At 41.3% G+C, this 72089-nt stretch overlaps 1 long non-coding RNA gene across 1 annotated transcript; it reads left to right on the top strand.

Annotated features, from left to right (window-relative positions):
• The first annotated feature begins 16871 nt into the window (after window positions 1-16871).
• Window positions 16872-41652, top strand: LOC125617786. The gene is made up of 3 exons (XR_007348902.1): window positions 16872-16957; window positions 39550-39669; window positions 41381-41652. It is a non-coding gene; the product is annotated as an uncharacterized LOC125617786 (long non-coding RNA).
• Window positions 41653-72089: the final 30437 nt, after the last annotated feature.

Here is a 72089-nt window from a genome sequence, read left to right as displayed (position 1 = left end):
ACACTGGCGTTTAGATGGACCCTAAATCCAGTTGTTGGTGTCTTTGGAGGGAAAGAGAGATTTGGAGACACAGAGAAACACCAGAAGGAAGGCCATGTGACAAGGGAAGCAGAAATTGGGGGAATATAACCAAGAAATACCAAGGATTGCTGGGAGCCTCCAGAAGCTGACAGAAGCGAGGAACGGTCTCTCTCGGCACCTTCAGAGATAGCACAGGCCCTGGGTTCAGACTTCTGGTCTCCAGCACTGCGAGAGAATACATATCTGTCACTTTAAACCAACCAGCTGTGGCACTTATTACAATGGCCCAAGGGGACTAATACATAATCCATGATGATATCAATACATATTCCTCTCACTACTAATGCTAACATAGTGTTTGTAGAAGGAAGCAGGAAGGAGTAAGTAACATTATTTTAAGCGTAAACAGTGGTGAAAAGACACTGAATTTTCTGTTATTAAATTTAGAGAACAAGTAGGAATTCATTCACCATAGGCATCTTTTACCATCAGTTTGGCCATTAAAGCAAAGCTTTGGGCTTAATGAGCTTGGGGTCAAGTCTTAGTTCTGTCACTTACCTACTGTGTGACCTTGGGGACATCATTTAATTTCTCTGGAGATCAGTTTTCACATCTTTAAACCTGGAATCATAATAGCTCCTACCCAAGAGGTTGCAGTGAGTAATAAATAAAGCCAAGGTTTTGGGAGCCTGTGGAGGCCCTGGCCCCTGGTAAGGGCTGCTAATCAGTAGCTGTTGTTATTGTTGTTAACTTACGAACCTAATGATTTGTTTTTCAATAAACTGGCTTCACTAGCACTGGGAAAAATAATCTTGACTGGGCCAATGAGTCTCCTAGCAAACACACTCTCTGCAGAATTGATGAGATGCCAAGACCTCTTTATTGCAGTTTTAAAGTCAGATCCAGAAGGTTCAAACTGCTTATCAGTGTCACCTAAAGATACAGCCATTTATTGCCTATATATGTCCCATGGAAGCAGAGGCCAAGACCGTCAATATGAGTTTGCTCCCAAGTACTCTTCATTCCCAGGAGAATCAGTGGAAACATTGACAGCGGCTGGCTCCTAATACTCCTGTGTTTTAGTCAGGTTTTTCACCACTGCAACCAAAAGATCTGACAAGGAAAATTTTAGAGGAGGAAAAGTTTATTTCGGGCTCATTTCAGAGGTCTCAGTTCCTAGACAGCTGGCTCCATTGCTCTGGGCCCAAGATGAGGCAGAACATCATGGCAGTAGAGTGTGGTAGAGGAAAGCAGCTGGGGACGTGGCCAGGAAGCAGACAGAGCTCTCTGCTCACCAGGTGCTTAATGCCCTCAGAGGACAGAATCCTCATATTATTTTCATCTTCTTGAAGTTTGATGTTGCTTATCTTCTTATTCAATGGGATATAATTTCCTATTGCCCGTTTCTTTTTTTAAAGCCAAATTCCTAAGCTCCTTTATAATGCTTTTCCTGGGAAGTGACCTCTTGGATGCATTAAGCACTTTCACCTTCTCTGTCTGGGAAGGGGGCACATATGCGCCATCAGTCTATTGGGAAGGTCTGGCTCATACTCCATAAGTTATCATAACACTTTTCTGAGGATTTGCATTTATCTTATATCTACATATAACTTAAGGTCCTCTTAAGCTCTAAAGAGTATAATGAGTATAAATAGATTCCCACCTGCCGAGCTGGCTTCTAGGAAAGATGCAGGGTAGAGACATCTCACTCTCTGATCAAAAGATAAGTATTAATATCTTTTCCCTCTTTGTTTTGTTTTTAATTAAAAGCTCAGTTCCCACCAACCAGATTTAATTGATACTAGCATTTCTCCTTATTTACTTCAAACATTGCAAATATATCTTGAGACACCTCGTCCATCCCACTTCTCAGACCCTCACAGATAAACACCTACATACAAAATGAATTTGAATTTTTGTTCTATTTGGTAGCTCAGGAGGGAAATGGAGTCATTCCACTGCCCTTTTCTTCTTTCTACTTCTTTTGGGGACCTGGTTGATGCTTTTTGAATGAAAGTAAATAGATCCCAACTGTCAATCATAGAGATGTGGCTTGTGAATATCTTTGTTCATCTTGCAAATAGTCTAAATTTGATGGGGAAAAAAAAACAACCTTAGGTTATAGTAAAACAGTTCTTTTGACATATCCACTGAGCCCCAGAACATTGTCTACTTTGTATTAGTCCATTGAATTTATAATCCTAAATTAGCCTCTGCAAGGAGAGTCCAGTCAAGCCCACCATATCTATCCAGTGTAAATTTCTTGCTCAGCACTGGTTCAAGGCCTAGGGAGACATAAGCAAACAGCAGAGGTTCAACTTTCAAGGAGCTGATGAATCAATGAAGATAAAAACATTTTAAAGAAGAAGAAGAGACAAACTGTTTCAAACTTGAAATCATGTGGAGAAGAAAATTTGAGCAGCAAATGTAGGAAGAAAACAGTGAATTGGGGTGAAGTCAGGATCTGAGAACATGTCAGCAGAATGAAAAAGCAGCAAAAAGAGAGACAAGATGTAGAAAGGATGATGCGAGTCCTGCTGAAGACTTGGTTTCGTTTTTCTAAAAACTTTCCTTTGAATAATTCACAAAGTACTCTGCAGAGTGTTGTTTTAGCTTTTAGACCACTTAATAAATATTGATTATAATGGCAGAAAATGTAATTAAAAATTAAAATAAAATTATTATTAAGCTACTGAACCTTACCTCCTAATATCATTTGGTAAATTGTTGTCACAGTCTTGAGCACCAAATTCCACGGGACAAAGCTAACTCTCCAACCCCCCTGAACAGGTACTGAATGACAAGGTAGAGCCACCAAATGACAGATTTTTCTCCAGAGAGCATGTGTTTCTTTTACATTTTTAGAGGGGTCTTTCAGAAAATGTTCTTGGGGATCCAAATATAAACTTATACTATCATTTTACCCCATTAGTAGCTTCTTTTTAATATTTTAAAATTGTCAGTGGACCTTAATTTTATTTATTTATATGCGGTGCTGAGAATCGAACCCAGTGCCTCACACATGCTAGGCAAGTGCTCTACCACTGAGCCACCACCCCAACCCCAATAGCTTCTTTTATTGTGAATAAAGCAAATTTTCATGTGTAACTATTGCTTTGTTTACATTCCCAAATTGATTGTAAAGTTAATTTCATTATGCTCAATTGTATTTTTTATTGCTTCTTTTTATGAAATTAGAGGAAAATGTTTTCAAGACATAGATTTGCAAACTCTATGTTCAGAGCCATAAGCTAAGCAGATGAAGGCTGTTTTAAGCCAATATCTTAAAAAGCAAATTATCATTTACTTTTTTAATATTAAAACTGACAAAGTCCACCTACTGTATCTGTGGGTTCCATAACTGCAGGTTCAACAAACTGCAGATTGAAAATATGTGAAAAAATGTGTTTGTACTGAACATGAACAGGCTTTTCTTGTCATTATTTCCAAAATAGTATAATAACTATTAGCATATAATTTATATCATATTAAGTATTATAAATAATCTAGAGATGTTTAAAAATATACAAAAGGATGTGTGTAGGTTAGCTGCAAACACTAAGACATTTTATATACAAAGCTTAAGCATCTGCAGATTTTGGTATCCTCACAGGATTCTGGAACCAATTCCCCACAGAACTGTAAGTAGTAATTCTAGAAAGGTTGATAACACATAAAAAATTTTTAAAAAGAAAACAGAAATCATCCACAATAAATACAGAAAACCACTGGTTGCCTTTTGTATATTTCCTTGTGTGTGTGTGTTTGTGTGTGTAACAACATTGGAATCATATTGCATGCACAGCTTTGTTTTCTGCTTTTTTCTTTTATTATAGCCATAATCATTGCCTACGACTAAATATTATTTAAAAGTTCAATTTTCAAACTATATAATATTTTCTAGTATGGACTTATATTTAATTTAAATACAACTGCATTACTGGGTATTTGGGCTGGCCCTAATTATTTGCTGCAACATATGATCATACGTTATGATCAATATATTATCCTTCAAATAAGTAGCTCTGCAGCACTCTGAATATTCCTGTGATGTACATTCCTAGAAGTGGAAATACAGAGTCCAAAACTATATGTTTTAAAGACTTTTACCAAATACAGCCAAATTGAACTCTATAAAGGATATACTAATTTACTTTCCCACTGAAGTTTAGAAGACGCCTATGTCATGCAACCTTACCACTGACAAATATAATTTTACAAGCATTTTTCAAGCCAGAGCCTTAAGATGCATCCAAGAATCAAGGCCTCAGAGATTAATGCCAAGTTCAGCATGTCCCAATGAGGTTGTGAAGGGGAGCTGACAGAAGGAACAATCTAGAGAAAACACAAGGAAGGCTTGGAATGATCCATGCGGCTACGGTAGCACCCCTGGCTCATGTGGAGTCTTTTCATGAGCAAGCAAGGAGTTGACATGTGCATGGTTGCTGGACTAGCTGTTGAGTGCCCAGTAAAGGCAGGTTCCACAGAATCCACTTCTCTCTTGTCTCTGCCTCATTTATAGCTTCTCACAACATCACCCACTAACAACCCCAAAGCAACCAAGAGCCACTTTACTTCTGATTGGAGCCAAACAAGAACAAGAAGGTATAGATTGATAGCCAAGTTAAATGTTTTAGCTTAATTTCTTTTTCTGGCATGTAGTTCAATGGTAGAGTGCTTTTGCCTAATGTGTGCAAGGTCCTGGGTTTGATCCACAGCGCTGGGGAAAAAAAAAAGTTTTCTAAAATCATTATATAAAAAACTGTACACAGAAAATTCTACAGTAATCCTCAAATGATCTTGTGAATGCCGAAATGACAGTAATCTTGTGATGAAGCTGGAAGAACCTTCAATTTAATGAATATAATTAGTCTGAGAGAGAAATAGTCTAATTGTAGATCACACATCAAGTTTCATAACAACGAATTTATTGGAAAATAGGTATACACTTGGGACACAACTCCACTAATCAAATGATCATAGACTCACAAACCACAGGTTGACTACAGATACAAAAATCTGAGAAAACGACCCCACGAGGATCAACTTTCTATATGGAATATATAATAAACAGTATAGTATATATTACTATTGCTTGAAAAATGTGTGTTATGTCTCCATTATATCAGTAAATTTTATGTCATAACCTACATATGGTTTTCTCGGAGAGCTGGTTGTTGGAGATCTAGCAGCACACCACTGCCTCCCACCCTCCTCCACTAGGATTGAGTCTCTGTCCAGTTTCCTCTCCTTAATTTTGATCCCATCTAATATTCCTTCCCTGCCTTCAAAGCACTCCAGGGGCAATGCCAGTACCTTTGGCAGAAGGCCACGTGCAAGCCTTGGCTCTGCTCAGCTTCCTTTCCCAGTTGGATCAGGCCCCAGTGTCCCTCACGTCTCTGGCTGGGTTCCTATCAGTGTAGAGAGCTCTTACAAGGCTCAGCTCATGCTGCTAAATATTGGGCTGCAAAATCCTTGACTAAATTTTAAAATAGTTACACAAATGTCAAATCACATTTTTTTATTTCTCTCCAGCAGGAGCTGCCAACTGTATATTCTATAGCCTTGGGAAGTCTTATGTTTGATGCTTTAACTTGTTGTTTTGAGTATGCAGAGTCCTAAGCAATTGACGGTGAATTTGCCTCATGTGAGTGTTTGTGGGATTAGTCAGGGTCTGCTTAGCCCACATGAGCAAGCATGTGCTGGCGAGAAGTGATAATTAATAGGAATATTTTTTACATTGGGCCAATATGACTTTGTCAACTTATCCCAACAGTGAAGTCTCACGAACCTTCATAAGAAAAAACTTCCCTGCTGATTATAGTCAAGAAACCCTAAAGAAATGAGAAAAGCAGGTGGGAATAATTGGAGTTATTACTTCAATAGCCTTTTCTTCTGCATTAAATTTAACAAAGATCATTGCCTTTAACAACTCCAAGCTCTATTTTATTCTTTGTAGACAGATTTATTGTCAGGCTCATGCATCCCCATGCTAAACCCCAGAGAACTGATTGTGTTGGTGTTTTCAAAATTAATTTATGGGCCACTGAGGGCACTCAACACAGTCTTCTTCGCTCAGGTATTACAGGAACTGGCTGAGATTTTGCACCAGACAGATGTTGTCTGGAACAAAAATAAAATACCAATGCTACATACAAAAACAAGCACAGGGTCTGAACAAACAGAACAGAACTCATCTTTACCACCATATAAATAGCATAGGGGAGGGAGCAGTATTTGCCCAGCTTCTGGGTCATGAGCATTTTATTTTTGTGTGAAATTATTACATGAGCTTGCAATCATTTAATTTTTAAAAATTGTGTGTATGAACCAGCTCAGAGATCAACTTGGGGACATAATAGAATATCCTGAACACATTTGCACACTTCAGAGATATGTTCTATTAGTTCATTTTCTGTTGCTATAATGAAATACCTGAGACAGGTTAACTTTATAAGGTAAAGTTTATTTAGGTCACAATTTTAGAGGTTTAAGGGTATGGTACTAGCATTGGCTTGCAGTGGGTGGCACCAAATTGGCAGGAGCCCCTGCAAGTGGGAGATATAACATTGCCAGATAGAAGGAAGTTCTGGGTTTGCCCTTTTTATAATCACCGTCTCATAAGAACTAACTTAGAACCCATGAGAACTACCTGAATCCCTTCTGCAGGCAGCATCCCCAGTGACCTTCCATTAGGCTCCACCTCTTTTTAAGAGTCCCACTTAAGAGTATCCATGCCATACTGAGGACCAAGCTTCCAATACAGGAACCCTTGGGGAACACACTCAAACCGAATACACATCAGAGCATTCCTGGCCAATACTAACTCAACCCCCTTCCTCCTTAACCTAAAATTTCAGAGAACGTGAAAGAAAGGAAGGAGCTAAGTGTTGCTTACTTTTATCTGGTCTCAGCAATAGAATTAAGGTGAACAGATCTCAAAATGCATGAGAAGCTGTAAAGATACATAGTCAGGAGAGCAGAGTTTCCTAAAAGGGAATTCTTACAACATTTTCATTAAGAAAATTAGCCTGGTTGTAAATATTACCTATTGAATCTTTCCTTATGTAACTTCTTGTTATTCATACAAAGAACCACACATTCATATTCAGAAGCTAAAAAAGAAAACAACATATGGCGGACACAAGGCAGTACCCAGTACAAGATTTTTCCGAGAGCATGTTCCCAGCAAACACAATGTCCTGCTGGTGGTTCCAAAAGCTCCAAAATAATAGGCATTCTCAGGCCAGCAAGCAGCAGGGTGGGTCCTGCACCTGCCCAAGCTCTGCAGGTGGGAGGCCACAGCCTCTTCCTCATTTGCCCTGAAGTCTCCCCTTTTCCCTCAAATTCGACTCTAGTTGGCACCAATTTGGATGATCTCAGGACCCATTGACATTTGTCAAATAACCACAACCTATTGACAAGGGCCTGTGAGAGAGAAATTTCCAACACTTATTATTGGTGGGGGAAGTTAATAAACCAGCAGGTGAATGAACTTCTGTTTTTTTTTTCTGCTGTGTCTAATCATATACTGATGTTATATAAAGGTATGCGAGGGCGTGCACATGAGTGTACATATGCAAACACACACACCCCACACACAAATGTGGGTCTGGATGAAGTAGACTGGGATTTTTGCCACTTCTCTGCCAGTTACAGACTATCTCATTTAGAACACCCCAATACACATGAAAACTCAGTTTCCACTTTGGTAAAAGGAGAGGGGAAGGATTAGATGACCCCTGGGGGACCATCCCAGCTCTGACAGCTCAGTGACCAAGACAACACTCCACATATCTGAGAGGATTCCTCTAGGAGTATCAGAACCAGCCCAAACATATAGAGGGTGTCTATAGGGGCCTGCTGAAGCTCTGAACCACCCCACTGATAAATCATTGCCCTCCTGCTGGGGCCAGCATGTGGTCAGCACAGGGGGTCTCCCTTGGCATTTTCTTATGGTCCCTTTCTTTCCAAAGTGGCTTCACTCCATCCAATGCCTGTGTTGGATAAGTTCAGTTAGCAGACACTCATTGAGGAAGACAGGCATGGAAAGTTCCCCGGGGTGGGGGGGGGTGTAAAAATTTTTAAAGGGTTTTAAGAGACTGAGGCCTGTGAAATGCAGAATATTCTTACTGGAATTCCTCAATCAGGGGCCCTTGCTCTTCCCACAGTGTGCCCCAGGATTCTTAAGAGTACCAAGAGGAAATTCAACAAGCAAGGAAATCCAGCCACTTCCCAACCCAAATAAAGAGCAGCTCATGCAAAAACAGACAACTTCCCTAGCTCCAGTTATCTCTTGCTGCTAGAAGAGCTACTAGAACCTACTGGCTTCACACAGCAACCGTTTTGTGATATTCCCCAATATGTGGTGAGGAATTCAGGCAGGGCGTGGCTGGATGATTCTTCCACGCCACAAATCATAGAGCAACTGCTGGTTGGGTGGGTCTGGAGATGCACAGAGACATCTGACTGGCCCTGCTGCCTTGTCAGAGATGGCTGAAGGTGCGCTCAGTTGGGGCATGGCTGCAGCAGTTACACAGGACCACTCCCACAGGTGTCTCTGGGGAGTTGAACATGCCCTCGGCTGCTCAGGGCTCCCACAGAGAATGTTTTAAGAAGCCAGGTGGAGAGCAAGGCTTCTTGATATAGCCCCAGAGGTCTCAGGATGTCACTTCTGCTGCATTCTATTCATGAAGGAAGTCAATAAGTCCAGGCTATAGTCAAGGGACGATGAATTAGATTTCTCCTTTCGGTGGGATTAGTAGTAAATTACAGCCACTTTTGATCCCATCTTAAAAGGAAAACTGCCCATAGCAAATCAAGTGAGTTTTTAGCTCCATTATAAATTTTGCTGCTTGGCTGTCATCAGAGTTTATACATCTAATCAAGGACATAGGGCTTTTGTTCTCAAGCCCATAACACTTAACCCAAATGCTAATGGCTTACCTCCAATTCTGTAGTCTGTGTTTTTTTCTTTTCTACTTGACCCAACCTCTTCTTCCTTCTTCCTTTTGTATCAGTAATAAATATTATAGTGTATGACTTAGTATAAGTGGGCCGCTATAACAAAAATAGTTTACCATGCTGCTATGATTTGAATGTTTCCCCCAAAGTTCATATGCTGGACATTTTTTAAAAAATATTTTATTAGTTATTGACGGACCTTTTTATTTATTTATTTGTTTGTTTGTTTATATGCGGTGCCTCACACATGTGAGGCAAGCGCTCTACCACTAAACCACAACCCCAGTCCCTCATATATTGGAAATTTAATCCCCAGTGCAAGAGTGTTGGGAAGCAGGAAGTAATAAGAGGTGATTAGATCATGAGGGCTCATGAATGGATTAATGTCATTTTCAAGGGAAGAGTTGAGTTATATCAAGAGTAGTTTTTCTGTAAAAGCAAGTTTGACCCCTCTTGCTCTCCCTGTGCTATCTTGCTCCTCTGCCTTCTGCCATGGGATGATGCAGCACAAAGGCCTTGCCAGATACAGGCCCCTCAACCTTGGCCTTCTCATTCTCAAGAAATGTAATAAGCCTGGGAATGTAGCTCAGTGGCAGAGCCCTTGTCCAGAATGCATGGAGACTTAGGTTTGATGGTAAGCACAGAGAAAGAGAGAAAGAGAGTGGGGGGGGGGGAGGAAGAAAAGGAAGAGGTATAGGAGGAGGAGGAGGAAGAGGAGGAGGAGGAAGAAGAAGAAGTAGAAATCTATAAGAAGTAGATTTTTTTTCTTTATAAATTACCCATTATCTATATTATTCTATTGTGATAACATAAAACAGACTAAGACAAATGCATAGCTTAAACAACAAGCAAGTATTTCTCACAATTCTGGAGCTATGGAAGTTCAAGATCAAAGTGCGGACAGATCTAGATTCTAGTGAGGATCTACATCCTGATTTGTGTCCTCACATGGTTCAGACAATGATCATCTCTCTAGTCTCTTATAAGGGCTAATCTTTCATGTGGGCTCTACCCTCATGATCTAATTACCTCCCAAATGGCCCTAACTCCTAGGACCTTCACAATGGAGATAGGATTCAATGTATGAACTTGGGGGACACAGACATTTAGTCCATAGCAGTGTTCTTTTTAATTACAGACTAATACTTGCTCAGTACAGAGAAATAAAAAATAAAGAAGCTATGTGAGGGAATGGTCATACTACCACATATATTTGGAGATAATTCTCGCCTACGATCCAGCAGACAAGACAAACTGGGTTTAAAAGAGCTGGCTGCAATATTAAACTAAGAAAGTGGTGAAAAATCACGCAACACACACACTTAAGTTTTTCAGATGGAGGGCTGGATGGCTCTGTGACCTTAAGGGTCAGGTTCAATGCCGGAAAGGCCCTGGGAAAGAGAGCGGGAGCCCAGAATCCCTTTATTTTATAGCAGGGGCATTGGAGGAGAATAAGGTTTCAAGGGTGGAGTCTTGCTTCGTGATGTCTCCTGGTGAGCAGATTGATTGACATCTTGACGAGGCATATCCATCTCAAGTGCTGTGTGGGATCTTCGGTAGAGGAGGAGGCACACCTGCATCACCCGATCAATCCCTTGACAGGGAGTTGGCAGAGCCAGTCCTGTCCCCTCAAGAGGCTACTATGCGCAACACAATCCACACACAGCCCACGGATGGCTGGTGACAGGTAACTATATCTGTATCTCCATCTATCCATAGGTATCTACCCAATAAAGAGATACCATATATCTCTAGCAATAACTATAAGTAATGTGTCCCGTCATTCTTTCTTCTACACATATGTACTTAGATTTGTAGTTTATGTGTATATTTAATTCATGTCTTGCTTTTTAAATAAACAATTCATGCTCATTCTCTTAAGTGATCAAATACGCTTTGCAAACATTATTCTTTAATGCCTATATACTATTCCACTTTATGGAATGCCATATCTTATTTATCAGTTCACCAATTGGAGTGCATTTAGGTTGTTTTCTTTTCTTTTTTTATAATCAAATCAAGCCTTCATTTAGGTTGTTTTCAAGTGTTGGCTATACTCAGGACATTTGCACACATCAGACTTTGTCCACATTTTTTATTATTATTATTTTGTTTCAAAGAGAGACTCTACTACATCTTTTTTTTTCTGCATATGGCTGGTTATTAAAGTCATAGGACCTAGGTAGATGGGCTGGGGGAATTTAAATTCTGGAAAAAAAATTATGTTTAAGTGGCAAAAATGAACTACTAATAAACACAAAGAAGTAGACATGAAAATTAGTAATGACCATTTAAAAAGTTCAATAAAATGTATGAGAGTCATCTCCAAATTTCAGTGCTCTATTTCAAATGAAAATATTACAATGTTCATAAAAGCAGGCAAAAATAGAAAATGTTGGGGAACTTATCTAATGCAATTGGAGCAAAATGTTCCTTGAGAGAGAGAAGAAATATAGTCAAGCTGATAATTCTCCCCAATTATCAATTGGAATTTTAACACTATTTCAATTAAAATTCTAATAGCTTTCTTTATAAAACTTAATAAAATAAACCTAAAATTCATTTATAAAAATAAAGATAATACTGATAAAAAGAAAAGCAGATGACAGCAAGCTTTACCTGAAATTTTATTTTATTATAATACCAAAATAGGCAAAATGGCATTTTAGGAATTTGCTATAAAATATAAGCAGAAGGGTCTGGGATTGTGGCTCAGCAGCAGAGCGCTCTCCTACCATGTGGGAGCTGCTGGGTTCGATTCTCAGCACACATAAAAAAATTAAAAAATAAAAATAAAAGCATTGTGTCCAACTACAACTAAAAAAATAAAATATAGGTTTAGAACAACATAACAGGACATTAATATAAGAGGCTCTGATCTATTTATAAAACTTTGATATGTAAGAAATCAAGCAAAACAATGAACAGTGGAATCATTAGTCATAAATTGGTATCCCTGGGGCTAGATTCAGTAAGTAGAAAATTAATTTGAACCCACACTTTTCATGAAGGATATTAATTAATTACATTTTTTTTTTAAAAAAACATAATACAGAAAGAGATTACTGAAGAAAGAAATTGGTAAACATTTTTCAAACAGTAGAAGTACTTGCAAAGAAAAGGACATTTTTAACAAACTGTTAAGATCAGAGAAATCTTCTCTGCATGTCACTGAGTTAAAGGAGAGAATTTCCTGATCTGGAAAGTTCTGGATGTTGTCATGACTCTGGATCTGGGGCAGGTATAGCTGCTTATTTTCATGTAGCTATGGTAGATACAGAAGGATAAAGCATGCCTGTTCCCACTGGTGGGTCAACCTCTCCCACCCAAGTATCTGAATCTGAAACACATCAGCGACCAGATAAAGGTTCAAGACTTTGAGTTCCAAAGTTAGTGGCCACTCTCCCAGGGAAGGGGAAAAAAATCAAAGAGGTCTGTGTCCTGCATTTTTTAGGAGGCAGAGAGCAAGCGAGGGGTCTGCCTCTGGAAGGACCTTGGAGGAAATCTGTGCCATTGGATTTTAGGGTCAGGGTCAGAATGTTTCTACATTGTGCTGCTTATGAGATTCCAAGGGTGACCCTGAACCTTGGGAGCAGCTCTGATGGATGGTAGAGCTATGGTTGGAATAAAAGCTGGTCATCAGCAACCAGGACTGTCAAAGAAGCTGTGTATTTACTGGTTGTCTTACTGGAGAATTTGAGGGCAAGGAGGTGCCAACTATGCTGGAAAACCAACTGGATCATACCAAGTTGATCCCAGCAATAAACCCATGCCTACCTGAGGACAGAACATCAACTCTTAAAAAGAAACATTAAAGGGAATAAATATACCCTGCACCATTGCCCAACTCAACACACATCTTTAAAAATGCAACAGATTCACCTTTAACAACAATATGCATTTTTGGAGACCTACCTTCAAGTGTTAGATGTATTCTTAACACTGTGTCTGTGGCACATAAGTTTATAAGAGGATATTTTATTTTAAATACACATGGGGAGCTGACCATATAAGGGAATCCTATGATGAAACCATTTGTAAAGCAAATAATCACTTCCTGAATAAATTTATCTCTAAATCTGGACTTTGGTATCCTAGATCAGATTCATCTGAAGGAAGTGCTCTACAAATTTATCCACTGTTCTAATTAGAATTCATCTGTATCCATGCAACCTCTAGAATATCACTTCTATAACAAGCCACCAAATGCATATGTTGTTAACAGTCCAATTCTATCAATAATTGTGGCCCATTTTTGCCTTTTATCCACACCTCAGAAAATATGGCTATCTTCTTACCTTGGGTTACTATAACAAAATATCATGCACTGAGTGGCTTATAAAGAGCAGACATTTATTTCTCGCAGTTCTGAAGAGTGGAAGTCCAAGATCCCGGTGCCAGCATGGTAGGGTTCCGGTGAGGGTGCCCCTCTGGGCCACAGACTCTGGTCTTGTCCAGAGTGAGGTGAGTGGGTGAGGGACACTCTGGGGTGACTTTCAGAAGAGCACTAATTCCATCATGAGGGCTCCACCCTCATGACCTAGTCAGTTCCCAAAGGCCCACCTCCTAACACTATCACTTTAGGGGTTAAGGTTTCAATGAATTTGGGGTGACACATTCAGTCTATAGTAATATCTTATGGAACCGAGGTATGTTTGGTTTCTTTGCAAAATCTTAGGACTTAATCCTCAAAAGAAGGATGCAAATGGCAATTAATATGTACAAAGAGAGGCTGGGGTTGTGGCTCAGCAGTAGAGTGCTCGCCTAGCATGTGTGAGGCCCTGGGTTTGATTCTCAGCACCGAATAAAAATAAATAAATAAAATAAAGGTATTGTATCCAACTACAACAACAACAACAAAAATAAAATAAAAAATATTTTTAAAAATCAGGTTGTTTTTTTAAAAAAAAACTGTGTGCAAAGAAACTCAACTTCTCCAACAATTAAAGAAATTAATGATTAAAGAAATGTAAAATAGCTGAAACAGGGTACCATTTTAACTCATTCTACTAGCAAGACATCCAATGTTAACCAGCTATGCAGAAAATGCCTAAATCTAAACAGACTTTTTTGGAGAACAATTTGGAAGTCTTCACACACCTTCTGACCTAGCAAATTCACTTCTAGAAATATTTTCTACATGTTTGTACATGTGCACAGCGATACATGTGTAGGGATATGCATTCTGGCACAGTTTGCAGAAACAGAAAAACTGGAACAACATGTATGTACAACAAAAGAAAACTAGTCAAGCAATTATACCCATACTACAGATTATCATCCAAGGTTTATAGAGAACATAGGCCCTAGATTCAATCCCTAGCCCTACAAAAAGGACGGAAGGAACGAAGAGAGGAAGGAAAGAAAGAATCAAAATGCTAAAATTATATATGAAATACAATGATGGATGGATAGAAGTAGTTAAATGTAAACACATATTAAGAGGTTGATACAGTAATGCATATATGTTAACATGCTAAGTGGTTAAACTAAGAACTGAGTGGGATGGGCAAAGTGGGCTCTGCTTTTTAATTCTCTTATATTGTTTGATTTCTCATAAATGGTCTATGTTTATATAATAATTGCATAAATTTCAATGTATATGAAACTTCAGATGTGTCATATTATATTCAGAAGGGAAAAATTTTTTACTATTGCAATATACAGAAGGTAACCTAGGTGACATACACACCAGGTTGGAAACATGAGAAGTCCTCTCCTTGCCCCAGGTTCTCCATCACCGCAGTGGAAAAGCTAATCCTCAGCTCTGTGCAGTAAGGGTCTCCTGCAGAAAGGGGATCATGTTCAGTAAAGTTCCCACAGGGAAAGGATGCTCTTTTTCACCTTTATTGTCTGTTACCTTAAGAAATATAATCTGCAGGGGATCCCACTCCTGGCTACCTGGGGAGGCTGCTGTGTGCTGACCAGGGCTTCCAGATGAGGAGGAGTCTTGGCTGGTGTAGGACAGAAGGGTTTATCTCACTAAAATCCCAAACTCTCCTGCACTGGGGGTGGATATGTGTGAAATGAGTGAGTTGTTGGCTTTCTTTACCTCTGTGTTCTCCTTTCTAGCTTCCTCTCCACTTCGCAGTTCACTGATTTTAAACTTCTCCAAGTTTCTCCACATCTTCAGATTTTCTAACCTTGTAGTCAAAGCCTTGCTCAAGCAATCCTTTTTTGGGGACCCACCTTTCCCAAACTCTGCTCCATCTTTTCTTGCCTTATTTGTCATTAGTATACAGGGAAGGGACTGTAGCTGGTGTGACAGACTACTTCATAGTTGGGTGTAATAATTTGAGCAGAGACAGCTTCCTACACTCCCACCTCCATATTCATTTAAGCCACATGTTCAGCATCAAGATATTGGAAACACTAAGACTGGGGATCTGAAGCATTAACCTGTCCTGTGCACTGAAATTAAGATGTTCTCTTGGGTGACCTGGATGTCCCTGGTTGTGTCTGGGAGGGAGTCTACTCTACCTTTTGGGTCATGCCATACAGAAAGACCACGTTCCAAGGATCAGACCCACGGCCAAGTTCTTACATTTCAAGGTCGAATTATTTATTTGTTTATTTATTTATTTATTTTGCACCTCATTCTCTTTGTTTCTTTGATGAAGAGGGTTGGACTAGATGACCACTTCTACCTCTGATATCTTATAGTTTTAGAAAAAAAATTCCATAAAGGGTATGGCAAAGACTATTTAATCACATTAAAGTAGGGTGCAATTAACAATTTAATAACTAAATACCTAGATCCAAATCCCATTTCTTCCCTGCCTAGTTATGTCTTGGGCAGATTCTTGAACCTCTTTGAGTCTCACGTCTATAAAATACAGGTAGGAATGGCAACCACCTCCTGAAATTGCCAAGAGTTGAAAGACAGAACTTTTCAGTGTCTTGAACAAATAAAACCTTTGTCACTTGGATAGGGCAGTGAGGATATACACACATCGTGTACGGGTGGAATCTTAAGAGATGAACTCATTTAAAATATTTATAGTTAAATAATATTTTTACCACTTGTAAAAGCTTGCTCACAAGCCCAAATGCATTAGATATGGAACAACACCTTGATAATGTGGGTAGGCATTAGCATCTCCATTACATGGGTAGACAACAACCAAGGCTCAGGGTGACAGCTATAGGGTCAGAAGAAAAGAAATTCTGAGGCCAGAATTTAGACATGTCATTCGCTATTCATTTATTTATGAGTGTCCATTCTGTTTGGATATTGTGCTAAGTATAGGGGTGGAAAGATGAGTAAGGCCAGTTTGGAGGAAGAGATAATAGCTTCCCATGGCAGAACCACAAAGAGAAGCCACTAATAGAGGTACCTGCTTTGAGCAGAGACAGCTTCCTACACTCCTACCTTCATATTTATTTAAGCAACATGTTCAGCATCAAGATATTAGAAACACAGAGACTGGGGATCTGAAGCATTAAACCTGTCCTGTGCTTCAACTTAGTTTCCCCATTTCTAAGATGGCAGACATAGTGTTTTCCTGGGGTTCAGCAGAGCAGGGATAGATATTGTAAGACAACTTTGCTTGCCAATATGCAAAAGAACTTCCCAGGGACATCATCTTGGTAAGTTCACCGTAGTCCAAGCCAGAATTCTCAGCAGAAGGCCTTGATCCCCAATTTTATCAGTAATATGAGATCCAATTTTGGGGGTATGACCTCAAAAACAGCTAAGCACAAGAGTATAATGGTGATCCCTGAAATTACCTCATAATTCATGATGAGAAAAAAAAATACATAAGCCTGAAAATCCAGTGCATGGTCCCCCATGGGCCAATAAACATAGAAGACTAAAACAAATGAGTTTTGGAAACCGACTGTTTAATTGCATCAGAGTGATTTGCCTAATCCATTCATTTTTCCACAGAGAAGGTGCTCCACAGTGACTCACACCCTGACATTTGACTGAAGAACACATTCAGGGTGATGCTGAAGGCTGACTATCATGGTAACTGCCTTTCTCTCAATATTTGTTATCCATCATGTTCCTTTTTGTCTCCTGCCCTCCTGATTGGCCCATTTTTTTCAACACCACATCTGTGTCAACACCACCACTATGACCTCATTCACAGACTATTTTACCTATGCAAGAATGAATACTCTGCTTTCCAGAGAATTCACATTAGAACCAGTTCCTCCCCTGCAAGACAGTTCCTTGGGTGTTTCCGAAAATAGTAAGAGCACCTGCAGATGACAGCCTTTCCCATCACCATCCAAGGTGACGGAAACTCAAAAATCCACCAATGTAGACACACATGCTCTGAAACTTACTCAGGGGGAAAAGGGGTTCTAGTTTCTAGGTCTTGTCTTGAGGGGAGAGAAGGGCAGGAGAAAGAAGGGCAGAAGAAGAACAGAAACTTTACTTCCAAGGCTCTTCCCATGTCTATCATTTCAAAGTACTTAGTATGCCCAAACACCATATTTTAGGGTATTGGTTTCTGAGTCCCAGTACTATATCCTTGCACTGATTCCTCCATGTATAAAACCATGTCTACTCAAGATAATCTCTAATTTTTAACATATCAATTAAAAATATCAGCTTTATTTTATTTTCCATGTTGGATGAAAGGGTCATCCAACTGGACTTGGGCCTCTGCAGGCAGCACCCTGTTGTAAAAAGACTGTGGAAATGACTTCCTCATCCTCTCCTTTAAAGTGTGCTTACTGAATCCCTGTCTTTTCCAGGTTTAAGTTCTGGGCTAGATCACTGACCAATTCAAGTCTCAAGACCAGGGTACCTCTAGCCCTCACTTTAAGCAGAGCATTCCATAAATACTTTAGCAAACTGGATTAAAGTTCTGCTGAAACAAATGCTGAGTAGTTTTAATTTGTGGAAAGGAAATGTTATTTGGAAAAAAAAATATTGCTCTGCAATATTTTTACACTGTGGTACAGCTCAGAGTGCTGGAGAAAGTACTTCAAGATCAAAAAGCCAGCCCCATTATTAGTAATTCATTTGCTTTGGTACATGTGGGAGATAATGTGTTCCCTGCTCTGTGGTCTAGGTGGCCACTTCTTCTGCCAGCAGTGATTTGGAAGCACTTCTGAGCTAAGTGCCATGTGGGTCGCTGCAGGGTGGTGGAGAGGCCACCCTTCTGCTGGAACCACTAGGGCAGCAGAGTGGCAGCTTCTGCTCTTTTTGGGTTAAGGCAGATCCAGGCTCTGCTGACAACAGTGTGTTCTGCAGGCAAGCCCCACTGAAAGCCCTTGGAAAGGCTCCAAGGAGCTCAGTGAGCACTTCTTAATGCAGTAACACTAATTCATTTTCAATGTAAGATTCATTTAGCCCAGTTCTTTCATTATCCACATGTCACATGAGGTCAGCGCTGTGGAGTTGCATAACACATAAGGGCCACAGGTTAAAATCAAGAGTGGATTCCTGTGCATTCTCAGTATATTCTGTGCCAGACTCTGGAAACGCACCCTCTAAAATGGGAGACACGAATGCTTAATAAATGCACACATAAACTAATCCAGTAATCTGTCAGTCAACAACATTTATTCAAAGTCTCTCAATTGTCAGTGGTGATGGAGAAGAACAATACCATACCCTGCCTATTTTGGACACATAGTTACCCAATAAACACTTTTCATTGGTTGATTACTATATGAATCAAAGGTTGATTTTAAAAATTCACTATTTATCTTCAGATTGGGATGGCGACAACTGATCTCCTCCCACAATTGGTGTGCCCTTCTTTTTGAGTACTTTGCTCAAGCTGGTGCTGAAATGAGCTTGCGTTTTTCAGTACCAATTAATGCGACAGAGAAGTGGCAAGGAGAGTGCTGCACAGCAAGAGAAACTGCATTTGAGAGATGAGCTTTTGTGTATGCTGTAAGGCGCAGCAGGCTAGGAGATAATAGAAACTTGGATTTGGGAAATGACAGTGGAGCTGTTCCAGAAGCAGTCAGCTTTAGGATCAGCTCCACTGAGTAGGGCTAATATGCCTTGTGGTTGGGGTGGAGATGAGGTATGAGAAAGAGAACTAAAGATGACTCCCAAACTAAAGAGCACTCTAGATTTGTAGCCTGCCCAACTAAAGAGAGGGTTGGAGCATTAGCTAAGACAGGGAAGACAGAAGGAAATACCTTAGGTGTGAGTATGTTTGGAGTGGAAATAAAGGGGCAAAGGAGACTTAAGAGCTATTTTGATCATGGTAAACTTGAGATTCCTGTCTTCGTTTTGGTTTCCAGAAACAAATTTCAAAGGAAGAGTTTGAAGACAATGGTTTATTTGGGAAGTGATGCAAGGAAGCACAGGGTAGGAAGCAAGAATAAGACAGGAAAGAGAAAAAACCCAGTAGGGTATACATTATCAAACAACTGGATCCTCATGCTGAAACACAGTCTACAGTATGCATTTCAGAGTGGTCCCCTCTGAATGGCAAGGACACTGGAGAATGTACCAATGGCTCCCATAAGTGATCCCAGGGTTTTGACCACTTACCCTCTCACAGGCTGCACGCTGGAGTGCAGCAGGCTCTGACAGCCAGAGAAAATCCTCAAGGCAAAGAGGCAGGTACTGGCAACTGGAGTCAGGCTGGTGGGTGCTGAAATGGCAAGGGCAGAAGGGATGCTGGTGGGCAAGAAGAGTCTCAAAGTCAAGCCCTACTGAGGACACTAGTTCATACAAGGAGAGGTGCCAGTATCCAAGGAGCCAAGTGCAAAGGCCAATATCATAGTTGAGTCTAGAGTCATAAAGAAAGACAAGAACCAGGAGAGCCCCTGGACAGATCAGGGTGATCCCTCTGAAAGAGTAATGGCCCTGGGACACCTTCTGAAGACCTCAAGTCAGTATCAATAGTGGGTATCTCCAGTTCCAGAACTGGGATGGATTGAGTGGGATTGAGTGACTGTCAAGGGCTGTCAGAGCTGTTCTGGGAGAACCTCGCTAAAGACTGATTAGGCAACTTTATAAAGTTGTCCACAGACCGGAGACCCTATAGTGTTTTTCTCTAAATGAAAATGGTGGTGCAAGAAAGAAAAGGGTTTTTCTTAAACTCTGAAAGTTCGTGGATGTCACTGTCTACAGAACACTGCACTCACGAAAGCTCATCTCCGGGATTTTATTCATGAAGGGGGTTTGAATGTTTTATCAATATTCATGAAAAATGATTTTTAAAGAAATAACATGTCAAAACATCTCAACCCTGAAGGTCACATTGTTCAACTCTTTTCTTCCCATATCACACATTAACTGTGTCATTTTTTTTCCCCTCTGCCAGTTCAGCACAAGTCCTCCAGGCAGTGTTAATTACTCTATTACTTTATTGAGGTCCTAATTAATTAGAATCTATTGTCAAATGTGATCATCTATTTGTTCTAAATACCTCTCTTCTCTTTCATTAAAGCCACAAGTCAGGTAGTGCTGGAATTTTCCTATAAGGATAGTTGAGTATGATTTCTCAGTGTTTCTTTCTGCAGCTCCAGGTTATCCTACCTTTTCTGAGCTGCTAGCTATTTCCAAGCTGGGGTCTTTTTTAAGTTAAAGAAGGGGGAGGGGCCAAATCTTTGCGATTTAAATATAAACAATTTCTAGTTTGGGAGCTGGCCCCCCAGTGTTTTCATGACTTAGGGGACTGCTGCTATTCCCCTGTCCGCTCCTGTTCCTGCCTTTAGCAATTTACATTCATAACTGTTTCCTTAACTTTATTCTTAAAAAGTGCTTATGATCCTTCCCAAATAAATTCTATCCTTTCAGTTCTCACTTTACTTCCCATCAGGAGTTCTTAACTTGAATCTCATGAGCCCTAAGAATTTATAGATTATTTTCAAAGACTCTAAGAAAATTTGACATGGCTGGCACTTGGGCCTCTTCAGGGTAAAAGTTCTTTCTTCATCTTCTGGAGGGAACAAGTAACCTAAAACCAGGCTTAAAAAACAAACAAACAAACACTGTTTTTCTTATTTTGATTTTTAAAAGTTTGCAAACAAATGATTTTCCTTGGTTGGGTCCTTCCCCTTTAAGCCAGCTCTTCAGGGCCTTGGGGGGCTGCTCCCCTTAACTGAATCATCCCTAGCTAGCTTCTGCAAATCCTCCCTTTGCATTTTTACCAGGTAGTTCACAATCCAAATCCAGGCAATGAAATAGAGAACAATGCTTCACCCTTAAATAGTTAAAGTGGTTAATTTTTTCCCCCCAGGAATGGACATTATTAAGATTTTTAACTTGCTCTCATTTATAAACTGGAACTGTGGATCCTACTCAAAGATGTCCTGGTGAGTTAATCATGCTATGAAACAGAAAAACTCCAGGACAGTCAGCATCCAAACCAAAGGAGGACATTTTTTTCTCATCATGAGTGAGATGCTGACTCTCCCTTTTAGACTTTATGTTCATGTCCAGTGCACCCTGTGGCACATGGTCAGCAGCACAGCACCCTGTTCCTGCTCACCAGGGTCCTGTTCCATTTGGAGCAGCACACGTATGCTAATTCGCTGCCTGCTAATCTGCCTAAGGGGTGGAGCTGTAAGCTTCTAGGATTTGTCCTCCTTCTCCTGATCTAGGAAAGAAATGTTGGATATCATTGTTGTGGATATTTGGTTATTAGTGTGCAATCTGGAGATGGGTTCATAGTTGGTTAGGAGGAGCCATGCCAAGAAATTTGGTCATATGTCAAAGGCAATGGAAAGGCACCCAAAGTTTTAAGTAGAAAAGAATAGTCATGATCAGATTTACAGTTTGAGCATTACCATTTAAACACTATGTCAGGGAGGTATAAGACTTGAGGTCAGCTGAGTGTTGTGGTACGTGCCTGTAATCCTAGAGACTTGGAAGACTGAGGAAGAGGATTGCAAGTTTAAGGGCAACTTCGAAAAATTAGTGAGACCTTGTTTCACAATAAGATGAAAAGGACTGGCGGGAGGATATAGCATAGGGATAGAGTTCTCCTGGGTTCAATCCCAGTGTGTGTGTGTGTGTGTGTGTGTGTATAAAAGGATTGGGGAAAATGAAGGCTATATTTCAAGCTAGAAAATGTGGTCTGTTCCAGATTAGATACAGGTGTGCAGAAAATGGGTTAGACAGGATGTGTGGGGAGTAGGAATTGACTGACCCACGTCGTCGGAGGTGGGGTAAGAGGGGAATGGACTGAGCCGGCAATAGATGGTGTGTCAATCACTAAGATGGCAAACAGAATAAGCAGTTTAGTTATGGGGAAGAAAGAGATGAGAAGTCAACTTTGAAAATATTGACTCTGAAGAAATCTCCCAAGAAAGAGCATGCCATAGATAATTAGAAATATGAAGCCTGGAGCTAGGAAAGCAGTCTGTGCTAGAAAGAGGTCCATGTCCCCAGTGACCATTGATGTCATGTGAGTGAAGACCACCAGAGATGGAGGATAATGAATGGAGGACAGGATCCAGGGCAGAACCTGAAGGAAAACAAATATTTAAGCCATGGATGAACAAAAAGGAGACTGAACAGAAGTTACTAGGAGTTTTAGGAGAAAAACAGAGTGTGTTGTCACAGAGATGAATTTTGAGGACATTAAGTGAATAAGCCAATCACAAAAGGACAAATGCTATGTGATTCCACTTCTGTGAGGTACACAGAGGAGAAGATTCATACACAAGAAAGGGTGGTTGCAGAAGCTGGGGAGGAGAAAACAAGGAGTTGCTTATTGGGTACAGAGTTTCAGTTTTGCAAGATAGAAAGAATTCTGGAGATGGATGGTGACGATGGCTGCCCAACAATGTGAATGTACCTAATGCCACCAAACTACGCACTTAAAAAGGATTAACATGGTACACTGTAGACTCTGTATATTTCACTACATTTTTTAAAAGCATGTGTTGTCATGGAAGCTAGGAGAACAGAGCATATAGAGACGGAAGATGGAGTGAGCAGGCAAGCATGCTCAAAGTTAGGATGAAGATGTTGATTTAGTTTAGCAACATGGCGAACACAAATGTTCTTTTCAAAAAGTAGTTTTTGGATGTGATAGGGTTAGAAGTCAGCTTTCTATGGGTTAAAGAGGGTACTGCTTCCAGTCAAAGATTGTTTGGTAGGTACAAGATATAGGGATTCCCTTAAATCTTTAAGGATTCCCTTTGACTGCAATATAAACATGATAGATAAAATATAAAAGGAAAAGAAAATACAGAAACAGGACACTAAAAATAACACAGGTACTTTTGCTGAAATAAAGACAAGCTGCAAAGGGCTTGATGACTGATTTTAAATATTCTCTATATCATTATGGGGTAGAATTTCCATGTTGCCAATAAAGAACTGAATCTGATTGGGTGGGCCCGTGGTAAAGGCAATTGTGGGATTAGACAAAGAGGGAGGAGTAATGAGAGGAAGAAGGAGAGAGAGGCCAAAATTCCAGAACACATGAGAAAGAAAGAAAGAAAGAAAGAAAGAAAGAAAGAAAGAAAGAAAGAAAGGAACGAACGAACGAACGAACGAACGAACCACAAATTTGCAAAATAAATTTGTGCCAGGTGCGGTGGCGCACACTTGTCATCCCAGCAACTTGGGAGGCTGAGACAGGAAGATTACAAGTTTGAGACCAGCCTCAGTAACTTGGCAAGGCCCTCAGCAACTTAGAGAAACTCTGTCTCAATATAAAAAAAAATAAGTAAATAAATAAAAAGGGCTGGGATGTAGCCCAGAGGTAAAGCATTCCAGGGTTCCAAAAAAAAGAGAGAGAGATAACTTCATTTGTTCTGAATTACTGCAGTGATAAAACACTTAAAATAAGCATATTTAGGATCTGCAAAGTAATAGAGGAGGGAACTGAATATCTAATGGAAATTTGGGCAGACAATAACAGGGAATAATGAAGGAAATAGTAAAGAAGAAATAGCAAAGAAGCAATATTTGAGGACATAACAACTAAGAATATTCTGTAATTGAAAATAAGGCTTTAAATCAAGAGTATCCTCTCTATAAAAAAGTTAAAAAGAAATGAAACCACACCTAGAAGTAATATAATGAAGATATAAAGTGCAGAAGGACAATTTTAGCTATCAGCTGTCAGATTACCTAATAAGTAATAAGAATGAAAAAGTCCCAGGCTTCTCAGCAGCAATAGCAGAAGCTGGAAGATCATGGAGCTATAGCTTCCCAGTGGCAAGGGAAATACAAATTATTGTTCAAACTAATATTGAAGAATGAAGGCAGTGAAGACATCAAGAACTCATTATTACCCAACCATGTTCACTTTTAAGGTTTCATCTAACCAAGGAATCACTTGAACCCGGGAAACAGCACAAGATACAATAAATAACTGAGCACAGAAATCGATCCAACTATTCAGAAATGCCATTTTAAGAATTGTTTTTTATTCTTTGAAAAGATAAAATTAAAACACTAGAAATAAGTATTAGTATAGAGGTATGAGAAGGACCCGAGAGGTTTTATTCAGACTGGTTAAAAACTGGAAACAGGACAATGTACAACAGGTGAATGGCTGATAATGTGATATGTTCATACTAAAAAATATACAGGTAAAAGAACAAAAGGGCAGCTGATCCCTGTGTTAACATGGATGAATCTTGCAGACATGTTGAATGCAAAAAGCCAAACCCAAAAGAGTGCACAATTCCTCTTATGATTCCATTTATATGAAATTGAAGAATGGGCAAAACTTAGTCATGATGCCAATATAGGGTTATATTTAAGAGGGGACTATTAATTGAGAAGGATCAGAGGGCATCTGTGGACTAATACAAATCTTTTTCATCTTTTACAGTTCCTAGAGCTGTATACTTAAGATTTGTGCAATTTATCTTATTATAAATTATCATAGCAGCACAATTCACAATAGCAAGACTGTGGAACCAACCTAGATGCTCTTCAATAGACGAATGGATAAAAAAAAATGTGGCATTTATACACAACGGAGTATTACTCTGCACTAAAAAATGACAAAATCATAGAATTTGCAGGGAAATGGATGGCATTACAGCAGATTATGCTAAGTGAAGCTAGCCAATCCCTAAAAAACAAATGCCAAATGTCTTCTTTGATATAAGGAGAGTAACTAAGAACAGAGTAGGGAGGAAGAGCATGAGAAGATGATTAACATTAAACAGGGATGAGAGGTGGGAGGGAAAGGGAGAGAGAAGGGAAATTGCATGGAAATGGAAGAAGACCCTCAGGGTTATACAAAATTACATACAAGAGGAAGTGAGGGGAAAGGGAAAAAAACAAGGGGGAGAAATGAATTACAGTAGATGGGGTAGAGAGAGAAGAGGGGAGGGGAGGGGAGGGGAGAGGGGATAGTAGAGGATAGGAAGGGCAGCAGAATACAACAGACACTAGTATGGCAATATGTAAATCAGTGGATGTGTAACTGATGTGATTCTGCAATCTGTATACGGGGTAAAAATGGGAGTTCATAATCCACTTGAATCAAAATGTGAAATATGATATGTCAAGAACTGTGTAATGTTTTGAACAACCAACAATAAAAAATTAAAAAAATAAAAATAAATTATAAATTATAAAATAATTTTTTAGAATACCTACCATTTTAGGGAAGGTACTGAAGGGATAATGGATCAAATCAATATAAGTCCTGTGGTTGATTATTTTGAAGTCACAATCACCAACAACTAAATGTTGAAAAGTAATATGGTGAAAGAGATGATGATGTAAAGCATAGAAGAAAACTATAAACTCAAACAAACAAAGCGGCATTTATTTTTGTCTTCAAAACACAGAAAAGAATATTACGGATACAAAGTGAGGGCACAGATATTAAAATTAAGGAGCATTTTGAGAACAAAAAGAAGCTATTAGAAATTTTAAAATTTAACCAAAGAATAGGATAATAAAATAAAGGTCATTTCCTATACATCAGAGCAAAAGAACAAAGAGATGGAAAACTGGGAGGAAAGATAAAATCACAGAAACCATTTAAGAGATCCAATATCTAAATCAGGCTTTATTTTATTTTACTTTATTTTATGTTCAGTGCTGGGATTCAAACCCAGGGCCTCAGGAATATCAGGCAAGCCCTCCACCACTGACCAGCTCTTAGTCAGACATTTTTATTCTGGGACCTACTGACCCCCAAGGTCTGTGGAACACATTTGTCTATGAACTGGATGGGAAAAAATTCAGCTTTATTTTTCCTAACAGATATATAGCATTTCTCTCTGTTAAAAATGTAAGTAACAAAGCATAATAATACCTGCAACTTTGCCACCAATAGAAATCACATATATTTTTAATTGTATCAGTTAATAAATGATAGTTATTAAACTTGTTGCTAGGTGTTATTAGTTACGCACATACATGTTTATGTGATTGATTTGTTTCTAAATGTTTTGTCGATTATGTTTCAGTAGATGCATATTTCTTTATAATCTTAAGCACTTTATTTTGTGCATTAAAAATATTATTGTGAGAAGAGATTCATGGTTCAAAACAAGTTGAGAACACTTGATCTGAAAATAGGAAGTAAGATATCAAATAAAATATCAAATAAAGAAATTAAAAAAGAAAAAGAAAAAAAAATTTCCAAAACTAAAGGACTTGAATCTCCATATTGAATGTGACCTCTGTATGCTCGGCACAGTAAGAAATATCTACATCAAGATCTAGGATTGTGAAGTTGCAGAACCTGTGTGGTAGAGAAAAGATCCCCAAAAAAATTCTTCCAAAGAGGAAACAAAGTAATATACAAAGAATTGAGAATAACAGCTTCAGATTTCTCAGCAGCAGGCACTGGAAGCCAGAAGACAGTGGAGCACAGCCCACAACTCTGAAGGAAAATTATTTCCAGGCCAGGATTTCATATGCAGCCAAATTCTTGATCTCAATTAATAGTGAACGTAGAATAAGGAAAATCTCAGGCAATGCAGGAGTGAAGCGATTTCTCTATTGTGAGAACCCAGAAGCTTCTGCTCAATCACAAGAGTACAAGACCTGGGATCTAGCAAAGCAAGAATGCAGCATGGGAGGAAGTGAAGCCTGTGCCAGGGTCACAGTGAAGGGTGCCCCCAGAGTAGCACAGTAGCAAGATGGTCAATGTCCCCAAAATAAATGCAAGTGACAGTTTCAACAAATGAGAGATTTTTTATCTCTGGCAAAGACTTGAAGCTAAATCAATGACAGCTACTTTTAAAACAAAAAAACAAAACAAACCAAAACATGAAAGAAAAAAAGTCAAAAGTTGGGCCCAGTGTGGTGGTGCACGCCTGTGATCACAGAGACTCAGGAGGCTGAGGCAGGAAGATGCCAAGCTCCAGGTCAGCCCTGGCAACTCAATAGGATGCTTCCTCAAGATTTTTAAAAAAGCATAAATCAAAAGGGCTATGGGCCTAGCTCAGTGGGAAAGTGTTTGCCTAGCACATGTGTGTTCCTGGTTTAAATTCCCAGTACTGCAAAAAATAAAATTTAAAAAAGGATGGAATCTTAGCTCATAAGAACCTTAACTTGAGATAGTTTAAGTTGTTTGCATTAGAGCAACAGAATTGACCAAATAAACTCTCACAGATTTTTTTCAAATCTGTGACTCTTAAGAGAACTAAACCAACAGTGTCCATTGTCCCCTGTGGTTCTCTACAAAATACATTTAGTACATGTGAGTCTATACACGTGTTTTAATATGTACGGGGTCTGGTTGTGTTCTTCTTCTTCATCATCATCATCATCATCATCATCACCATCATCATTATTAAAGCAGTACTGGGGATTGAACCCAAGGCAATCTATCACTGAGCTACATCCCTAGCCCTTTTATTTTTAGAGAGGGTCTCACTTATTTGCCCACACTAGCCTTGAACTTGAGATCCTCCTGCCTCAGACTCCCATGGAGCTGGGATTATAGGGCATGCATCACCATGCCTGGCCTGAATATGCTTTTGATTTTGCTCCATTTACAGCTATCCACAATTAATTTAGAATGTTTTTCCTGGATCATGCCTTTATATCACTGGAAAGCAAACCTAGGTTTCAAAGAAGATCAACAAAACCTTGTGTAAGCTGCATACAACAGATAAATTTATGATGGCTGTATTTATGTATATGAAAGGCAATAAGCTGCATGTGGTGGCACATGCTTGTAATCCCAGTGACTTGGGAGACTGAGGTAGAGGGATCATAAGTTAGAGTCCAGCCTGGGCAATGTAGAGAGACCCTGCCTCAAAATAAAAAAATTAAAAGGGCTGGAGATGTAGCTCAGTGACAGAGCACTGCTGGGTTGAATCCCCAGTACAGGAAAAGAAAAAAAAGAAAGGCAATTTATGACCCATATACACAAGACACTTGATCTTTTTATTTGCAAATAATGTCAAACTTACTAAAAGTTGCAAGAATAAAAGTAGCACAGAGAGAATGCCCGTATATCCTTTACTTGGATTTGATAAACATTTTGCCCCACTTATTTGAGCATTGCACACTCTCTTTCTCTGTATGTTTGTATATCTTTCACCCCTTTTCTACACACACACATGTGTGAGCACACACACACACACACAATTTTTTTCTGAAGGCTTTGTGAACAGGTTTCATACACTATGACCTTTCATCCTCAAATACTTTGTGTATTTTCTAAGAATAGACATGTTCAATTATGTAACCATAGTACAGTTATCAGCTTGGTACATTCATATTGATTCAATACTCAACCATCCTTTTCCCAATTTTTCTGTAAACTTAATAATGTGCTTGATGACATTCCCCCCTCCACTAGAAGATCAAGACCATTATTTCATTTAGTTTTTATGTCTCTCCAGGCTCCTTCAATCTGGAGCATTTCCATAGCTAACCTTTGTCTTTTCTCTCATTAATATCTTTCAAGAATATGCTCCCCTCTCCACCTCTTCTATTAAAATAAGACATTCTTCATTTTCTGTTTATCTGATATTTCTTTGTAATTACATTGAGGTTCTGCACCCTTAGCCAGAATACTGCATAGGCACTGGATCCTCAGAGCATCATATTTGGAGGTACATGAGTCCCATCTGGCCCTTGTTAGTGGTTCATTTTTATCACCAATTCTAGACATCATCTGATTTTTCCAGTATAGAGCAGCTACTTTCTTCCTTGTAACTAAGATACCACTGATGGGTAGACACTTTATACGAATACCTGCTCCACATCAAAATATCCTCTCAGCTAGAGCATGCATTCATGATTCTTGTCTGCCACCATCTTTACTAGATGTTTGCAAAAAGGTAATTTTCAGTTCCTGTGCGCTCTTTACATTTATTGGTTGATTCCTCGCCATGGTAATCTCCTATCTGTCTACCTATCTCTCTATCATCTATCTGTATGGATTCATGAATTCCTATTTTTCAGTAGTTTATAAATTATAAATAGTTAATAAAGAGTTTGTAATTGTGCTTAAGCTTCTTTGTGGTGCTCGGGTTGTGCCATATTTGGCTAGGGCAGCCCCCTCACACTGGCTCCTGTGTGACGCTGATAAGCCCCATCATTTTTAGAGTATTCCTTACTTTCTGGTCTAGGGAAGTGTTCCAGGCCAGCACTGCTCTTAGGTCCAGACAAGCTCCTGGGTCAGCATCTCAGGAGGCTCTGTGCTTTAGGAGCATCATCCTCATCATTTTTAAAGTCCTCCTCTGGCTCCACCAGGGACAGCTGTGTTGCCTGGCTGTGGGGTCCTATCTCATTCTCCCACTGAAGAACTTTCCCAGCTCTACAGTGATGAATCCTCTCAAAGAGAAATTAGGGAAACTACCCCATTCACAGTAGCCTCAAAAAAATAAAATAAAATACTTGGGAATTGACTTAACAAAAGAGGTGAAAGACCTCTACAGTGAAAACTACAGAACACTAAAGAAAGAAATTGAATAAGAATTTAGAAGATGGAAATATCTCCCATGTTCTTGATAGGCAAAATTAATATTGTCAAAATGACCATACTACCAGATGCTATACAGATTCAACATGATTCCAATTAAAATTCTAATGTCATTCCTTATAGAAATAGAAAAAGCAATCATTAAATTCATTTGGGAAAATGATGAATGGATGATGGATAAAGAATATGACGAATGGATGAAGAATAGCCAAAGCAATCCTTAGCAAGAAGAGTAAAGCAGGAGGCATCACAATACCAGACCTTAAACTGTACTACAAAGCTACAGTGACCAAAATGGCATGGTATTGGCACCAAAATAGACATGTAGATCAATGGTATAGAATAGAAGATGCAGAGACAAAGCCATATAAATACAGTTATCTCATATGAGACAAAGGTGCCAAAAACATACAGTGGAGAAAAGATAGCCTCTTCAATAAATGGTGCTAGAAGAACTGGAAATCCATATGCAGCAAAATGAAAATAAATCCCTATCTCTCACATGCACAAAACTCAACGCAAAGAGTATCAAAGACCTAGGAATTAGACCAGAGACCCTACACCTAATAGAAGAAAAAGTAGACCCAAATCTTCATCATGTCAGATTAGGCCCTGACTTCCTTAACAAGACTCCTATAGCGCAAGAAATAAAATCAAGAATCAATAAATGTGATGGACTCAAACTAAAAATCTTCTTCTCAGCAAAAGAAACAATCAATGAGGTGAACAGAGAGCCTATGTTTTGGGAGCAATTTTTTGCCACATGCACATCAGATAGAACACTAATTTCCAGGATATATAAAGAACTCAAAAAACTTAACACCAGGGCTGGGGCTGTAGCTCAGTGGTAGAGTATTTGCCCCCCAAGTGTGAGGCACTGGGTTCAATCCTCAGCACCACATAAAAATAAATAAATAAAGGTATTGTGTCCAACTACAACTAAATATTTTTTTAAAAAACACCTTAACACCAAAAATACAAACAACCCAATCAATAAATGGGCTAAGGAGCTGAACAGACACTTCTCAGAAGAAGATATATAATCGATGAACAAATAAATGAAAAAATGTTCAACATTTGAAATGCAAATCAAAACTACTCTAAGATTTCATCTTACGCCAGTCAGAATGGCAGCTATCAAGAATACAGACAACAAAAAATGAGCATGTGGGGAAAAAGACACACTCATACATTGCTAGTAGGAGTATAAATTGGGGCAGCCAATCTGGAAAAAGCAGTGTGGAGATTCCCGGGCAAACTTGGAATGGAACCACCATTTGACCCAGCTATCCCCCTGCTCGGTCTATACCCAAAGTTCTTAAAATCAGTGTACTATAGTGACGCAGCCACATCAATGTTCATAGCAGCTCAATTCACAGTAGCTAAACTATGGAAGCAACCTAGATGCCTTCAATAGATGAATGGGTAAAGAAACTGTGGTATATATACACAATGGAATATTACTCAGCAATAAAAGAGAATATAATTATGGCATTTGCAGGTAAATGGATGGAAATGGAGAATATTATGCTAAGTGAAGTAAGACAATCCCAAAAAACCAAAGGCCGAGTGTTCTCTCTGATAAGTGGATGCTGATCCATAACAGGGAGTGAGGAAGCATGGGAAAAATGGAGGAACTTTGATTGGACAAAGGGAAGGGAGAGTAGGGAGGGTGCATGGGAACAGGAAAGATGGAGGAATGAGATGGACATCATTACCGTAAGGTACATAGAAATATAAAGTTGTGCTGCAATTATGTACAATGAATCAAAATGCATTCTGCTGTCATATATACCTAATTAAAAGTAATTAATTAATTAATTAATTAATTATTTTAAAAAAGAACTTTCCCACCTCTAATCTCCTCTCCTCTTGAATCTTTCATTGAATCATTTTGGATGGCCTGACATGCTGATTTGGTGTGACTTTCATGTATTTGGACACAGGATGAGTTCAGAACTCTGGGCTGCCAACCGTCTACTAAAAGCCCTTGGACCTGAAGCCCAGGTGGGCCTGGACATTGGCTCCTGCCCATGCATGTCTGATCTGTAGCTAATGGGCCTTGACTATCCCTGTTGAGGGTGTTTGAGATTTGCTCTGTACCCTGACTATAAAGTCTGCTGGCCAAATTGCAAAGTGTGAGGAACCAGTCTCAGAAGACTGTCCTGCGCCTGACACTAATTGCAAGGTCAGGGGATCCCCAAATCACACTCAGCTTTTCTAATTCAATAAGAGTGCTCATAGAACCTGCTGGAAGCTGTTATACTAACAGTTACCGTTAGTTACAGGGCAGTGATGAAGGCTTTAATCCAGCCAAAGTAGGGATGTGTAGGGCAGTGTCCAGGAGGGGTCCAAATGCAGACTTCTAGTCAACCTCTCTCCACGGAGTCATGGCAGTACCTCCTGGATTGCCAACAAGGGGTGCTCGCCCTGACCCTTTGGTGATCCTCTACAGTTTTTATTGGGCCTGCCTACATGACTGATCTTGAGTTGCCAGCCCCTCCCACAGATCAGGCCAATGCCTATAATGTCTAGTTCCTCCAAAGGTCAGAACTGTACAGCATGTCCCAAAACACCCATCATAAGTCACATTGCTAGAGTGTCCAATGGCCAAAGGCCCCAGGCAAACAAAGATACTTCCACCTGGCAGGACTTTTTCAGGGGCCTGGAGATCACCTCTAAGTATCCAAGGACAAAGGCCACCTCTCAGTTTGGGTAAGGTCAATTCACCATTATACACTGCAGTGTCATTGAGCCGTTCCTCTCGTTATCTCTTGCCCTCCCAGTGAGTCTTGAGCTGTGACAGCAGAGAGGTAAACATTTCTCCCACAAATGGGACTGCCTTTCTCACTCTACTCGTGAGTCCAACATGTCTCCTCCCTGTTCTCAGTGGTGTGTGCAAGGCAAGGGGGGAGGGGCAGCCCAAAGAGGAAGAGCAGGTTTCAGGAATGCAGTGATTCAAGACAAGATGGGGGGCGGGGAAGACACGTTATTCTACATTTAGCCTGTAAATGTCTGCTGGTAAATTTAATATGACCAGAAAATAAATTACAGTTTACTTTTACCTGCGCACTTGAGGCATTTATGAACATCATCCACAAAGCACAAGAACAACAATTGATTGAGTCATTGGAAGCCTCGTTCCCAGGAAGCTAAGAGATGAGGCAGCGTCATGAGTAAAGGTGCCGGGAACAGCAAAGGCAGGAAAAACTGTGTCATCTTGTATAAACCAGTTCTGAAGAGCCAGGGCATGGTGAGCAATCACAAGGTTGCTAGCTTTTCTCTTATGACCAGAGAGATGAATCTAGCCAGAACAACACTTTTGACAAAAAAGAACAGGAGGAGGTGGTGTCTGGATACTAGGAAGCACTTTCATGGGTGCTGTTTGAACAATCAATGGACATAAGAAGTTCTTCTCTATCACTTAATCTACATATTTACTGATAAATCTTTGTAATTCATATGGTATCATAAGTTTTATAATGCAAATTTTAATCAAAAAATATTATATAGATAGAGAACTTACAAAATGTATTTGCCTAGTGTCCTATGAACATAGAGGTAACCCCGTGCCTGGCTAGTTTAGTTAGCTTTTTTGCTGCTGTGACTAAAGGATTTGACCAGAACCACTATAGAGGAGGAAAAGTTTATTTGAGGGCTTACAGTTTCAGAGGTCTTAGTTCACAGAAGGCCAGCTGCATTCCTCAGGGCTCAAGATGAGGCTGAACATCATGGGGAGTATGTGGCAGAGGGAAGCAGCTCACATCATGGTGATCAAGAAGCAGAGACTCCACTCACTATATATATATATCCCAAAGCCATGCCCCAATTCCCCCCTCTTCTGGTCACATTCTAGCACTTCAGTTACCACTTAGTTAATCCCTATGAGGGGATTAATCGCTGATTAACACTCTTACAACTCAATCATTTCTCCTATGAATCTTCCTGCATTGACTCACACGTGAGCTTTTGGGGGACACCTCATATTCAGACCATAACACTTGTCTCCACCCCAGCTCTGGAATCAGTCTTTTCACCATGGAGCCTGATTTGTGGTATCAGAGACTGAGTTCTGAATATTAGCTGAGTCTAAAAAACACAAACTTTGAACCTGGGAGTTGTGGTTAATAGTTGTGGTCTTTTAACAGGTCACCATCTGTAGCGGATACTTGTCATTTGGGGTAACCCAGCATCCAGTCTTCTCTTCTTCCTAGTAATGCCCCATCTTCCATGGGGTGTGTAGTTGGTGAGGGGTGGTGACTCCATCACCATGGAAACAAAAGTGTCCAGAATGCTCTTTGCCTTATTCCAACAGAGTCATGTGACTTAACCTCAGCCAATTGAATGTTTTTCTTTGGGTATTTAAACCCAAATGGGCCACAATCTCGGGAACATAGATTACCAGAGGTGACCCCAGTGGCAATCATATGCAGTGGAATTTTTGCTTGTGGTCTGACCTCTAAACCACCTTGGTTTCTGACCATTTGCCAAGATTTACTTCGTCATCTCTGCAGTGATATTTTGGTATTTTCTGAAATTCTTGCAATAAATCTACCTTTTTAATTTTTACATAAGATGGTCCCTACTGGTTTCGTCTCTTGAAACAGCGAATTCTGTCTAAATTACATATTATTTATTTCTGGTATGAGGGTTTGGTTTTAGTTGTTTGGTGGTAGCAAGAAAATTTCTATTCACTCAGTTAAGTTTTGCAAATGGTAATAATTGTAGCTTGTTTTGGGATCTCAGGACACATTTAAGTCCTCCAGAAGCTTGAGAGTAGAGTTACAGGAAATTTCCATTTCCCAGTCAAAGCATGTGGAGAAAGTAGCTAACAAGGGCTCATAATCTTTAATTGGTGATTGTTTAATTTTGAGGGTGTTAATGAACAGCTTTCTAAGCCACTTGAAATTTTTCTGTCTGTAGAAACAACTCTCCCAATATATTTTATAACATTATGAACTGTTCAGTAGTGTAAATAAAAAGAAACTTGAAAATCTCAGGACCCATTCCTCACACTTACTTACTGAAAATTTCAAAGTAACCAAATTTATTTGTCAAAACAAGATAAGATTGTTTTGCCAAATAAATTTTACTTGTTTATTTAAAACAAAAACAAATTTCAAAAAAATAAAGGAATAAGCTATTTTATTTTCACCCCTGGTACATTGTCTGTATTTGCAAGCCTGGTAATGAAGAGACGGAGGTCTTCCAAAACAGGCTAGCCTGTGGAAGACACAGTCAACCTGCCGCAGCCTCTGTATGTTCAAACTAATTTCTGTCCCTTTGAAGTGGATGTGAGTGTATATTTTTACATTTCTAAAAACTAGTAAGAATTGTAAGAAGTATGAAAAAAAAAAGTTATAAGCTTCTATGTAGAATCATAAGGAAAGTCTGCTGGAAATCCCAGCTCTGTTGGGAAATGTCTTGTTCTGTCTAATTTTTAATTTGGACTGTTCTAGGCTTGAAGTCCCACCTACTTACTGTCCGCTTGCTTAGGCTCAGCCTAGAGGGAGCTATCTTTACTCCATATACCTAAAGCAAGGATTTCCCTCCTATGGCAGAAAAAGAGGCACGATGTGCCATTCTCGGACTGTTCGCCATTTAGATTTATGATATATTTATTTTCATACGCACATGCCTTGTTTTCTCAAATTAAGCCCCTCAAAGGCATGAGCCAGGCCGTACACAAATTCCTGTCATTTGATCTGTGTTAAATTCCATTTCTGCCCTTCGGGCCACTTTTACCTTCTCGCTGCAGTGTTTCTCAGGCAGGTCACCTACTACTACCTTGCTAATTCTGTCATATCTTCACGCTGCATAAACTATTTTCACTAGACTTTTAAACCAGTGTAGATAAGAACTCACTTTCTTATCTACACTGGTTTATTTTTCCATAAATGGAAAACCACTACTGTGTGTCACACATAATGTAAATACATAAACAATAACGACAACAACACTACTCTAGTCAGCTACTGCGACCTTTGAGCTTCCAGCCTAAGGGAATGGGGGAGATTAGCAAGAGCTAGAGAAATTTCACTTTAAATAATCAAAGGGATTTGGAAAGAACCCTGTAAAAGGAATACCTCTCATTCTCACCACGGGATTCAAGGTCAAGTTATCCACGCCATCCAGACCAACCTTGATAGCATGCACACCAGACATCCTCTACGTTGAGAAGCGCCAGCAAGAGGTGAGCAGCTGGAACCTAGGAACTGCATCTACAGCCCGTGTTCTTGTTTGTCTGTCTCCACAACTCACTCTCCAAGCTCTTCTCCACTCTCCCTTACGTGGTGAGACCATTCGAGGCCAACACCCTCCACTATCTGGGCCTCACCTTTTTTTTTTTTTTTTTTTAATCTATAAAATAAGAGAACCAGGTGCTTTTTCCAATTTCTTCCAGCCCTGACTTTGCCAGAGCCATGATCACACTAAAATAAAGTCTTCAATGAATCCCAGACAGGCACTCCTGTTGTCACGAGCTCTGCGGGCCCTTCAGCTCCTGCAGGATAGAAATCAAACATTATCCTTGTTTTTCTTGATCTTGACAGCTACCAAGCAAAGCAGAATTTGTCATTAAATCATGTCACAGAAAAAAGATGCCTCACCGTTTGTGCAAGAGGCACTAGGGACTGCAACTGGCCAGTCAGCACCACTGCAAGGGCCAAGTATGTACCCACCCCCTGACTAACAGAGAGAGGACTAGAAAAAAAATCATCTATTGAATTGATTAGTCTAGCAAGGAGGCTATACCCCACAGGCAGAGTAGCAGCAGAGGTAGCCAGACAGCACAGTGACCACTCCAAGACAGTGGGGCATGGAGAGAGGTCTACCCCACAAGCAGAGTGGCAGGGAGAGGTGGCCACCCCATAGGCAGAGTGGCAAGGAAGTCCAGGGGTAAACAGTTTACATGCATTTGGGGGCAGACATTAACATATTCATAAGCAATGTTATAATCTCCTGTTGCACCTACACCAATTTGCACATTGTCTAGATGTTTACAGGAATTTCTAAAAGTGCTTCAAATTGTGTTAATTCTAGCCGGGTGTGGTAGCGCACGCCTGTAATCCCAGTGGTTAGGGAGGCTGAGACAGGAGGATCCTGAGTTCAAAGCCAGCCTCAGCAAGGTGAGGTGCTAAGCAACTCAGTGAGATCCTGTCTCTAAATAAAAATACAAAATAAGGGGATGTGGCTCAGTGGTTGAGTGCCCCTGAGTTTAATCCACAGTACCCCCATTTCCTCCCAAAAAAACAAAAACAAAATTGTTTTAGTTCTTTTCCTGGGCATATCTTTTAACATGCAAATGAATTTAAATGAGGGTCTCAGTTTGGGGTTGTGACCAGGCCTGGGGGCATTGTTGATGTTTTCTTATTTCATCTTCGGTCTTGCACAGTGGATGTAATCAGGGAGATCTTTCTACCATTCAGCTTATGCATAACTGTGCAATGCTTCCCTCAAACTGTCTTCATCTTGAACTATAACCGGTCCCTGCTAATCTATCCTGGCATGGAACACGCCGTGCCCTTCTGCTAACCATTATCAACTTCTAGCCCTACCCTCCTGCCTCTCTGCTCCTCACTCATCACCCAGCAACTGGGCACTATTTGTGCATTGCTCACTAAGTCTCTCATCTTCTCCGTGAAGTGGATGACGCTATCCTCCCTTTACAAAGGACCGAAGATCTTTCTCTCTAGGAAGAGCCAAGAGCCCAGGAGCACAGCGAGGTTTACACTTGGCTCTGTCCCCAGCATTTCCATTGTTCTCTTGAGTTCCAATCACTCTGACATTCCACGTTTTATTTCCATAAAGGGAATGGAATCGTAGACAAGCTAAATATATTTTAGTATATAATCCCAGTTTAAGGTAGCTAAAGAATGACTGAGCCATAAAATCATGCTGAAATCACCCAGAAATTATTTTAAATAAAACAGAATGTTAAGGCATACTAGAGTAAGTATTGAGATTGTCACTCTTGTCATTCTTTGGTTCTGAGAACTAATCCCAGGGGAGCTTTATCACTGAGCTGCATGCTTAGTCCTTTTAATTTTTATTTTGGGATAAGATTTTGCTGAGTTGCTGAGGCTGGCCTTAAACTTGTGATTCTCCTGCCTCAGCCTCCAGAGTCACTGGGATTATAGACAGGCATCACCACACCCAGGAAACACTCTTAGTTTTGAGGAAAAAATTCAAGAATCAAATTTGTAGTTGCTCCCCTCCTGAAATCACTAAATAATACAAACCACAAATAGGGATTAAGATTTGGAAACTGGCCTTTATAGGAATTTTAAGGAAAAAAAAAAACTTAAAACTTAGGTGCTTTAAATCAAAGTAAATGGGAAGCTGGGCTTGGCGCTGAATACCTGTAATTCCAGTCACTTGGGAGGCTGAGGCAGGAGGATTACAAGTTAAAGGACAGCCTCAGCAACTTAGTGAGGTCCTCAGCAATTTAGCAAGGCCCTGCCTCAAAATAAAAAATGAAAAGGCCTGGAGAAATGGCTCCAGGATAAAGTGCCCCTGTGTTCAATCCCTAGTACCCCTGCCAAAAACATGTAAATGGGAATTACTCATGGGAGAAAGAAAATATACCTTCCCCAACATGATACACATTCATAAAGCTATTTCATATAATGGTATTTCTGAAGGAGCAGCTCACATTTCATACAGAACAATAATAGTGATAAGAATATTTGCCTGCAAATATATACTGGAAAATTGTTTATTCTCTGACAAAATATTAACAACACATAGGCCTACAGGCTTAGGTGAGTCATATTTCAACACTAAACATTTAGGCCAGGTCACCTGCTTAGTCACTGATTCTCCCCCCAAAGTGGCTATTGTACTAGCAAGGGAACTGTACAGAATTCAGAGACAAACTACATCCTAGGAACGTTGTGTTTCCACTAAACACAAAGCTCTGGAGTTCTGCTGAGGAGCTAAGCAGGTCTCTCTGAGGCTATTTCTACCATTATAGGAACCTAGAATCCAGGTTTGTACTGATGACACGTGTTACACAAGAGCAGAGGGTATAATTGTGTCTTAGGAAAATGTGTCTATTGCAGGAACAGGTTCAGATCCACCCAAGAAATGAAGCTGTCAGTCTCTGGCGCCTAGAGGCCCAGTCTTCCCAAAGGACTAGAACCGGAGAGCCGAGGAATTACATATGCACTTCCTCTGCACTGGAGGAAAGCTGTGCAAACTATTCACAGCCTCACTCAATCACTTTTGCCAGCTCTGGGGAGAAATTTCCCTGACCAGTCGGCACAGACAGGGTTTGCTAGGCAAAACGATTAGAGGAATATCACAGAGGAAGGAGAAAGAGAGCAGAAATATCAAGTACTAGAGAGAAGCAACTTTTAACCACTTTACCGTTTTCAAGGGGCTGGGGATGTGGCTCAGTGGTAGAATGCTTGTCCTGGGTTTAACCCAGCGCTGCAAAATGACAACAAAAATTGCCTTTGAGGTAGCCAGGGGTGGTGGCGCACACCTGTAATCCCAGCAACTTGGGAGGCTGGGGCAGGAGGCTGTCAAGTTTAAGACCAGCCTGAGCAACTTATCTAGACCTTATCTCAAAAGAAATCAAGAGGGGCTCAGTGATAGACACTCTCTGGGTTCAATCCCCAGTACAGAAAAAAAAAATTGCCTTTGAAACACTTCTTAAAAACAACAAAACCCTTTTATATTAGTGTTTTTTTCATTAAAGCAGATAAATTTGGGGATTTTTATTTCAATTACTAAAATACTCTTCCCTTTACCAAAGATTTTTGCAGAGTACCTGGAGAGATGTGACATTGGAATGGAATTAGAGTACTAAAGTTTGAGCTTCATATAACTGATTGGATCTAGTCAAGGTATTGAGTGAAGGACCTGTGCATTTCAGGTAAGGTAGCAAATTGCCAGAGGGGATATTTGAAAGTTTCCAGAAATGATGCAATGGCCTAGATTTCCATCAGAGTAATCCGCTGGGAGGGAAATGGATATGTAAAGATGAGTTGCCATGAGTTGATCTTTGTTGAAACTGGTAATTGATACCTGCAGGCTCATTATATTATACTCAATACCTGTTTTAAATTGCCCACAATAAATCATTTAAGAGATTTTTGTTTTTAACTAGAGAACGGGGGTGCACCCCTCTAACTCCCAACAATTTGGAAGGCTCAGGCAGGAGGATCCCACATTTGAGGCCAGCCTTAGCAATTTAGGAAAACCCTGTCTCAAAATCAAATTTGCCAGGCACAGTGGCACACAACTGTAATCCCAGTGGCTCAGGAGGCTGGAGCAGGAGAATTGCAAGTTCAAAGCCAGCCTCAGCAAAAGCAAGGCACTAAGCAATTCAGTGAGATCCTGTCTCTAAATAAAAACAAAATAGGGCTGGGGATGTGGCTCAGTGATCAAGTGGCCCCTGGGTTCAATCCCCGGTAAACCGCGCCCCCCCAAAAAAAATCAAAATTGAAAAGGGAGTTGGGATGTGGCTTAGTGGTAAAGTATCCCTGGGCTAAAACGCCAGACAAAAAAAAAAAGAGAGAGGTTTTTGGTTTTTGTTTACTTGGTTTTTTAAAGAGTAGCTCAACAAAGCAAAAATGGGCAAATGGTCAGAGAAAGGAGAGAGACACAAAAATTACATGCAAAACCACAGAATTGCTGGGAAAGCTAGGAGATAGGGAGCCAGCAGTGAGCTGGACAGCTGTGGGCAGGTCTTGGGTCCTAGGCAGAGACTACATGCATCCTGGCTCCTCTGCAGCTGGCAGGAGGGAGCAGAAAAAGTTTGGCAGTGTCTGCCCCGGGTAAACTGTGATGAACCCCAAAGATGCTGTCAATGACCCTGACATGCTCAGCCTTGAATTCTGGGTCCTCCTCGGCAATGTCATGATCCCCACCACAACCCCCCAAGCACCCCGCTTATCTCGTCCCATCTCAGGGCTGACCTGAGCTCATAACACTGAAGATTTTGGAAAATCTGATGGTGTTCTCCTCATTTGTATTCTCACATTCATGGTCTTCTCCCATTGGCCTGTGGGTGTCCTTATGGGGGGAGGTGAGGAAGGGGGCTGGGAACAACCTCGGGCCTTACAACACAGCAGCACACAGAGGGTGGGGCAGGAGAATGCGGGAAGCCATGCTGTGCTTCTGGTAGTTAAAACAGGATTTTGCCCAAAGACAGTGTCACCAGCGGGTGGTTGAGAAATAGAATTTATGTTTCCTTTTATCTCCTCCCAGGAGACTATCAGGAGCCTGGTCACCTGCACTGGTTTAGGTTAGAGGTGGTGCCTTGGGGACACAAAGGGAAAGGCAAAAGCCTGTCCTTTGCACCCCAGAGGAATGTGAAGATAAAGAGGAGTACAAAGGCAGAAGGAAAGGCAGATGGAGGATTCCCATTTTCTCTCCCTGTCCCCTGGAGGATAGTTGATGGCAGCTTTGTATCTATCTCTCCTCTCCCTGCTCATGGCTCTAAGCTGCCTCCCTCCACACTCTGGGCAGCTCCCTCGAAGTGAACACCCCAGCAAAATTTTTTTTTTTGTTTTTGTTTTTCAAGGAAAATTAATTATGGGATTATTATCCCAGTAACTAAAGAATTATTCTCTTTACCAAAGATATATGCAGATGGAAGATGGAGAACCTTGTGCTGGCTGGAGAGGCCTCTGGGATAGGGCAATGGGCTCTCTCCAGGCCTTCCAGTGGCACAGGGCGAGGTGATCCCGTCCATGGCAGATGGAGAACGCAGCACAAGCTCAGCCCGATTCACAGCAGAAGGAAAAGCAGAAGTTGTGCTGGGCTGGAGCCTAGGAGTCAAGCAACCAGACTCCATCAAGTCTAGAAGGCAGACGCCCGTCACCGGAGCTGCGATGGCAGCAGGACCAGCAGCAACCAGGTGGTATCCCTGCAGAGACCAGAGGAGCCAGAAAGTGTCGTAACAAACCTACCCCTATTTCCCAGAACCTCAAGGCTTTATTATCCCAAGAGTACCAACATGGAAGAGAGGACAGGGGTGCTGGTGAATTTTAGGTGTTGAAGGGATTAAAGAATATCTAAAAACTTGGAAATGCATAATTTGGGGTGTGTCTGTGAGGGCATTTCCAGTGGGCCAAGTGAGGAAGACCTGCCTTCCATGTGGGTGGCACCATCCAATCAGGCCTTTGGTTTCACTCCCAGAGCTGGGGCTCACTCAGACAGAAGTTCAGGGTCTCCAGGACTTAAGCCAGCAGTCCCCTGGGTTCTCATTACTCAAACTCAAAGTTACTTCATCAGTTTCCTGGAGGATAGTTTGATGGCAGCTTTGTATCTATCTGTCCTCTCCCTGCTCATGGCTTTAAGCTGCCTCCCTCCTTCTGATTTGGACTGAGCCATGTCACCAGCATCCCAGGGTCTCCAGCCTGTAGGTGGCCCACGATGGGCTTAGCCACCATGGGATTGTGAGCCAATTCCCCGAAAATCCCCCCTTCTGTGCCTATCTATATATATCTTCTAGGGACTTGCTGGGAGCCATTAGCCAAGTAGGTATGACAATTTCCTTGCCAGCGTACCCCATGTTGCTGACATTTTGCAGTGACATTGAATGTAGTTGACCTTGCTCAAGGACCAGGGCGGATTAGGGTGTTCCCGGTTTAACATAATCGGGTTTAGGGCGTTCCCAGTTTAGGTTCCAGGTTTAAGGTTTAAGATTATTCCTGCTGGGAATAGGGCGTATCCTGCTGCCTAAGTTCCCCTTGAGTTCTCACGGGATTCAGAGTATATTTTGGGAGACAGAAGCCCAGTGGAGGAATTTGGGAGAGAACGTGGATTTGGGCAGAGAACGTGGATTTCCCCAGAACGTGTCTGTATACGGCTGGTGTGAGTTCGGGAATAAAGAGTTGCTGTTTGAATCTACAAGCTGTGTGGTGGCTCGTGATTTTGTGCCCAGCCAGACTGCGGCAGGGACTGTCTCCCTGGAGAGCCCTGACTGATTGGGGGTGGGGTGAAGAGAAGGGAATTACCAGATTAGGCAGAAAGTTTATTAATTTTTTGTTGCCCAATGAGTAGGGCTCTTGAGGAAGACTTGCATTATTTCTGAAAATCTAAGTGTACCATCCATGGTTTTGTTATTTTGAAACAGAGAGTTCCTGAACTTCCTCATGCTGAGAACAAAAACTTCCTCGTGCTGAGAACAGAGGCCAAGAAGGCTGAAATTGACATATTCTCTGTAAGCACAGAGCTGCTAAATCTGTAAGTGCACATCACCTGGCATTTGCTCCTGTAAATTATAACTGCTTCTGTAGGACAGCAGAGAAGCAATCTCAATGTTTTCTCCAGTTTGATCAAACTATATTAAATTCACATTCTGCTTCTTCTGTCATTTACCTATTTCTTAATGAAGGTGGGTGGCTGAATCTGGCCATTCAGGGGTCCAGGCAGGGTCCCTGGCTTGACTGGTGGTAACGAACTCTCTTGTATTGTTTGTGAACTTCACCTCCACTATTGCCCCTGGTAGAAGCATCAGTTTTATCTGTAACTGAGGACGGAAGGCCTATGTTTCCTGGGCTCCAGACACCCGGCTTCTACCTGTGTCCCCTCTGGAATGCTGGGCTTTGTGTCTCATACTTAAATGGACTGACTCCTACCACACCTGCCACTGAGTGACTCCAGCATCACCTGCTGCTGTCCACTCTTCCTTGATGGCCGACCCTTGTAATGACCATATTATTGCTAATAGGGCCCACTCTGGACCGAGTCTTCCCATTATGATCAGTGTTGAGCCTCGTGTTGACCTTAGCGGGTAGGCACAATAATCTCCACATTTCTCACTGGGAAAGTTAAGGCTTAGTTTAACTTGACCCACAAATAGTAAGTGTCAGAGCAGGGCTTTGAACCTGTGTCATCTACAGAGCTTGTAGCTCTTCACCACCACGCAGCTTCCACTGAGCTGCACTGCTGCTCAGTAACACACTCACAGACTTGGGCCTGGGGTAGGGGCGCCGTCTTCCCATGCTCCAGGGAGGCAGCTTCCCCAGCAGCAATCTCCTCCAGCAGCCTTTATGATACTCCGTGTCCCTGACATTCACAACTCAGATCCCAGATGTCCCCCCTTGCTGGTAGAGCCCGCTCCCTGTGGCAGCTGGTGTGCCCCAAGCATTTGACCTGTGGAGAGCGCATTTGACGTGGGAAGATGATAACACCTTCTAGAGCAACCACCTGAGTGGGACTGAGGCCACCTCACTGGCAGCTTAACGCCATATTCATCTGTGAGTTTCTGCCCAGAGAGGACGTGGCAGAGCTGTGGGTCACCATGATAAGACTCATCCATCCCCTCATCGGCTTGTCCTTTGGTACAGTGGAGGCCAGAAAGCAGAAAACCACAGGTGAAGCCAGGTTTCCTTATGGCATTTAGGTCCTGCCAATCAAAGCCACTCATGTGAGGTGCTGATTCAAGACTAAGCTAGGCTGGACACAGGCAAGGGGCAGGCATTCGCCTTCCTGGAATAGATTTGGCTTTTAAAACTGTTACAGCAATATCCTGAGTCAGGCAGATCTATATGGTATGTAGTCCATACATATTTGTAATTTAAAAAAAAAGAATAAGTAGTAAAAATAAACAGGTCTTTTAAAGGCTGCCAACAACTTCCCAAGTTCTATTTCAGTCCTGTTAGCTGTTGGCTTTCTTGCTTGCCTTTCAAAGAAGCCAGGTTTGGCATTGCCTTTGACTTAGAACCATCAGAAACTCTGTTAAATTTGCTAAGGATTCCAATTGTTGGGAAAAGAGTGGGAAATAGTAATACAGAAAGACAAGGTAATCAAATGGATTAATGCTGGGCAGGAAAGACTAATAATTGTCCACGGAGTCCCCACATCACACCAAAGAGGCAAGAACACAAGCTTCCATGTAGCACTTATCCTTAATTTTGCTTGTGTATTTTTATAATGTTCTCTGCACCCCTTGGATCTTAGACTTCTATGACATCTGTGATACACCATTGCAAGTCACAAAGTGCCCTAGAAAAGCTCCTAGGGTCGGCAAGTGAAGGAGACTAGGAAATCTTGGTAGAATTTTATCAGTGAGGCAAAGGAAAGCTGATTTATTGAAGATCCAATGAGTTGGCAACGAAACCTCAAGCAAGCCTCCCATGGCCTGCTCCAGTCTCTTCGAACCCTCTTTACAATAGATTTCTTCATAAGAGTTGAAAAAGGTAATAGCAGGGCCCGGTACAGTGGTTGGTGCACGCCTGTAATCCCAGCAGCTCGGGAGGCTGAGGCAGAAGGATCACCAGTTCAAAGCCAACCTCAGCAACTTATCGAGGCACTAAGCAACGCAGACAGGCCCTGTCTCTAAATAAAATATAAGAAAGGCTGAGGGTGTGGCTCAGCGGTTAAGCGCTCCTAGGGTCAATCCCTAGTACCAAACAAACAAACAAAAAAACGCAATAGCAGGCATGTCCAGAGCCAACAGGCTAAGTCTCATGAAATCCTGGAGGGCACCACAAAGCCATGGAGTTAAAGCAGGCAGTGAATTGTGTGTGTGTAAGGGCTTTGGTGTGTCCTGACAGGCAGAGGCTTAGAGGGTGAATGAACAGTGGTATGAATCCCTTCCCCTCTCAGTGCTGGGAATAGAACCCGGGGCTATGTGCTTAGAAACACTCCATCACTGAGCTACACCCCAAGGAAGAAGCTAGTTTAAAAATCCTAAAGGCCAGAAGTGACTGATCTTTGACAGCTCTATACCCACTGCTAAAAATAAAGTCTTAGTTTTGAGTTGGTGCCAACCATTTGGAGGGCAGGGACCTTCCTTCTCTCTGTCTATTTACTTGGTGCTTTCAACAATGCTCCTGGTGAACTGTGGCAGTCAGCCACTTAGTGGGTGTTCCAAGACAACAATGGCCCCCACCTGGTTCTTTCTTTGAGCTAATGGACAAGAGCAAGCTGTATGGCTTCTTAAATAAAACAGCAGCCTCTGTGACCTCCGGCTTCTCAGCCAGCAGCACCAGCTCAATTATGCACTCGGAGCTTAGCTGTGAGGAGCACATCAGCCTTTACTCCAGATTCATCATCCCTCCCACCCCCGCAAGTGATAGAAGAGGAAAAGAATCAGACATTTAAATAATCAGAATTTTTAAAAGCATAAAGCAGAACAGATAGTTTTATTTTAGACCTTCAGTGAAAGTGAATTAACGTTTTCCTTAGAAAACATGAACGGAGAATTTCAGATGAATTTGTTTTGCTGCCTGGAGTTAAATTTGGGGTTTTTTGGCTTTTGTTTTTGTTTTTTAACCTTGACTCTGCAGATTCACCACCACTCCCCGCTTTACTCTAATCCATTGTGGGTCTGATCCTCCACATGTGTTGCTGGATTAGGTAGCCAATGTCCTCAGGAAAGGTATGGAGCAAGAATGTTGGGACATCCGAATGTCCCTCCTGATCACCTCCTTGACTATGGCCTGTTCTACCATTCCCCATCACCACGTCTCTCCCTGGCCCCCTCAGCACCTGGGGGCTGCTCATTCTGTCCATGGTTTCTCCATCACCTGGGTCTTTGCTTTAAGGTCAGTACCAAGCACTTGGCCTCCCAAGATCCAGCTACATTTTAAAAGCAGGATGCTTATCCAGAGAAATAAAAGGCAACTATCCAGAAATGGATTTAGTTACAAATGTAATGAGTTGATGTGAAAACAAAAGTACAAACATTGTAGAAGGTTCTGAAGTGAAAGGAAAATATGCCCAGTCCCTTTCCACATCCCAGCTCACTGCCAGGGCAAGATGGGACAGGAAGGGCTACTTTTGACCATTTTCTTCCTCCAGAACATAAGGAAGCACTCCCCTAGCTGTAAATAGCATGATCCATCCTCTTTCTTGATTTGTCTCTTTAAATAGTATCTATTGACTTTTCACCATGGAAATTGGGAAGCTGGATCATCTTTCTTTTCTTAAATTTTTATTTATTATATTTTTATCTTTTGGTCCTTTTATGAGTCAACTGTAGAAATAAGTGAAGACCCACCAAATGTGAAAAGCAAAGGCTATATATTCTGAGCTTGGTATAGCAAGGGAGTCAGCCGCCCACCGTCATCAGGATCTTGGCAGAAACGCAAAGGCAAGCAAGGGAGTGAGAGAACTCTCTAGTGGAAAGAAGGGAAGGCTTTGGCTGTGGTCTGTGGAGGCTGCTGGCCTGGGGAAGCTCTGACTGAGCTGGCTAGAAAGGGGCATCCTATGTGAGTAATTAGTGGTACCTGTTTTGTTTCCTCTGGTTGATGTTAGGTTGGAAGCAGGGACAAAACTTAGGGAAGCTGGTTCATTATCAATCAAGTCCTGGCCATTTGGGGTTGATCTTTGCTGAGGGCATTGTTTAGCTCCTGGATTGTCACTACTGATAGAAATCCGGCTTCCTGCAGGCCTGACTTACACTAGAAGGCCTCTGCACTGTCCATTGGGTTTCCTGGGCACGTCGTTGCAGATTGTGGGTCACAGTTCTAGCTGTATGAACAGTATGGACATTGTTTGTGTATTCAGTCCCTCACAACTTGAGCCCTATAAATAACAGAATTAAACTTCTGCGTCTTGATCTTTCAATGGTAAACTGTATTTCTCCCCATTCTGTACCATTCCCACTATCCCCATCCAATCTCCCTCTCCTACCTCCTGGTTTTTGCTACTTTCACCATTACTTGTATAATATAAAGATTCCTAATGTCTCTATGCCTTTTCAGTAAGTACAAATATCCTGTGATATTTGAAATTCAAGAGCCAATAAGCCACATTAACAATATCAGAATGAGATAAAATAAAATAAAGGATGATAATAAAATTAAGAAATATAAATATTACTACTTGAAAAAGTAAGTGGGATTTTATCCACAGAGAAGGAGCAGTGATTCCTATAAGCCTATACCACTAGAAACATAAAATTTAAAGCCTCAATATAAAATTGAATCTTTTATTATACTTCCATTTTTTTTTTTTTCCCAAAGGGATGCCTGTCAGGTAAACTTTCTTGGTCTTGAAATGTCTGAAAATGTCATTTCTTCAACCCACATTTGATTGACAATCTGACTGGATACTTATTTCTAGCTTCAAGGTTTAAGGCTAGGGGGCTACTGCACTCTTGACCTCTACTATCCAGTATTATAGATAAAATCATCTGGAACCAAACTGATTTTTTGAATATATAAATAATTTGCTTGTTTCTTTCTAGAAGACTTCAGGATCATCTCTTTGTCCTCATTGTTCTGGAGTTTCAGGAGGATCTGTGCTATAGACTGAGATCCACCCCCTCCCCCCAAAATTCATGTGTTGATGTCCTACTTGCAATGAGAGTGTTTGGACATGGGCCTTTGGGAGGATGGTGAGATATATTCTCTTATGAGAAGGCTTACTTCCCCTCTCTGCTCTCTGCCCTGTGAAGATCCAAGAAGGCATTCATCTGTGAACAGGAGTCCAAGAATCTGTCCACTCTGACATCCTGATCTCAGACTTCGACCTCCAGAACTATGGTAAATAAAGATTCTCTATTTAAGTCATCCAGTCTGTGGCACTGCTACAGCAGCTGGTGCTGATTAAGACAGTGTCTAAGGAATCACTTTGGATGGAGACCTGAAATCCTCCTGCCAGATATTCTGCTTGTGACTGGGGTTGGCTCTCTCGGGGCTGTTAAAATCACCTCCCTTCAGACCAGCAGATACTGTAGGACTGTCTTCTGACTCCACGCTTTGACTCTGCAGTTGCTATTTTAAGTAACTCCTTGAGGGAAGCATGTTATAGCAGAAAGAGAACCAGATTTAGAGTTATGGAAGCCCCAGCTGTCCTTCCTCCCCGACCCATTTTGGGCTACCTGCTCCCACAGGAGCCCTCCCTAGGCATGTCTTCAGTCCTCCCAGCTACTCCGGGGCATAGCAGAGAGTGAAGATGACTACACCAGGGTTTCTGCCTCCTCTCCATTCCCAACCCCCAATGTCAGGACTGAGAAGAGAGAAGAGTCTGAGGTTATCTGCATGGATGGAGATATCCAACCAGTTATGCTTCCCTCCTGCCTTCTCCTTGTGTGACCTTGGGGGAAAGGTCAACACCACTTTTTTTTTTCCTGTACTGGGGATACTGGGAATTGAACCCAGGGTATTCTACCACTGACCCACATCCCCAGCTCTTTTTATTTTATATTTTGATACAGGGTCTTCCTAAGTTGCCCAGGCTGGACTTGAACTTGTGATCCTCCTGCCTCAGGTGTGCATTACCACACCCAGATACATAGTATCTTTTAAAACACAACAAATTTTAATATAAAAAATGTTAATTTATCATTTTGTTTCTTTTATGGATCATGCTTTTAGTGTTATATTAATAAACCTTTAATGTTATGGTAACTCTTTTCCTAAAGCAAAGTCACAAAGATTTCCCCTTATGTTTGCTTTTAGAAATTTGTTTTGTTATTTTTGCAGTGCTGGGGCTTCCAGGACCTCGTGTGATGGCAGGTAAGTGCTGTGCCACTGAGCTACATCCCTAGCCATCTTCTGGAAGTTTTGTGCTTTTTCTATTTTTTGGTACTAGGGATTGAACTCAGGGGGCATTTGACCACTGAACCACATCCCCAGCCCTATTTCGTATTTTATTTAGAGACAGGGCCTCACTAAACTGCTGAGGCTGGTTTTGAACTCGCCATTCTCCTGCCTCAGGCTCCAAAACCACTGGGATTACAGGCATGTGCCACCATGCCCAGCCAGTTTTGTATTTTTAATGTAGGCCCATGAGTCTACGTGTGTGTGTGATAGAGGTAAGGGTCTAAAATTCACTATTTTGTTGCTGGCATTTATATAAACAATTGTGGCATTTGCTGAAAAGAAATTCCATGGAAGTATTTTGAGGCTTTTGTCAAAAATCAACTGACCATAAACACCATAATAGTAAAGGTTTATTTTCACTGATTGATTTATTCACCTTTACAGAAATGCTACACAGTCTTAATCAATGTGACTTTAGGGTAACTTTTGATATAGTGTAGAATAAGTCCTTTAACATTGTTTTTCTTTGTCAAAATGTTTGTTTTGTGATGGAGTATATGAGAATACTCTCATTTCAACTTGCTTTTAAAATATTGATCGAACTCCAGTATAATCAGATTCCAGCATGGGTTAATTTTTCTGACATAGAGTTATTTATGTCTTCGTCCACTAGATCTGTGCTGGGTACTTTCAAGGTGAGCACTGTTTTCAACATGACAAAATCTCAGCCTGTGACCCCAAGGGGGTTCATGGTCTCCTACAAAGATGTGCCTGCCCACAAATAGTGCAGCACTCAGTCTGAGTCCACACAGGTGATGCACACAAGGTGCCAGAGAAGCTCATTCTGCAGGATGAGGCTCAGGAGGCTTTGCCCCAAAGGTGACAGTTGAATGAGGCCTTGAAAAATGGGGAGTTTTTCCAAGATGAGCCGTAGAAGCTCCAGCAGAGTAGGAAAGAATGGGGAGAGGCAGCAGGGCCTGATAGCAGACCCGAGAGGAGAAGCTTTAGACAAGAGGTAAGTGAGCAAGGTGCGTGGCACACACCTGTACATCCAGCAACTCACAAGGCCGAGGTGGGAGGGTTGCAAGTTCAAGGCCAACCTGGGCAACTTAGCAAGGGTTTGTCTCAAAAAATTAGAAATTAAAAGGGCTGGGGTTGTAGCTCAGTGGTAGAGCATCCCTGGGTTCAACTCCAACTACTGGAGAGAGAAAGAGGCGATTGAGTGGCAGAATGGGAGGCTGGGAAGCCAGGGCACGTGCATAACCTCAGGCAGTGTTTGGGGCAGCTGAGGAAAGCAGGGGTCTCAGGAGGTGATAAGGGAGGGCGCCATTTCCATGCTCCATCATTGGACCCATAATCTTTGCTTCTGATCCATTCAATCTAGTTCTGCTATCTAAGAACATCCTCTTCTGGTGGGTTCGGGGTGCAGGGGGAGAGAGAGACAGAGAGAGAGTGCAAGCATGCAAGAGAGCATGCAAGTATCCCACGCGAGTCTGCTCCTCCAACCGGAAAAGTGATCTACCCATGTGATTCGCCAATACCATCCTCAGACACTTTTATTACCACTCTGCACCCATCACTCTCAAATCCTGAGGGGTCTGAGGATGAATGGGGCCATCTTTGGACCAGCAGCTCTGAATGTCCTTCCTTCCTTCTCTCAAAGCTTACTGAGGTTGTTTAATACTTGCCTTTGACCCTAGAGCCTTCCTACCAAACACTGCTGTCGGCCCACATCACCACACGTGCCTTCGCTCTCTCCTTTTTGGTATAGTTGCTCTAATCTGCCTAATGCAGAATGGATCCTAAGTAATATGGGACCCTGGAGGCCACTTCTATCTGGAATGAGACTGGCTCTGTTTATGTTTCAGGATGGGAGACTTCTGGAACACCCCCAGCATCTCCTCACAGATTCCTACAGAGCTCTGCTGGTAAATAGCCCAAGCCCTGGAGACACTGATCTCCAGTCCAGCCCTGCAGGCATCTCTGAGCACAGGCACAGCCTTGAGTTCCTAGAAAAGTACCGACCACCAGATACCTCTAAGCATATAAAGGTGATGTGGGACCTGAACAAAGTAAATGAGGAGAGGAGTCAGGGCAATGCCACTCCCAACCTTCTGTCACCTTTAATTCCCTTAAAGATTTTGAGTCAAGTAAAGAATTTTTGTGACTTAAGGGCCTTTTGAGAGTCAAGAGTTATGATACACATAGTCAACTGGCCACTTCTGACCTCTTTGTACTTGAGTGACATCCTGTAGAGAAGCTGAAAAAACAAGATCCTCATTTACCTAGCCTCCCTTGCAGCTAGAGGTAGTGATGTGATCAAGTTCTGGCCAATAAGATATGATGGGACAGAGTCCTGCAAAATTCTTTCCTTTACAGATGAAAGAAGAAAGGCATCCGAAGAAGTGTTCTTTAGCTGTTAATTCTTGCCCCTTGTCCACGATTCTGTTGGGAATGCTGTTGCAACATTTGCAACAATAGCAGCCATCCTATAACCATGGTATCTTGAAAAACAAAAATGGAAAACCAATACTTGAAAGATAGGAGAGAAAAAACATATGAAAAGTACCCATTCCTTAATGTCATCACTGAGCTGCTAGTCCAACTCTGCCCTAGATTCCTCCAGACTTCTCATTAGATGAGATAATAGAGTATCTTCATTTCTTAAGCCATGTAACCATGAAAGTTCCAATAATGCAACCACCCAATGAAGCCAATAACTCCAGAGACAGAGTGACAAGACAAGAAAGAGCTTTATTGGCAACAAGTTGGAGGATGGAAAACATTTACGCCAATCTTGTCTTATCAGTGGTCACAGGCACAAAAACTTACATGGGGTTTCTGGGAGTCTAATTTTAGCCAGATCCAGGTGGACCCAGGAAGGCTCATGGAGTCTGGCTGTAGTCAGTTCTCTTGATGCGGTTTTAATGCTGTCCCTAAGTCATCAAGTGTCCCAGGCACTCCTGGTTCCTGTGAACCTGACTGGGAGGTATGGAGATCTTTAATGTTTTCCCTCATTCTTCTTTTCAGGCAAGGTCGGCATTGTGGGTTAATTATTTGGGGAGTGAGCAAGACAGAAACAGTGCAAAACAGACCTGAAAGTGTCAGGAACAACCTAACCCATTGATTCACTTTGGTTCCATCCTGGTTACTGGGGGAGTTTAACGGAGACTGACCAGAATGACCCACTTTCCCCAGAGCTGAAGATCAGCATTTCAAGAAGGAAGGAAAGATGGAGAGTGAGTGACAGATTCAATACAAAATTAAAGATTTGGGTAAAAGCAAGGGGACAGAAGAGGTGTGAAGCTACAAACGATATCAGGAGAAGAATCCACAGCCAGGAGCAAATTTTGGTCAAGGAGAAGCCGGAAGGCCTGGAAGCAGCACCGTGGAAGCACCAGACAGGGGTCTGCAGTGGAAATGTTGGGTTTTGTTTTTGTTTTTTCTCTGCAGTGCTGGGGATAGAACCCCTGGCCTCTCACCAACGCTGTACCACTGACTACACACCCAGCCTGGAGTTGGGATTTGTCCTGAGGGAGGCTGAAGATAGAACAGAGAAAGCTCATTCATAGAATTGGGATGCTTCATGGTTCAAGGGCTTTGGAGGGAAAAGACCCAGCTTCTTTGGGGGTGATGCAGACAAAATGGTGGAGAAGCCCAAGCCCAAGCTGAGCAAGCAAAAGCAGAGCCCAGGAAGAACCTGTTCTTTAACAAGGAAGAGCACCTGGGAGGTGCCATTCGCAGAGTGGGTAACCTGACCGTGTGACCTCCTGAGCTGCAGACCACAGGGTTGAGTCAGAGCCAAGCAGGGGAAACTGAAGAACATAAAAAACATGGCAGGAATGGTGTCATCGAGGGTGGCCTGAGCCTGAGGAGCCTGGCACTGCTGGATCCTTGTGGTTTTGTTTGGATAAGGACAACTGATTGATGCAGAAGAACATGTAAAATGCTAGTGTATTCAGCCTACAGCCCGAGGGCAGGGCCAGTCTGCTGAGAGCGACCTGTAGACCTGTATCGTTGGTTCTGGGGCCATAACAGCATGCACACACTGGGGACTTAAGCAACAGAAATTCATTTTCTCCAGAGGCTAGAAGTCCAAGATCAAGGTGTCAGTGGGCGCCAGTTCCTTCTCAGCCTCTCTCCAAGTCATGCTCAAAGCCGCCTTCTCAGTGTGTCCTCTGCAGTCTTTCCTACATGAATGCACAGTCTGTGTCCTTAATCTCCTCCTCTTTTTATAAGGACACCAGTCACGTGGGTTGGGTCCCAGCTACCGGACCTCATTTGACCTTAATTACCTCTGGAAGGGCCCTATCTCCAAATATAGTCATGAGGTAGGACAAAAGATACACAAAGAGGTGGGAAGATAACCTACAGGAAGCACAAGGAAATAAGATTCAGAAGCTCCACATACTTTTCCAGGTCTGTCACTCCCCAAGCCATTCCCTTCCAGGCCTGTTATTCCCAAATTTCCAGAAAATCTGTAACTCTACCTCTGCATTGTTAATTGACCCCCACCCCCCACATATACTCCCACACACACAATAAATAAAGGAAAGAGAGAGATGATATCTTGAGGAACCTATAGTTCAGGGGACTTTCCAGCATTATCTATTGATCAAATAAGGACACCCATGTCAGCCTAAGGATCCTGAGATTGACCAGGGTAAGGCACCCTGGCTTCAACCCCCATTATCAAAAAAGAAAAGAAGAGCTAGGAATGCCCCCCCCCCAAAAAAGTATCTCTCTGCAGATGGCCCTCATTCTCCCTTAAATGTGTACCCACCTTCCTAAATGAACCTCTGTCTATGCCCCTGATTGGCTCATGCTGAAATTCTTTTCTGCCTTGTAAGCCAAGGACCCTTTTGATTCTGAGTAGAGTTCCCCCTGCCCTCTGGGAACTCCTCAGGCCCTTCTTGGGGACAACTCTTCTTCCATGACAGTCACATTCAGGGGTACCGGGAGTTAGGTCTTCAACAGGAACCTGAGTAGAACACAATTCACATAAGTCACACACAATCCACAGCCCTTATTGGCATAGTAACAAATTACCATGACTTAGTGTTTTAAAGCAACACAATTTATTCTCTTACAGTTCTGGAGGTCAGAAATCCAATCAGTTTCACTGGGTCAAAGTCAAGGTGTCAGTAGAGCTGAATTCCTTCTGCTTTCTTTCTGTTTCATCAGACTATTTGCCTGTCCCTGCAAAGAGAAATAATTTTCTCATATTATTTTATTAATGACGTCTTTCTTTGTGTGGGGTTGAGGGGAGGGGAGGCGGTGCCTGGATCCAACTCAAAGCTTTGTAAATGCTAGGCAAGTGCTCTACCACTGAGTTACATCTCCAGGCCAGTGATTTATTCTCTCTTTTTTCCTAGGATTTCTACTATTTAGATTATGGATATCCTGTACCTATCTTCTAATTATCTTATTTTTTCTCCTTTTCCATCTTTTTTTTTTTTTTTTTTTTTTTTTTACTCTGCTTCCTGGGAAAATTTTCAGCTACTTTTCTAACTCTTCTATTGAAATTTAAAATTTATGTCCTCATATTGTAAATTTCTAACAGGTATTTTTGGCCCAAAGGACTCTCTTTTTATAACATTCTGTTCTTGGTTAATGATTGCAATATCTTACCTCTCTAAGAACATTTGTTAATTTTTTTTAAAGTTTTCTTCTATCCACATTGTTTCTATTTCCTACAAGTTGCATTTTTTCTGTTTATCTTCTTTGGTCTCTGTCTTGTTTGAAGCTTTCCTTGGCAGCCAATAATTCTTAGTTGTCAACCTTTATAAAAGATCTGAGGAATAAAATGTTCTTAGATGGCTTTGGGCAGGTGCCTGAGATCTGTCAACAATTAACTTTAATGTGAAAAGAACTGCTTGGACCACTTAGTGGATAAACCTGATCTTACCTGTGTTTTGGGGTATTTCCTCCTTACCTGGAAAATTCTTCCAGTCTCCTGCCAGGAAGGTGTTGGCCTTGCTGCTATCTTTCTACTATCCCAGAGAAGAAAGAGAAAGAGGATTTGACATTCCGTATGCACTTGTTTCACACTTGTCTACTTAACATAGAAACTATTTTCAAGGAAAAACCTTGACCCTTCTGCTAAGGTGAGGGATTTGTAAGGGATGATCTAGGATCCTACTGATTTTTAAACAGACTTTCAGGCAAGCCTTTTTTCATTAACAATGTCTTTTTTATTTTCTTTTTTTGTACTGGGGATTGAACCCAGGAGTGATTAACTGCTGAGCCACATCCCCAGCCCCTTTTTGTATTTTATTTAGAGACAGGGTCTTGCAGAGTTGCTTAGGGCCTCACTAAGTTACTGAGGCTGGCCTTGAACTTGCAATTCTACTACCTCAGCCTCCTGAGCCACTGGGGTTACAGGCGTGTGCCACCAGGCCCAGTTTCATTAGCAGTGTCTTTTTAACTTTCCATTTTTAAGGTTCCTGCAGCTGCCAATTTTGGAGTCTTTAGGTCATTTATTATAAGTTTGGGTTCATATTTTACCCAGTGCCAGCTTAGAATTCAACATTTTTGACCCTGCTAACTTTACCCTTTACTAGCCCATTCTCCAATTTCCAAAATGGTGTTTGCTCTTCCATCTTCTCCTGTGTTCTGTGTTCCTGTGGGTTTGTGTCAATTTTTTTTTTTTTTTTTTTAGTTCTTTTACTGTAATTTTTGTGAGGTCTTAAGAGGCAGAAAAAATAGATACATTTGTTCCTCATGGTGAACCAGATGGTAAACCAATTTTCTTTCCTCCGCCTCCCTTCAAAAGTGGTTCGATTGTAAAGCACAGTCCCTTTAATTGCACAAACATTTATTGAACAGCTACTATCGGTCAGCCCTGTGTTTGTCACTAAGCAGGGCCACCCAAACACATGGACTTTGAACAAAAATTTGCAGAACTTCATTGAGGCAGCATGAAAGTTATAAAGCAAGATCTTTGAGCTGATTGCCAGGGGTCCCCAGCCTCCTTGGTAGCCCCTGACTTGCCCCATGGTGGCCATGATTGGCATGTCTGGGGCAGCAGGCTATTTCAGGTTCTGGGTTAATAAGGGTCAGACACATTTGATCTAATCCTCATTAGCACTCTGCTCTGACCAAACATTCAAATGAAAAAGAAAAAAAAAGAAAAAGAAATAGACTTTGAATTCTTGCTCACTAAAAATATTTTCCATAAATACCACATGAAAGAAAAGGGCAGAAGCAAAGTATATTAAATATAAGTCTATTGAGTCACTCTCATTAGTCACCCCGATTCCTCTTTGTTTCAACCCTATAGATTAAACTGGGTTATTCTTAGCCAACATAATCCATATAATACTAAAGTTCCATCATGTGTAATTAATATAAAACACTGATGATTCGCTTGTTTAAATAGTATATTAAGGTGTCATAAAACAAAAATCTGAAACTAGAGCTAGGGCTGCAGCCCCCAGGCCACTTTCAGAGAGAAGGTATGTTTTATCTGAAGTTTATTTTTGTATGTTTTATTGTATGCCAGGTCCTGTCCTAAGCACTTTACAAATGTCCTGTTGCCTCCGTCAATCTCTGAAACAATGTCATGAGAGACATACCACCAGTACTGTCATAATGTAGAAAGTGGCAGGCCCAGAAAGGTTAGGCCACTGTCAAGTTCACACAATGACCTAAGGTCGCAGCAGTCTAACTCCAAAACCTAGAAAGGTCTGGGCCCTGGTGTGCATAACTCTAAGCCAGGAGCTCTCAACTGGGGTCATTTTTGCCCTTTGTCTCCAGGGGACATTTTCAATGTCTGGAGACAGTTTAGGTTGCCATAGTTTGGGAAGGGGACTCTACTGGCATCTAGTGAATAGATGTCAGGGACAAACATCCTGCAATACCCACAACAAAGAAGCATCTGGCCCCAATGTCGAGAGTGCCAACATGTCCAGAATGCTGGAGCAGGTAATGCTGGCGCACCGGCCCCTGGGGCTCTTCATCCAGTTTTGCAAATCCTTCCTCCAGACATGGTAGAATTTGCATTTCTTGACATCGGTGTGGCCTTGTTTCTTGCTTTCGCGGATGTAATGTCACTACAAGTGATGTGTGGCACTTCTAGGCAAAAGCTAAAAGCCAGTGCGAGATGGTAAACACAAGGATGAAACGTCCCCAGCCTGTGTCCTTATGTAAGGATAAAGCAGAATGGAGCCCTTCAAATGGCCTGTGACAGATAAGCAACCTGAGCCGCAAATAATCTGTGTGGCTTTAAGCCACTGAGCTTTGGGGTCATATCACTTAGACTCCCTTGACTGAGAAGAGGCCATCCTAATTTAAGCATCTATGTCTCTGACTCAGGAATGTGACACAGGTCCTTCTGCTCCATGCCAGGTTCCTCCCTCAGGTGAAAAATTTCCTGTCCCCATATGACGAGGCCTGTCAGGCATCATGGTGCCTGTTAGAGGTTTTGCTTTGCTACTGAGCTGAACACGTCTACATTCCTTGATGGTGGACTTGCTTCCCTTGTACTTCTTGGAAAGCCTCCAATGTGAGTTACCGTGTACTCGTTGCCATGACAACCAGGCAACTCAGACTTTCCAAGTTCATACACACATTTGCTAGTCTTGCTCTACCTCAACGAGTTCTGGTGAGGTTATGATTTTTAACATCCTAATATCTAGGATTACATAAGCTTTAAACTCAGCATTAAAAGAGAATAAAATCATGGCATTTGTTCAACATCTCTAGCAATTAGAGAAATGCAAATCAAAACTACACTAAGATTTCATCTCACTCCAGTCAGAATGTGGCAGCTATCAAGAGTACAAACAACAATAAATGTTGGCGAGGATGTGGGGAAAAGGCACACTCATACATTGCTGGTGGGACTACAAATTGGTGCAGCCAAAGTGGAAAGCAGTGTGGAGATTTCTTGGCAACTTGGAATGGAACCACCATTTGACCCAGCTATCCCTCTCCTCTATTTATACTCAAAGAACTTAAAAACAGCATACTACAGGGACACAGCCATATCAATGTTTATAGCAGCACAGTTCACAATAGCTAAATTGTGGAACCAACCCAGATGGCCTTCAGTAGATGGATGGATAGGGAAACTCTGGTATATATACACAATGGAACATTACTCCGCATTAAAAGAGAATAAAATTATGGCATTTGCAGGTAAATGGACGGAGTTGGAGAATATCATGCTAAGTGAAGTAAGCCAATCCCCCAAAACCAAAGGCCAAATGTTTTCTTTGATATGAGGATGCTGACTCATAATGGTGATGGGGGAGCGGGGCGGAGAGCATGAAAGAAACGGAGGAACTTCAGATAGGGCAAAGGGAAGGGAGGGGAAGGGAGGGGACAAAGGGGTAGGAAAGATGGTGGAATGAGTTAGACATCATTACCCTAAGTACATGTATGAAGACACGAATGGTGTGGAAATACATTGTGTACAATCAGTGACTTGAAAAAGTGTGCTCTATATGTGTAATATGAAATGAATTGTATTCTGCCATCATGTATAACAAATTAGAATAAATAAATAATTTAATAAAAATAAATAAATCAGTAAATCCCAGGAGGTGTGGGCAGCCTTCCGCCATTGTATTTAATTTTATTCACAGATCTTTGCAATGCTGAAGAAATCTAAATGTTCTGACTTTACAATTTGTAAATCTTACTTCATATGTAAAATTAATTACCTGGAAGTGAATAGAAATTTCATTGGAATTTCGCCTAGTATGGATAGATATGGAATAAGTATGCAAACTGAATAATACAGATTAATAAAGAATCCACATAATAATTTATTGTTTCAACTAATTAAAAAATTGAGTACTCAGTGTAAAACATATCTAGATTACAGAATTGGGGCAAAGTAGATAAACAAGTATTTGTGGAAGCCAGAGGCCACATAAAGTCAGAAAAATAACAAACTATCACTGCTACTTCTGCTTAGAGCGGCCCTCTGAGGTCCTTAAAATGCCAGTCTTCTCCCCCTCACACCCTTGTATAATTTTTTCCCACTGTTCTTCCATTTCAAAATGCCATCCTATCTCTTCTCCTTTCACCCAAATTGAACAAATCCCACTTTAATAAGAAGGTCAAGTTTCTCTTCTTCTATGAAGGCTTCCAAGCTTTCCCACCCTCTTTCTTTGACAGCATTTGTAATTTGGGCCATGTGGTTTAGTCCTGGGTTGTACTTTCTTTCAACAGATTGATCATTTATATCCTGAGTTAGACCCAAAACTATAAAGGCCCTGACCTGAAGGAACTCATGGTCTGACTGGGCTGACAGGTGTAGACACATGTAAACACATTATGATAAATACATAAAAAGGGAAGGCTGAGAGTCATGTGACTTGTCTACATTTTACTATTCTGAGAGTGGTTCTGCTGGTTCAAAGTGGGAAGAACATACAAGGTATGGGGCACACAGGCTAGTTTAGCAGGTAACTATGTCCAGAAGCCAGAAAGCAAGACCTGCCAAGTGATTAGTGCCAAGGGACTATTAGGGATCATCAAAGGTTATTGAAAACATACCAGGGAAGGGAGGTCACAGTAAGGAGGAGCATATTGGGCAAATGACATATAACCCCGTTCCAGTTACTATGGCTGCATAACAAATTACCCCAGAATTTAGTGGCTTCAAGTACTAATTTTGATCATGATTCTACAATGTAGACCTGGCTCAGTAGAGATAGTTGTCTTTGTCTGATCTGCTCAGCATTGTCTGAGAATCTCAAAGGCTCACTTACCTGCATAGCAGTGGATGTTTGGAAGACTCAAACAACTGGGGGTGGAGCAATGGGGGATCCCTGGACTGATCCTCCCAGCATGGAAGTTCCAAGGCAGCCAGGTGTCTGGGCCTTTTTTCTACTGCTACACAGCAAATTTCTACAAATTTAGTGATTTAAACAGATTCTGTGGGTCAAGTTTCAGTCATGTGGCTTAATTGGATGTTCCGTAGGGTCTCACGGGGCTGCAATTTAGGTGTTGGCTAAGCTGCACTCTCATCTAGAGACTCAACTGTGGGAAATCTGCTTCTAAGCTGATTCGGCTATTTGTCAGAGTTCATCTCTTTGTATTGTGAGGCTAAAAGGCTGAGCTTGGGCTGGTTGTCAGCTGGATGTCATCCTCAGCTCCTGCCCACATTCAGAGGGCAGAATATAGACCCCACCTCTCCACATAAAGAGTAATCTATCACATAAGAAGGAAAGCATATGGGAACAGGAGGCTATTGGTGTTATTTTGGAGAAGAAAATCTTCCATTTGTCTTCTGGCCACAGCAATTCATATAATTTCCACATGCCAAATACATTTACTTCCTCTCCCCCAGTCTCAGATTTGCTTATCAAGATATGGCACAAGGCAGATAAATGGGGTGGGGGGGGGAATTTCTAATACAATCCAGAAGAAACCATTTTAAAAACCAGGATTGGTCATCTGAGCTGATGTTGAGATGAGGATTGGTCGATGCTATGCAGAAGTTTGTTAAATCAATGATACTCACGTAAGCATAGTTTATAAGACATAGGGTTGCATTCTGCTTTGTGTCGTTTTAGTCCCCGATGAGATGATAAACTTTTAGAAAATAGAGACGTTGCATTTGTGTTTTTATTTCCTTGCTTAGTGCTAGTCCCAAGGGAGGGACTCAACTCATTCCTATGAAACTTATGAATTCCTCAATTCCCTCGAGGCCCCAGTGTGCAAATTACTGTCAATCCTTGGAAAGTCTCACTGGAAAAGGTGTCTGTTTACCAACTCTGCTGTCACAACAGCCCTTTGCATCAGGAAGCACAGTGTGACTTTGAGGAGGCAGCTGGGTGTTCAGAGAAATTTCTTTCACTTAAGAATCTATCTCCACAGTGGGTGGAACCGAAAGAGAAGACTCACGTGCAGAGGAGCGTGGCTGTGGTCACAGGACACTGGTAGGGCTCATGGGAAGGTCTGGTCTTGGAAAAGTTTCCTAGGACCTCGCTCCTTCACCTCATCCCCACTGGAAGTAGTCTCTAGTTTGAGGAGTTGAACTGATAAGATGACTTGAAGAACAAGTTCATTTCCTTGTTGTACAGAAATATGTTAAAAGGGATGCATTGATTCTGAGCTGTCTTCTAAATTTTTTTAAATTTTTAGAATGAGATTTGTATCAAGAGCTTTGATAGAAAGATTTCCTCATTGTGTCCTTTCTTCCCATTTGCACTATTTTTTTTTTCCAAATCCATTTCTCCTCAGAATCATTGCAAAATACCCTCCTGTGTTTAATCATTGGTTTTCCTTATTTGGGGGTGGGGGTGAATTTCCTCATGGGTGGGGAATTCCCCTCAAAAACATACTATCTGGGGTAAGAAGAGAAACTGAAATTTATTCAGATGGAAGTCAGAATGACTTAAAGTTCAAATCTTGATTCTTAAACTTGAAAGTGTCTACAGATCACCTAGGCAGGTTGGTTAAAAAATGCCAATCCCTAAAAAAAATGCAAATTTCTTACCCTTCCCCAGGTCCTTCAAGGAGAAAGTGTGAATGTATTTATGAAGAGGCTTTGGAATATGCATCCTTAATAAATGCTGAGCTAGAGATGGACATCCCTTTGTCAACAAGTCTTTGTTTGACAAGGCTTTGCTCCATCCTTCAGGACGAGGGTGTGGTTAGGGACTAACTCCATCCGGTCTCCCTCCTCCCAGCCAGCCTTAAGTCTGATGACAGTGGCTGCCCACACTCATGTGGTAAATTTTCTTTTCCCTTCTCTACATGTCAAGTTTGCCTTTGAGAAGAACAGAAAACAAAGGGTAGGATTAATTGATGAGAATCCTTCCTTTTTTAATATCTATGATTCTATTAATTATTTCTACCCACAATTCCCAATTGATCATAGGCTCCTACAAGACTGAATTTTTATCTTAAAACTAAGCTAAGCAGCTACTTATGAGTTCTAATTTCACAAGCTCTGTTCCCTGTGGAAACACTTCTGATTAAGCCCAATTCCCAATTCACATTAAAATGTAGCATTAGGGATTGAAATTAAAACTAAAGAGGATCCCAAAACTGCTCATTTTCTTCCTCCCAGGGTTGACAGCACCATTGTGGTTTTGATAATAACACACATTCCTGACTCATCTTGTTTTCAGGGTAATCGGAGCACTTTAATAGTCTGGGGCTGCCAGCATGGTGGCTCATGCCTGTAATCCCAGTTACTGGGGTGTGTGGGGGGGGGTGAGGCAGAAGGATCACAAACTGGAGACCAGGCTGAGCAACTTAGAGAGACCCTGTCTCAAAATAAAAAATAAAAAGGACTAGGAGCCAGACATGGTGGCACACATCTCTAATCCCAGTGGCTTAGGAGGCTAAGGCAGGAGGATTGCAAATTCAAAGCCAACCTCAGCAATTTAGGAAGTCCCTAAGCAACTTAGTGAGACCCTGTCTCAAAAAGAAAGAAAGTTGTGTGGCTGTACTGCATCTCTGAAAAACACATCTCAGTGTTGAATCAAAATACATTTAAAGGGTTTTGTCACAATTTTAAGAAAGAAAGGAAGGAAGGAAGGAAGGAAGGAAGGAAGGAAGGAAGGAAGGAAATTAAAAAGGGCTGGGGATGTGGCTCAGTAGTTAAATCTCTCTGGTTTCAATCCCAGGTACCAATAAAAAGGGCTGGGGACATAGTTCAGTGCTAGAGTGTCCCCAAGATCCAATACTGAGTGGGGAAAAAATAATAGTAATAAGCTCAGGGACTGAAAATGCTTTTCACTGCTCCTGTGACCAGCAGCTCCTGCCCCATCCCCTGGAGACCTGGTTACAGCTCCCCAGAAGCCAGGCAGCACTGACTTCAATGTGTCTGTTTCTCAAACACCTGTGGTGACAATATCTCCTTCACTCATTCACTCATTGCACAGACTATCCAAAGGACATGGAGGGAAGGCTAGAATAAAAGGTAGGTCTTTGTTTGACAAGGCTTTGCGCCATCCTTGAGGATAGAGTTGTGGTTAGGGTCCTGCTCCCTTTATCATGGGTAATGATGGGGGGCTGATAAAAAAGCTTCAAGAATTTTGTAGCTATTTCCATATATTATGTGAATCATTAATACCAGAATGTATGTAAAGCATCAATCCCAGCATTTTGCCCAGTATGAAACTGAGACTCAAAGAGATGCGTTAACTTGACTGATATCATACAGCATGTCTATTGTCCCCTAACCTATGATTCTTTCTGTTATAACAACAAGCAAGCTGAGAGAAGCAGATAACTGGATTATGTTTCCTGTCTTTTTCATTAAAATCTCCCTGGCTATTCAAATGGACAAAATAGTTTTCTTTGGAAATTTTTTCCATCACTTTTGGTAGACAAATCTAGATAGAAAGATATTGATCATTACCAACCATGAAGCTTTAGAAAAAATAATTTTTTTATACTGGGGATTGAATTTAGGGGCACTTGACCACTGAGCCACATCCACAGTCCTACTTTGTTGGGTTATTTAGAGACAGGATCTCACTGAGTTGCTTGGCGCCTTGCTTTTGCTGAGGCTGGCTTTGATCCTGTGATCCTCCTGCGTTAGCCTCCTAAACCACTGGGATTACAGGCATGCGCCACCACGCCTGGCTGAAACCTCAGAAAAATTTAAGAACCCTTTCAGCTCATCTCTTCCAAGCATTCCCTTCAAGGGTCTGGAATACGAGGCCTAGAGGGTAGGGCTGCTGCTTACCAGGCTACAGTGGAGAGACAGAGACGCTGGAATCCAGGAATTCCAAGTCCTTGGGAACAGTTTCTTCTGCTGTACTGCATCTCTGAAAAACACATCTCAGTGTTGACCCAAAATACATTTAAAGGATCTTGTCACAACTTCCCCTAAGTTCTGTGTATTTGCACCAGCACAGTGTCGTACTTTTATCTGCCACACTTTCATCTTTAGTCCTGATACATGTCTTGGTAGTAGTAGGAATGACATTAAAAGGGAAATGGTCTAAAGATCATTTTAAATTTCCCTGAGAATACGGTCTCCATGTGGATCTCCTTTGTCTTATTTCAGAATGCAAGAACTGTCAGCAGATTTCATACTTGATATTGCCATCACGACCAGTTCAAAAGCTGTGCACAATGATGGAAGGGGATGCTGACAATGACAATACTGACTGGCAAGAACAATGTAGAGCACCTGATTGTGGGTAGCTGGGCATGACCCACAAGTATTGCACCCTCAGGAGCTTCTTAAAAATGCAAAATCTTGGGTACACACTAAACCTACTGAATCAAATCTTTGTTTTCCTAAGCTCTCCAGGAGACTTGCATGCCAGTAAAATTGGAGAAGCACAGGTCTACAGCATTTTTTCTACTCATCAAGACAATGGGCAGGGTAAGGCTTATGGAGCCGAATGGGAGGCCCAGCAAACTCAGAGTTCTTCGGTTCCTTGCATGGTTCTTGGAGATTCACCTAAGGCTCCGGTTGAACAAGCTGCTGCAATGAGCTCCTGGCAGAGAGATTTTTTTCATTCCAAAATGTGTAGGACAGTTGGTGTGATGAGTTGAGTGACAATGCATACCACACATTTGGTATGCTTAATGAAAGCTATTAATACAAGTGTGAATCACAATTGCTACTCCCATTGACTTCCCATCTCTGGGAAAAATTGTCTGCATTGCACAATTCATTGAACTGGGCAGCCGTTTTCTAACTTCCCTTTTGAGATAATCCTGAGAGTCAGGCCAGTGTTGGCTCCACCAGGAGTCCTGACAGGTTTCAAAAGCAGAATGATTGCCTCTAAAAAGCAAGGTGTGATTTTCTGCTTGCCCATTATGCTGCTTTAGTTCCTCTCTGTCTGAAGCTTCTTTAATCTGCAGGCTTTGGGCTCCACCTTTAAAGTTTTGATTCTTGTTATTGATTCCAAAGTAAATACTGACTAATACAGCAGTAACGTCAACATATTCTTTGAAAGACAATTAATCTTGGTGTCAAATGAAATCAGATGCCAGCAATATACATTGTTGTTACAATTCTATTGTATAATAGGGCTTAGAAGAATTCCTTTCTGCAGGTAGCAACTACCTCATACCAGTTGTTCCCGATGAGAAATGCCATCTATGTTTGGCAAGAAACAAGGAGTATTTAACTTAATAAATCAATAGCTAGTCTCAAAGCAACTGTTGACCTCTGATCACAAATCTGACAGCAAGGAGAGATTATGGTAACCATACCACTGGTAAAATGCAAACCTGTTGGTTAAACATTTGCCAAAAGACCGGCTAGTAACCTCTGATAAAAATGAACCTAATTTGACCATGTGTCCTTGCAATGCACTGCTATATTAGAGAAAAGCTGTCTGACTCAACCCACCCCAGCTCCTGGGAAAGAGACTCCTTTGGGCTGAGTGTTGGCAGATGTCATTCTTTTCTCAGTGCCAATATTCTTCTACAGGCCCTAGGAAGTGGAGGTGTTTTAGTATAGCTAACCCATTTGAAAATCATCAAAAAACCTTTATTCTCAACTTTGCTGCCAATCCTACATAAAGAAAGTGTGCAAGATTTTTTTTCTTTCGTCTATCTCAGTGCCTAATAGAATTTCACAGTCTATACTTAATAGATACTTTAAAATGAATAAAATATTTTCACTGTGCTATAATCATGCATTGTATAATCATCTACTTGACTACCTACTCCTTATGCATTGAATTATGTGCCTTATTAGTCTATTACTTTCCATGCTACATCTTATCAAAGAAAAATTTTGTCTTATTCATTATTTTTTCTCTGACATTGGCCCAGAACCTAAGAATTTCAGATCCAACTCAGATCTTTGTTGTTCCTGGGACAGTGGGGTAGCAGATCAAAGTAAGATAAACCTGCTCAGAAATATCTTAGTGACAGATTTAAAAATGTAAATGCAAGGGCTGGATTGTGGCTCAGGGGTAGAGCACTCGCCTAGCACATATGGGCCACTGGATTTGCTCCTCAGCACCACATAAAAATATAATAAATAAAATAAAGGTATTGTGTCCAACTACAACTAAAAAAATTTTTAAATGTAAATGCAATAAGATGTCACCCAATCAAAAGGATAAAATTCAGAATTTCTCAAAAAAGGAAAGTTGGGAAGTTGAATACTTTCGACTACATGATAAGAAGAAAATCAGATTCCAAAGTTTGAAGTGACTCTATGAAAGCTTTTATTAATATTTTCTGTGTTCACTGAAGGAAAATTAGCAGCTGAGAGCATACTAAATAAGAAAATACCAATGAAGCATTGCACATCTTTAATTAGTACTAATGGTGCTATGTAATTAATTCAATTTACCCTCCCTTCTTCAGTAGAAACATCTCCCTTCCCTGCAGTTTCCACAAGATGCTGTATGTCCTGATTTGCTGCAAATAAGGTGCCTTCATTTCCTGACAGTGGTTCTTTGCTTTGCAAATGTTTTCTGAGCTGGGGCTGCCCACCCTTGCCCTCCGATTCCCACCTTAGTCTTTTGCAGGAGAATTCCAAGATAATTTTGGTATTTGGGGTAAGTTGGTTTCATCCAGTCAGCCTAGCTCAGGAGACATTTCTCAAGTCCCTTCCCCAAGACCCACGACTGTAGATTTAACTCCATCCCTGCTAGTTTCAAGTTCAGCTACAGAGGGTACATTCTCCTTATCCGGATTTCAGCCAGAGTGGCCTCCAACTTCCAGACTTGTTTCCCTTCAGTATAATGAGCACTATATAAATGTTTTCATTTTCTACCACTAACTCTTATTCTGCAAGTTGTAAATGATCTCAACTCTAATTGCCCATCTTTCATAATATTTCAAGGTGTGCTATTAGTCAGCCACCACCCCTATTCACTATAACTTACCTAGAATGGGTCAGCTGATGGAAGATGGAATTGCTCTTTTGATTAAGGACTTCAGATAATACACAGTCATGAACAGTGACTATCTTTTTAGTTAAAGAGAATAGCTATGTGCTTCAGAACACAGAGCCATGACCCCATAGTATTATATAATGAAAAAGAAGATGAAATTCCCTTTTCCACCCCAAAATGTATTCAGGAAATATGAGAAAAGCAAGAAAATGACTATGAAGGAAGATAATAGCCAGACTCTTCAGAAGGCTGAGTCCAGATTGAGGACTAAATTGGCCATAATCAGTCTCGTGTGACACAAGTTAGCCCAGGTGTGTGCACTTGGTTTCTTAGTTGTGTGACCTTTCAGCTGCACATGGAAATCTGACCTTTGGTAGGAAAGATGAAACACTCATCTGATATCACTATTTTGGAGAAAAGCCATTCTTTATCTATATCTAAAGAGCAAAACTTAAAACACATTATGACATGGCCAATGCTGTCACCAGATATGTGGTGTCTTCGGGGAGTTAGACAAATGTTCCCTTTCCTCCAAGCAGATGCAACCCCTCACCAGGCACTTGGCTACTACTAGCACAGGACTGCATTCCAGTCCCTTTGTCCCCTCAACAGATAGCTTTGAGGGGTGAATAGACTGCACAGCTTTTTGTAAAAATCCTCATCAATGCCCTACTTAAGTTCTTTCAATGGTTTGTTATTGCTCTCAAGGTAAATTTTAGGTTGCATATTTTCGACCCTAAAATAGGCTCTTCTCTGTTCTGGAACTCTTATTAGACAAATGTGAGCCTTGTAAATTCTGGGTTTTGTTGTTGTTTTGCAGGGCTGGGTATTGAACCCCAGGACCTTGCACGTGCTAAGCACACACACCCTGCCACTGAACTATGCCTCCAGCTCCCCTTTCTTTGTTTGAGAATTTTACATTTTTAATCTCTCTCTCTGTGCTGCATTCTGTGCAATTTCTCCAGGTCTGTCATCCAGAGCACTAATTCTTTCATTAGTCATGCCTAATACAATTTTAATACGCCCATCGCTTTGTTATTTCAATCACAGAATTCCTTATTTGCCTGAGTTCTAATTTTAAATTGCTCTGTCTTGTTGTTTGTTTTTTCCTATTCATTGATGATATTTTCCAGCTTGCCTATTTGTTGATTTGTTTTTGATCTTGTAATCTTAGTATTTTTAAAAATAGTGTTTGCCAGGCAGAGGGGCACACACCTATAATCCCAGCAGCTTCGGAGGATCACAAGTTCAAAGCCAGCCTCAGCAACTTAGGGAGGACTTGTCTCAAAATAAAAATATAAAAGAGCTGGGGATGTGGTTCAGTGCTACCTCTAAGTTCAATCCTGAGTATGTCTAAATAAATAAATTTGGTTAATTCAGTATCTAAAATTTTGTGATTCTATCTGCCTCATTTTCATATTTGTTCTCTCTCACTCATGATATCTGATGTGTCTGAAAGTTCACTCACTCCTTCCTTCCTGTGAGCTATGCATTTTCCTTAAGAATTTATTTGATGGACTTTCTTGAGGCCTAAGAGAGGTTCTCTGATATTTATATTTGCTCTGTCAGCTTCCTGAAGGTGTTAGCAGTCTGGGACACTTTAAAACAAGTTTACAGAATGAGGTTTTCTGGACTGATCTGTACTTCTGTTGTGAGTTTGGGCTGCGTGTCCACAGTGGCCTTTTTATTTCATCATGGCTTCTCTGTGCCAGGGGTTTAACTGCTCTTATCTACTCAGATCCCAGAACACTTCCCTGGGGATCGAGGTTGTTTTTTTTTTTCCTGGTTCATCCCTAGACATTAAGGGTGTGGCCCTTGAGCATCCTAACTATATGTTGAAGATCTCCTATTAGTCTCCTTACTTGAGCAAGCTCGGGGCTCTATCTTTTGTGCCCCTCTCCCAAGGCCTTGATGACTAAAGTTCAAGTTCTGAAAATACCCTCAATGGAGAGGCACCCTTAATGTTCTTATGTTCCGAGTTTTCTACCTTGAGATTTTGGTCTAATAATTCTTTACTTTCATATCTATTCTTTCTCTTATCTGTCTTCTCCTCTCCTTTTCTTTCTTTCTTTGTTTCTTTCTTCCTCCAGTGCTGGAGATTGAACCCAGGGGTGCTCCTCCACTGAGCTAAATCCCCAGCCCTTTTTATTTTTTATTTGGAGGCAGGGTCCTCCTGAGTTGCCCAGGCTGGCTTTGAGCTTGCGGTCCTCCTGCCTCAGTCTCCCGGTAGCTGGGGTGCCCCATCATGCCTGGCTATCGTGTCAGCTCTTAGAGGCTTTCAAGAAGTGGTTTTGTTTTGTTTTTAAGTACGTTTGATCCAGGCTTTTTAAAGTGGCTTTCAGCAGGAAGGCCTGTGAGCACCGCTAGCTGGCTTCAGCCCGGGCAGCTAAACTCTAATCAGGGTTTGACCTTGGGCAACTTACTTACCCTCTGCTTAGTTTGTTCTTCTATAAAATGGAAACAGGAATGACAACTAGTTCAAAGAACCAGTGTGAAACATACACAAAAGAACAGAAGTAAAGGGCTTGGAACAACACCTGGCCCCCAGTAGGCGCTTACTGAGGGCCAAGCCCACTTTCAACCTGCAATTAGCCCCCTCACGACTGCCAGCTGCTCTTGCTTCTCACTCCACCTCTCCTCCTGGCTTTTGGTCACAGCTGAATGTAAGAAGTGATTTCTGTATCTGACATGGAGCTGCTGTCTCCCCATTGGACTGCCCTCTCTAGTAAACAGGGGTCATGTCTGACCTATCAACTCCAGTCCTTGGCTGTTAGCATGTGACCAGTCCATGTTAGGAACTTACCAAACATTTGTTGAACGAAAAAAAATATGTATTTCTACATTTTTAAGGGACTACAAGCAGCACGTGGACTCTTTTGGTGAGAAGTCTTAATAGATAACTCCAAAGCACAGAAGTGGAAATTTAGCTAGGTGTAAAGATACCTTTGTTTGTTTTTGTTTGTTTCCTTTTCTATAAAACGGGGACTATAATAGTACCTACCTGTGGGTTTGTAGTAAAGATTGAATAAGGGGCTGGGGATGTGGCTCAAGCGAGATGTGGCCCGGGTTCAATCCTCAACACCACATACAAAGATGTTGTGTCCGCCGAAAACTAAGAAATAAATATCAAAAAAAAAATAAAAGATTGAATAAGAACAGGCTTACAAAGGACTTAGTACAGTGCTCAGTATGTGGTAAGAACTCCACAAATGCTCTATTTCTGCTTTTTTTTTGGGAGGGGGGTCCACTTTCAGAATGCAAAAGCCAAAACCAAATAGGGGTGAGGGACCATCTAGAAAGGTAAAGTATGTCAGTGTTTTAGCTTTTTTTATTTTGGAAACTGTATGACCTGGTGCTTAGATGTAAACCAATAAAAGCCACCTCACTATCACGGTTTTCATTCTGCAGGGTGTTACTTTAGCTCTTAACTGGAGCCCATGTACACAGAGTTACAGGAAGAGCGTGGGGCTCCTCATGTCCCACCAGGTTTTGCCATTTGATTTATATTTAGTAAAATGGATTGTAAACATTTATAAAAGTCACCAGAACAAAGGAATGAAGTGTTCTGAGGATTACCAGGAAAGGACTCTGTCTCTTAGGCTGGGAATATTTGCAACCAGGAATCTGGGGAATGAAATCCAAGTTACTCTAAGTGCGGGTTGGAAATTCTGTGGCTGTCTTGTGCATAAGCCTCTGGAAAGCCTTACACTCTTGGTTGATTGTCACTCATACTGACCTTGTTATAAGTTCAAATGTCGCCATCACTGTGTATTACCACCTGTCACTGTGGATTGGACATCAGGGTGCCTAGTGCAGGCTGTTATGGAAGTGAGTCTGGTCCTCGGGTGCATTTCAGGCCAGCATTTCTATCTCATGTCTAAAGCCAGGAGGAGGAACATTGGGATAAAATGGGTAACACTCCCCTACATTGAGGTTGGATGTGAAGGTTAGGTGAATGGAAATACACTGCAACAAAACCAAAAAATAAATGAAAACACATTTTATTTCTACTGGAACAATGCTCCTGTGCACTGTCAGCCAGCCTGTGGCAGCCATAGTAACTGCCAATGTGCTGTCAATCACAGCTGAAGGGAGGAGAAACATGCATCTGTTTATTTGCATACTTTAAAAAATGCTGATTTAAATGGAAGGATCATCATATTCAAACCACTTGAGAACTAAGTGTTCTGAAAATTAATGGAGGAAAGCATTTTTCACTCTGACTGCCCATCAGAATCACCTGGGGAATTTTAAAACGCTTGGATGCCCAGGCCTGAACCCTAATGGAATTAAATCAGCATTCTAGAGGTAGGGTCTGATGTGGGTATGTTTTTGTTTTTCCAGGTTCTTGTGACATGCTGCCAAGTCTGAGAACTGCCAACCGTTGATCTAGCCTCTTGTTATTGTGGAATATATCTTAATAGCACCTGGGTTTGGCAAAGTGTGTTTCTGTGTGTATGTTACTGGGGATTTTGCCCAAGGGTACTCTACCACTGAGTTACATTCCCAGCCAAATAAATAAATAAGTACACACACACACACACACACAAACACAGACATTTTTTTTTTTTCTCCAAGATGGGGTATTGCTAAGTAGCCAGTCCTCCTGCCTTAGTCTCCTAAGTCCCTGGAATTACAGATATGCACCACTGTGCCCAGCTGACAAAGTATGTTTCTAGCTGATGGTAGGAGAGGTGTTACTATCCTCAGTTTACAGATGGGAAAACCAAGACCCCCAAAATGAAGATTTATTTAAAATTTAGATTAATAGACACCTTTGGTTAATAGACACCTTTGAGAAGAACACATCTCCTTTCCTTGGTCTTATATAAAGGACACCTAAATCTGGACATAGGGGCACACACCTATCATCTCAGCTACCTGGGAGAACAGGGCAGGAGAATTGCAAATTTGAGGCCAGCCTGGGCAATTTAGTGAGACTCTGTCTCAAAAGATTTTTCTTTTTTTAAGAGGCTGGAGATGTGGTTCAGGTTCAGTGTTAGAGTCCTTGCCTAGTGTTCATGAAGTCCCAGGTTGAAACCCTGGTATCACAA

This window comes from Marmota marmota, unplaced genomic scaffold (genome assembly GCF_001458135.2).
Source record: "Marmota marmota marmota unplaced genomic scaffold, marMar, whole genome shotgun sequence".
Classification (NCBI taxonomy): domain Eukaryota; kingdom Metazoa; phylum Chordata; class Mammalia; order Rodentia; family Sciuridae; genus Marmota; species Marmota marmota.
The sequence above is the reverse complement of the archived record's forward strand: the minus strand, read 5'-3'. Positions and strand labels throughout refer to the sequence as shown.